A 60,948-nucleotide genomic window follows, 5' to 3' on the forward strand; every position below is an offset into this window, starting at 1 on the left:
GGACACAGCTCCACTGTACACAGCAGATTACACAGGACACAGCTCCATTGTACACAGCAGATTACACAGGACACAGCTCCACTGTACACAGCAGATTACACAGGACACAGCTCCACTGTACACAGCAGATTACACAGGACACAGCTCCATTGTACACAGCAGATTACACAGGACACAGCTCCATTGTACACAGCAGATTACACAGGACACAGCTCCATTGTACACAGCAGATTACACAGGACACAGCTCCATTGTACACAGCAGATTACACAGGACACAGCTCCATTGTACACAGCAGATTACACAGGACACAGCTCCATTGTACACAGCAGATTACACAGGACACAGCTCCATTGTACACAGCAGATTACACAGGACACAGCTCCATTGTACACAGCAGATTACACAGGACACAGCTCCATTGTACACAGCAGATTACACAGGACACAGCTCCATTGTACACAGCAGATTACACAGGACACAGCTCCATTGTACACAGCAGATTACACAGGACACAGCTCCATTGTACACAGCAGATTACACAGGACACAGCTCCATTGTACACAGCAGATTACACAGGACACAGCTCCACTGTACACAGCAGATTACACAGGACACAGCTCCACTGTACACAGCAGATTACACAGGACACAGCTCCATTGTACACAGCAGATTGCACAGGACACAGCTCCACTGTACACAGCAGATTACACAGGACACAGCTCCATTGTACACAGCAGATTACACAGGACACAGCTCCATTGTACACAGCAGATTACACAGGACACAGCTCCACTGTACACAGCAGATTACACAGGACACAGCTCCATTGTACACAGCAGATTACACAGGACACAGCTCCATTGTACACAGCAGATTACACAGGACACAGCTCCACTGTACACAGCAGATTACACAGGACACAGCTCCACTGTACACAGCAGATTGCACAGGACACAGCTCCATTGTACACAGCAGATTACACAGGACACAGCTCCATTGTACACAGCAGATTACACAGGACACAGCTCCATTGTACACAGCAGATTACACAGGACACAGCTCCATTGTACACAGCAGATTACACAGGACACAGCTCCATTGTACACAGCAGATTACACAGGACACAGCTCCATTGTACACAGCAGATTACACAGGACACAGCTCCACTGTACACAGCAGATTACACAGGACACAGCTCCATTGTACACAGCAGATTACACAGGACACAGCTCCATTGTACACAGCAGATTACACAGGACACAGCTCCATTGTACACAGCAGATTACACAGGACACAGCTCCATTGTACACAGCAGATTACACAGGACACAGCTCCACTGTACACAGCAGATTACACAGGACACAGCTCCATTGTACACAGCAGATTACACAGGACACAGCTCCATTGTACACAGCAGATTACACAGGACACAGCTCCACTGTACACAGCAGATTACACAGGACACAGCTCCACTGTACACAGCAGATTACACAGGACACAGCTCCATTGTACACAGCAGATTACACAGGACACAGCTCCATTGTACACAGCAGATTACACAGGACACAGCTCCACTGTACACAGCAGATTACACAGGACACAGCTCCACTGTACACAGCAGATTACACAGGACACAGCTCCATTGTACACAGCAGATTACACAGGACACAGCTCCATTGTACACAGCAGATTACACAGGACACAGCTCCACTGTACACAGCAGATTACACAGGACACAGCTCCACTGTACACAGCAGATTACACAGGACACAGCTCCACTGTACACAGCAGATTACACAGGACACAGCTCCATTGTACACAGCAGATTACACAGGACACAGCTCCACTGTACACAGCAGATTACACAGGACACAGCTCCACTGTACACAGCAGATTACACAGGACACAGCTCCATTGTACACAGCAGATTACACAGGACACAGCTCCACTGTACACAGCAGATTACGCAGGACACAGCTCCACTGTACACAGCAGATTACACAGGACACAGCTCCATTGTACACAGCAGATTACGCAGGACACAGCTCCACTGTACACAGCAGATTACACAGTACACAGCTCCACTGTACACAGCAGATTACACAGGACACAGCTCCATTGTACACAGCAGATTACACAGGACACAGCTCCACTGTACACAGCAGATTACACAGGACACAGCTCCATTGTACACAGCAGATTACACAGGACACAGCTCCACTGTACACAGCAGATTACACAAGACACAGCTCCATTGTACACAGCAGATTACACAGGACACACCTCCACTGTACACAGCAGATTACACAGGACACAGCTCCATTGTACACAGCAGATTACACAGGACACAGCTCCATTGTACACAGCAGATTACACAGGACACAGCTCCACTGTACACAGCAGATTACACAGGACACAGCTCCACTGTACACAGCAGATTACACAGGACACAGCTCCACTGTACACAGCAGATTACACAGGACACAGCTCCACTGTACACAGCAGATTACACAGGACACAGCTCCATTGTACACAGCAGATTACACAGGACACAGCTCCACTGTACACAGCAGATTACACAGGACACAGCTCCATTGTACACAGCAGATTACACAGGACACAGCTCCATTGTACACAGCAGATTACACAGGACACAGCTCCACTGTACACAGCAGATTACACAGGACACAGCTCCATTGTACACAGCAGATTACACAGGACACAGCTCCATTGTACACAGCAGATTACACAGGACACAGCTCCATTGTACACAGCAGATTACACAGGACACAGCTCCATTGTACACAGCAGATTACACAGGACACAGCTCCATTGTACACAGCAGATTACACAGGACACAGCTCCATTGTACACAGCAGATTACACAGGACACAGCTCCATTGTACACAGCAGATTACACAGGACACAGCTCCATTGTACACAGCAGATTACACAGGACACAGCTCCATTGTACACAGCAGATTACACAGGACACAGCTCCATTGTACACAGCAGATTACACAGGACACAGCTCCACTGTACACAGCAGATTACACAGGACACAGCTCCATTGTACACAGCAGATTGCACAGGACACAGCTCCACTGTACACAGCAGATTACACAGGACACAGCTCCATTGTACACAGCAGATTACACAGGACACAGCTCCACTGTACACAGCAGATTACACAGGACACAGCTCCACTGTACACAGCAGATTACACAGGACACAGCTCCATTGTACACAGCAGATTACACAGGACACAGCTCCACTGTACACAGCAGATTACACAGGACACAGCTCCACTGTACACAGCAGATTACACAGGACACAGCTCCATTGTACACAGCAGATTACACAGGACACAGCTCCACTGTACACAGCAGATTACACAGGACACAGCTCCATTGTACACAGCAGATTACACAGGACACAGCTCCATTGTACACAGCAGATTACACAGGACACAGCTCCATTGTACACAGCAGATTACACAGGACACAGCTCCATTGTACACAGCAGATTACACAGGACACAGCTCCATTGTACACAGCAGATTACACAGGACACAGCTCCATTGTACACAGCAGATTACACAGGACACAGCTCCACTGTACACAGCAGATTACACAGGACACAGCTCCACTGTACACAGCAGATTACACAGGACACAGCTCCATTGTACACAGCAGATTACACAGGACACAGCTCCACTGTACACAGCAGATTACACAGGACACAGCTCCATTGTACACAGCAGATTACACAGGACACAGCTCCATTGTACACAGCAGATTACACAGGACACAGCTCCACTGTACACAGCAGATTACACAGGACACAGCTCCATTGTACACAGCTCCATTGTACACAGCAGATTACACAGGACACAGCTCCATTGTATACAGCAGATTACACAGGACACAGCTCCACTGTACACAGCAGATTACACAGGACACAGCTCCACTGTACACAGCAGATTACACAGGACACAGCTCCATTGTACACAGCAGATTACACAGGACACAGCTCCATTGTACACAGCAGATTACACAGGACACAGCTCCATTGTACACAGCAGATTACACAGGACACAGCTCCATTGTACACAGCAGATTACACAGGACACAGCTCCATTGTACACAGCAGATTACACAGGACACAGCTCCATTGTACACAGCAGATTACACAGGACACAGCTCCATTGTACACAGCAGATTACACAGGACACAGCTCCATTGTACACAGCAGATTACACAGGACACAGCTCCACTGTACACAGCAGATTACACAGGACACAGCTCCATTGTACACAGCAGATTACACAGGACACAGCTCCATTGTACACAGCAGATTACACAGGACACAGCTCCATTGTACACAGCAGATTACACAGGACACAGCTCCATTGTACACAGCAGATTACACAGGACACAGCTCCATTGTACACAGCAGATTACACAGGACACAGCTCAATTGTATACAGCAGATTACACAGGACACAGCTCCACTGTACACAGCAGATTACACAGGACACAGCTCCACTGTACACAGCAGATTACACAGGACACAGCTCCACTGTACACAGCAGATTACACAGGACACAGCTCCATTGTACACAGCAGATTACACAGGACACAGCTCCATGACGCATCTATAAGGGATAAGCAGGTTATCCTGTAAAACACACCCCCCGTACCATATCTACCTAAATGAAGACGAGAACCACGACTTTATTGCAGGAATGGCAACAGTTTTATTTTACCGTATATATGTATACCAAACTTGTGGCCCAACATGCCACTCAATTGTTAAACTTAACCTTATACATATATATACCCGTATAACCAGAAACACCGATAGATCCGTCCGAGAGGCAAACCATCATTCCTAACCCCCCGGCCGTAACCTCCAAACCGGCCCAGAGGACCACCTCGGCCGTGACCACCCGGCCCGAGGTGAGGGGTAACAACGTTCCATCGTTAATTACCCCTACCCAGAACCTGCGGGACCTCCGCCCACAAGTTCCCATCCACTCCGAAGCCACTCCCCTTGAGCGACTTCGTACCAACAAACCGACTGTCGGTACTCCCAACCTCTCAGACGGACCTATCACCCCGCTGTGACAACAATAAATTAGCAACTCAACCTTGTATTCTCCTTTATTCCTCTTTTTTTTTTTTTTAAAGTTCTTTTTTTTTTTTTTTTTTTTAAAAACCATCACCTTTTCACCTTTTTATTTTTTATTTTTTTATTTTTTTTTTTTTTATCTTTTTTTTTTTTTTTTTGAACATATACATATAATTATATATCAGGGCGGGCGGGTGGGACACAAAGATCAATCGACGAAAGGGGAGGTAAACAGCACACCCCCCTCTCTTATACCTCTCCCAACACCCCACCCCTTCCTTGCTCCCCCCCAATCCCCTTACAGCTCCCTACTACCAATCCTGTACTCCCACACATCCCCCATCCCATGCAAACCTATTAACCCTTTCCTAACCTTGCACCCTCCCGATCGTCATGGGGTCCATTCACCCCTATGGGGCTCACTGCCCTTCTTGACGCATCTATAAGGGATAAGCAGGTTATCCTGTAAAACACACCCCCCGTACCATATCTACCTAAATGAAGACGAGAACCACGACTTTATTGCAGGAATGGCAACAGTTTTATTTTACCGTATATATGTATACCAAACTTGTGGCCCAACATGCCACTCAATTGTTAAACTTAACCTTATACATATATATACCCGTATAACCAGAAACACCGATAGATCCGTCCGAGAGGCAAACCATCATTCCTAACCCCCCGGCCGTAACCTCCAAACCGGCCCAGAGGACCACCTCGGCCGTGACCACCCGGCCCGAGGTGAGGGGTAACAACGTTCCATCGTTAATTACCCCTACCCAGAACCTGCGGGACCTCCGCCCACAAGTTCCCATCCACTCCGAAGCCACTCCCCTTGAGCGACTTCGTACCAACAAGCCGACTGTCGGTACTCCCAACCTCTCAGACGGACCTATCACCCCGCCACAGGCCGGCCAAGTGACACCCTTACTTGGCCCGGGCCCCCCACACCCCCAGTGCTTGCTCTAGGCCATCCCTCAAACCCAACATCCATAAATCCAGACCCACATCAGTCAGGTGAACCCCATCTCTCCTTAGATACTGCTCCGTGGACTCCTCCAATTCTCTATGCCGCACCACCAAACCACCATTTCTCGCCACAAACCTGCCAATAGCCCGGTTCAGCTTGCTCCGAGCCCTATTAATACGGTCCACCGACCTCCCAAAACGCCACTGCGTCCGAGCTATAATGTCCGACCAAACGATAACTATGCCCGGGAACGCCCTCCACAAATGTAACAGGTCCAGCTTTATATCCCTTTTCAATTCCCTCGCCGACCTTACTCCCAAATCGTTCCCTCCCACATGCAAAATTAACAAATCAGGGACACGATCCATACGGCTATAATAAGCCACCTCAGGGCGCACCCTACCCCAGGTCATGCCCCGAATTCCGAGCCACTTTACTCGAGCTTCCGACACCGACACTCCGAGCTGCCGACCGTCACGCCGCACATCCGCCCGCAACGCTCCCCAATACACATAGGAGTGCCCGAGGATCCACACAAGGCATGGACCTATAAAATACAAAGACCACGAATAAAAACAGCAACAGCACAAGAAATTGCCCACAAACCGGCATCTAACACCAACCTTGAATCCCCCACCCCTGACCATCACCTGACCAAGTGAGGCCTAATGTACAAACGGAACCTGGAAGACTCCCACCTCCCAATCCGCCGGATACAATCCTCACTCAAGCCCCACCTGGCGGCCTCCGTTGCCGCCCCAATCCGGAAGGAGTGAGACCCGTACTCACGTGGCTCCTCCCCCACCCTTGCTAGAGCCATCTTCAGCACCGCATTGAATTGATACCGCGACAAAGCCAATCCGTCCATATGTCTAAGAAAAACACCAGGGTAACCGCCGCGCACCTTTAAAAACTCTGACACATGTAACACTGGGCACAACTGGTGCCCCGGTAAAGCGTACAACACTACTAAGCGCCCCCGGCCCCTCTGATCCGTCTTAGAAAAACGAAGCCGACATTCCACTCTATCCTCCCCCAGCATCACATCACCCAACAGCAAACCACCCATCGCTTGCTTAGTCGGGCTGACCAATTCGCCAATACGAAAGGCCCCAAAAAACGCCAGTACAAAAGCTACCGAGAACAACACCCGCTCATAAGGAGACGAACACAACTCCCCTAAACACCCCACCAAACGCACCAACAATGGCAATGACACCGGCCGCCTACAGTCACGCGACTGAGCCCCTTTTCGAAAACCCTTCATCGCCTGTCGCACCAGAAAATCCTTAGTCGCGTCCCGAACCCCTTGCATCTGGAACAAAAAGGCCAACGCCGCCAACTTGCAACCAATCACCGAAACAGACCTGCCTTCCGAAAAATCCCCACTTATTAACATCAGTACCCCCAACACTCGACCCTGGTAACCCGACTCCATGAACTCCCTACTTTCCAACTTTGCCCATTCCTGCCACACCGCCTGATATCGGCACCAAGTAGCCTCAGACACCGATCTCCGAATTCCCTCAAAAGCTACACCGATGCCAGGTCCCACAGCCAGTTCGGGCAAGGTTCCCCCTCCGCGTCCGCTTCCGGCACCAGCTTCCTGAACCTGCAAAACTGAAACCGTGATAGCGCATCAGCCACCTCGTTGCGAATCCCAGGCACATGCCGAGCCACCACGCAAATGTTTAACTCCAAACAACGCAACACTAGATGCCTTAAATACCCCACAACCGGCGGGGATTTTGCCGACAGTGCGTTGATGGAATGCACCACCGCCATGTTGTCACAATGCATGCAAACCCTTCTTCCAGCAAAAACAGGGCCCCACAACTCCACCGCCACAATAATGGGAAACAATTCCAACAGCGCCAAATTCCTCACCAAACCTGCTTCCACCCACCGCCGCGGCCACTTTCCCACGCACCAGCGCGTTTGAAAAATTGCTCCAAAACCTGTCGCCCCAGCCGCATCCGTGTACAATTCCAGCTGGCTATTGGACACCACCTCGCTCATCCAAAGGGTCCGACCGTTGTACCGGTCCAAGAACTCCTCCCACACCAACAAATCCCCTTTCATCATTTTTGTCACTCTGACAAAGTGATTTGGAGCTTTTACCCCTGCGGTTGCGCTCGCCAGTCTCCTATTAAATATCCGCCCCATCGGCATAATGCGACAAGCGAAATTCAATTTTCCGAGCACTGACTGCAACTCGCGCAACCGCACCTTCTTGGCCTGAGACAAAAACCGCACCGACGCCTTCAAATCCAACAGCTTTCCCTCCGGCAACCGGCATTCCATTGCCAGTGTATCAATTTCGATACCTAAGAAACATAATACCGTCACCGGCCCTTCTGTTTTGTCTTTTGCCAACGGAATACCCAGGCTCCGCGCGATCCGCTCTAACGTAAACAACAACAAGGAGCAAACCGAAGAGCCCGCCGGACCCACGCAAAAGAAGTCATCCAAATAGTGAATCACCGAATGGACTCCTGCCACCTCCTTGACTACCCATTCCACAAACGTACTGAATGCCTCAAAATAAGCACACGAAATGGAACAGCCCATCGGCAGGCAACGATCCACATAGTATTCACCATCCCACATACACCCTAAGAGATGAAAGCTCTCTGGATGCACCGGGAGTAAACGAAAAGCTGCTTCCACATCCGCCTTTGCCATCAGGGCCCCCCGCCCCGCTACCCTTACCAGCTCCAAGGCCCTATCGAACGATACATAACATACCGCCGACAATTCCGGTGATATCCCATCATTCACCGACAATCCCGCCGGATAAGATAAATGATGAATGAGCCGAAATTTGTTCGGCTCCTTCTTAGGTACCACCCCAAGGGGGGAAATCCGTAAATTAGAGAATGGCGGGTCCTGGAATGGGCCCGCCATCCTCCCCAACTCCACCTCCTTCTGCAGTTTTTCCTTCACCACCGCCGGATGTTCTTTTTGCGGACCGCAAGTTTCCCGGGCGAAACACCGGCGCCTCAGATTCAAACGGAATCCGAAAGCCCTCTGTAAAACCACGTTCCAACAACTCCGCCGCCCGCACATCCGGGTATCTACTTAAATAGGGAAGCATCGCCTCTACCCTCACTGGCGTCCTCCCTTTTTCCAGACCCCTCCCCCGCCTTTCCTTTGCCTTTCTTGAAGCACCTGGCCAGAGGGTGGGACCCTCCACATCCGGAACACTCGTGTCTGAACCGACAAGAGGCCCCGAACTTACACTGTCCCTCGTTATACTGCCAACAAGCTCCCTTTTTCTGTCCAGCCGAGGACCCGCCACTCGCACCCGGGCTCCCGGCACCCCCTCGAAAGGGCTGAGCTGGCGCCGTCATTAACCGCATCCACAAAGAAACATCCTTGTGGCCCCACTGGACTCCCGGCCGCAGAGCCTTCCGCTGCCGGAACTGCTCATCATATCTCAACCACCCCAAACCGCCGTATACTCTATACGCTTCCCCTATCGCGTCCATATATCCAAATAGGGCGGAACAATGCTCCGGCTCCTTTTCCCCGATCACACTGGCTAAGATAGCAAAGGCCTGCAACCAATTGGTAAACGTCCTCGGGATCAACCTATATCGCCGTTTTTCCTCATCCTCCTTCTCCTTTTTTGTATCACTAGGTTTCACCTTATCCAAATTAAACTTTTCCAAGGGAAGCAGGGAAAAAATTTCCACATACTCCCCCTTCCAAATCTTTTCCCTCACCTCCTTTTTCAAATGAACCCCTAACTGCCCTTCAAAGCACACATAAATTTCACTCCGTGCCCTATCATCCAAACGCACTACCTCATCCTCCTTTTCTTTTTCCTTTTCCGCCTCCTTACTCGCACCCACGGAAGCCGCCCCACCAGCCTCCTGTCCCGTACCTGCCGCCGAGGTCGTGTCCCCCGCAGCAACATCGCGCACCGGCGCTTCTGTCCGCACCACCTCCGTGGGGCCCACCCACGCCCCCACCGGAGCCCCAGGCCCAGTCCGACTAGCCCGTTCCGCAGACAACCCCTGCAACACCCCCAAAAGCTGCCCCCAAAACTCCGGACCCGGTAAACCAGACCTGCCCGACCGCACTCGCCCCCAGCGCAACGCGTCCCGCGACGGAACCCCCGCCCTCGCCCGCGCTACCCACAGCATGTAACATTTCTGTTGTCTGCTCACCAGGCTGCCGTTGAGCCGACGCCGGAACAGCCGTGCCACGATCTTCCAGCTGCCGCTCCGTCCGACCTGCCGCTGCTCCTTCTTCCTCGCTGGAGTCTGATGCGCTGCCGAAATCCTCAGGGGGGACCAGCGAGGAGACAGCCCGCACCTGGCGGCCGTCGACCCCCACGGTCACCGCACCCCGCTCGTCCGGGCGACTCCTGCTTGACCTCTTCCTTTTCTCCCGCCGTGGCGCCCTGCCGCCGTCTCTTCCCGCTGTAATCGTGATATCCTGCTGCGCCGCCCCTTCTCCTGTCGTCCTCAGTGGGCTCCCTCCCTGCCGACTGCCGGAAGGCCGTGCCGAGCTTGCTCCTCGCCGGGACCCACCCCCAGCACGCTCCTCGCCGGGGGGGACCGTGACTACCGATCTCCTCTGTGCCTGCGGGCCACCGTACCCCTCCTCCGATCTCCTGACCTCGCCGCTCACATCCGCTCCCATCCCCCGTCCTGTTGCTCTCCCCTGCGGCCTGCAGGGAGTCTCCTCCGGCAATCCGGCACGCCGAGCGCCACCCCCAGCCGGCACATCACTGGGGGCTGCCGTCATCCATGCTCCGGTCTGGTGCTGCGCAGGCCGCGGACCGGAAGTGGGCCTCGCAGAGGCTCCGCCCACCCCCGACCCACGGGATCTCCGTCGCGGATTCCTCCCGGTGGCCGGCTGCTCCCCTAGGTTAGTTGGAGGGCTCCGCTGCTGCTCCGGAGGGTCCCCGCAGGGGCTCCTTGATCTGATTCTCCCCCTCCAGCTGGGGGAGTAGCGCTCCGGCGGTCGCGCCCGCCGAGCACGTAGCCACGGCCCGGGCGCTGGAACAGCAGGCGGCGCCGCTCCAGCCCCACAGACCGCTGCCAGCTGCTGCCTCAGGGCATCCACTCCCATGACCTCGGATGCCCCCCGCACCATCTCCAGGAGTTCAGCAAGGGCAGCCATGGCAGGAAGCAGCAGCAGCACTACGTCCTGGGACACAAAGATCAATCGACGAAAGGGGAGGTAAACAGCACACCCCCCTCTCTTATACCTCTCCCAACACCCCACCCCTTCCTTGCTCCCCCCCAATCCCCTTACAGCTCCCTACTACCAATCCTGTACTCCCACACATCCCCCATCCCATGCAAACCTATTAACCCTTTCCTAACCTTGCACCCTCCCGATCGTCATGGGGTCCATTCACCCCTATGGGGCTCACTGCCCTTCTTTGTACACAGCAGATTACACAGGACACAGCTCCACTGTACACAGCAGATTACACAGGACACAGCTCCACTGTACACAGCAGATTACACAGGACACAGCTCCATTGTACACAGCAGATTACACAGGACACAGCTCCACTGTACACAGCAGATTACACAGGACACAGCTCCACTGTACACAGCAGATTACACAGGACACAGCTCCATTGTACACAGCAGATTACACAGGACACAGCTCCATTGTACACAGCAGATTACACAGGACACAGCTCCACTGTACACAGCAGATTACACAGGACACAGCTCCATTGTACACAGCAGATTACACAGGACACAGCTCCACTGTACACAGCAGATTACACAGGACACAGCTCCATTGTACACAGCAGATTACACAGGACACAGCTCCATTGTACACAGCAGATTACACAGGACACAGCTCCACTGTACACAGCAGATTACACAGGACACAGCTCCATTGTACACAGCAGATTACACAGGACACAGCTCCACTGTACACAGCAGATTACACAGGACACAGCTCCATTGTACACAGCAGATTACACAGGACACAGCTCCATTGTACACAGCAGATTACACAGGACACAGCTCCATTGTACACAGCAGATTACACAGGACACAGCTCCATTGTACACAGCAGATTACACAGGACACAGCTCCACTGTACACATCAGATTACACAGGACACAGCTCCATTGTACACAGCAGATTACACAGGACACAGCTCCATTGTACACAGCAGATTACACAGGACACAGCTCCATTGTACACAGCAGATTACACAGGACACAGCTCCATTGTACACAGCAGATTACACAGGACACAGCTCCATTGTACACAGCAGATTACACAGGACACAGCTCCATTGTACACAGCAGATTACACAGGACACAGCTCCACTGTACACAGCAGATTACACAGGACACAGCTCCATTGTACACAGCAGATTACACAGGACACAGCTCCATTGTACACAGCAGATTACACAGGACACAGCTCCATTGTACACAGCAGATTACACAGGACACAGCTCCATTGTACACAGCAGATTACACAGGACACAGCTCCATTGTACACAGCAGATTACACAGGACACAGCTCCACTGTACACAGCAGATTACACAGGACACAGCTCCACTGTACACAGCAGATTACACAGGACACAGCTCCACTGTACACAGCAGATTACACAGGACACAGCTCCACTGTACACAGCAGATTACACAGGACACAGCTCCACTGTACACAGCAGATTACACAGGACACAGCTCCACTGTACACAGCAGATTACACAGGACACAGCTCCATTGTACACAGCAGATTACACAGGACACAGCTCCACTGTACACAGCAGATTACACAGGACACAGCTCCATTGTACACAGCAGATTACACAGGACACAGCTCCATTGTACACAGCAGATTACACAGGACACAGCTCCATTGTACACAGCAGATTACACAGGACACAGCTCCATTGTACACAGCAGATTACACAGGACACAGCTCCATTGTACACAGCAGATTACACAGGACACAGCTCCATTGTACACAGCAGATTACACAGGACACAGCTCCACTGTACACAGCAGATTACACAGGACACAGCTCCATTGTACACAGCAGATTACACAGGACACAGCTCCACTGTACACAGCAGATTACACAGGACACAGCTCCATTGTACACAGCAGATTACACAGGACACAGCTCCACTGTACACAGCAGATTACACAGGACACAGCTCCATTGTACACAGCAGATTACACAGGACACAGCTCCACTGTACACAGCAGATTACACAGGACACAGCTCCACTGTACACAGCAGATTACACAGGACACAGCTCCACTGTACACAGCAGATTACACAGGACACAGCTCCATTGTACACAGCAGATTACACAGGACACAGCTCCACTGTACACAGCAGATTACACAGGACACAGCTCCATTGTACACAGCAGATTACACAGGACACAGCTCCATTGTACACAGCAGATTACACAGGACACAGCTCCATTGTACACAGCAGATTACACAGGACACAGCTCCATTGTACACAGCAGATTACACAGGACACAGCTCCATTGTACACAGCAGATTACACAGGACACAGCTCCATTGTACACAGCAGATTACACAGGACACAGCTCCACTGTACACAGCAGATTACACAGGACACAGCTCCATTGTACACAGCAGATTACACAGGACACAGCTCCATTGTACACAGCAGATTACACAGGACACAGCTCCATTGTACACAGCAGATTACACAGGACACAGCTCCATTGTACACAGCAGATTACACAGGACACAGCTCCACTGTACACAGCAGATTACACAGACACAGAGCTACATTGTACACAGCAGATTACACAGGACACAGCTCCATTGTACACAGCAGATTACACAGGACACAGCTCCATTGTACACAGCAGATTACACAGGACACAGCTCCATTGTACACAGCAGATTACACAGGACACAGCTCCATTGTACACAGCAGATTACACAGGACACAGCTCCACTGTACACAGCAGATTACACAGAACACAGCTACATTGTACACAGCAGATTACACAGGACACAGCTCCACTGTACACAGCAGATTACACAGGACACAGCTCCATTGTACACAGCAGATTACACAGGACACAGCTCCATTGTACACAGCAGATTACACAGGACACAGCTCCATTGTACACAGCAGATTACACAGGACACAGCTCCACTGTACACAGCAGATTACACAGGACACAGCTCCATTGTACACAGCAGATTACACAGGACACAGCTCCATTGTACACAGCAGATTACACAGGACACAGCTCCACTGTACACAGCAGATTACACAGGACACAGCTCCATTGTACACAGCAGATTACACAGGACACAGCTCCAGTGTACACAGCAGATTACACAGGACACAGCTCCACTGTACACAGCAGATTACACAGGACACAGCTCCATTGTACACAGCAGATTACACAGGACACAGCTCCATTGTACACAGCAGATTACACAGGACACAGCTCCACTGTACACAGCAGATTACACAGGACACAGCTCCACTGTACACAGCAGATTACACAGGACACAGCTCCATTGTACACAGCAGATTACACAGGACACAGCTCCATTGTACACAGCAGATTACACAGGACACAGCTCCATTGTACACAGCAGATTACACAGGACACAGCTCCACTGTACACAGCAGATTACACAGGACACAGCTCCATTGTACACAGCAGATTACACAGGACACAGCTCCATTGTACACAGCAGATTACACAGGACACAGCTCCATTGTACACAGCAGATTACACAGGACACAGCTCCATTGTACACAGCAGATTACACAGGACACAGCTCCATTGTACACAGCAGATTACACAGGACACAGCTCCATTGTACACAGCAGATTACACAGGACACAGCTCCATTGTACACAGCAGATTACACAGGACACAGCTCCACTGTACACAGCAGATTACACAAGACACAGCTCCATTGTACACAGCAGATTACACAGGACACAGCTCCATTGTACACAGCAGATTACACAGGACACAGCTCCATTGTACACAGCAGATTACACAGGACACAGCTCCATTGTACACAGCAGATTACACAGGACACAGCTCCATTGTACACAGCAGATTACACAGGACACAGCTCCACTGTACACAGCAGATTACACAGGACACAGCTCCATTGTACACAGCAGATTACACAGGACACAGCTCCACTGTACACAGCAGATTACACAGAACACAGAGCTACATTGTACACAGCAGATTACACAGGACACAGCTCCACTGTACACAGCAGATTACACAGGACACAGCTCCATTGTACACAGCAGATTACACAGGACACAGCTCCATTGTACACAGCAGATTACACAGGACACAGCTCCATTGTACACAGCAGATTACACAGGACACAGCTCCATTGTACACAGCAGATTACACAGGACACAGCTCCACTGTACACAGCAGATTACACAGAACACAGAGCTACATTGTACACAGCAGATTACACAGGACACAGCTCCACTGTACACAGCAGATTACACAGGACACAGCTCCATTGTACACAGCAGATTACACAGAACACAGCTCCACTGTACACAGCAGATTACACAGGATACAGCTCCATTGTACACAGCAGATTACACAGGACACAGCTCCATTGTACACAGCAGATTACACAGGACACAGCTCCATTGTACACAGCAGATTACACAGGACACAGCTCCATTGTACACAGCAGATTACACAGGACACAGCTCCACTGTACACAGCAGATTACACAGGACACAGCTCCACTGTACACAGCAGATTACACAGGACACAGCTCCATTGTACACAGCAGATTACACAGGACACAGCTCCATTGTACACAGCAGATTACACAGGACACAGCTCCATTGTACACAGCAGATTACACAGGACACAGCTCCACTGTACACAGCAGATTACACAGGACACAGCTCCATTGTACACAGCAGATTACACAGGACACAGCTCCATTGTACACAGCAGATTACACAGGACACAGCTCCACTGTACACAGCAGATTACACAGGACACAGCTCCATTGTACACAGCAGATTACACAGGACACAGCTCCATTGTACACAGCAGATTACACAGGACACAGCTCCACTGTACACAGCAGATTACACAGGACACAGCTCCATTGTACACAGCAGATTACACAGGACACAGCTCCATTGTACACAGCAGATTACACAGGACACAGCTACACTGTACACAGCAGATTACACAGGACACAGCTCCATTGTACACAGCAGATTACACAGGACACAGCTCCATTGTACACAGCAGATTACACAGGACACAGCTCCATTGTACACAGCAGATTACACAGGACACAGCTCCACTGTACACAGCAGATTACACAGAACACAGCTCCACTGTACACAGCAGATTACACAGGACACAGCTCCACTGTACACAGCAGATTACACAGGACACAGCTCCACTGTACACAGCAGATTACACAGGACACAGCTCCATTGTACACAGCAGATTACACAGGACACAGCTCCACTGTACACAGCAGATTACACAGGACACAGCTCCATTGTACACAGCAGATTACACAGGACACAGCTCCATTGTACACAGCAGATTACACAGGACACAGCTCCATTGTACACAGCAGATTACACAGGACACAGCTCCATTGTACACAGCAGATTACACAAGACACAGCTCCATTGTACACAGCAGATTACACAGGACACAGCTCCATTGTACACAGCAGATTACACAGGACACAGCTCCATTGTACACAGCAGATTACACAGGACACAGCTCCATTGTACACAGCAGATTACACAGGACACAGCTCCACTGTACACAGCAGATTACACAGAACACAGAGCTACATTGTACACAGCAGATTACACAGGACACAGCTCCACTGTACACAGCAGATTACACAGGACACAGCTCCATTGTACACAGCAGATTACACAGGACACAGCTCCATTGTACACAGCAGATTACACAGGACACAGCTCCACTGTACACAGCAGATTACACAGGACACAGCTCCATTGTACACAGCAGATTACACAGGACACAGCTCCATTGTACACAGCAGATTACACAGGACACAGCTCCACTGTACACAGCAGATTACACAGAACACAGAGCTACATTGTACACAGCAGATTACACAGGACACAGCTCCATTGTACACAGCAGATTACACAGGACACAGCTCCATTGTACACAGCAGATTACACAGGACACAGCTCCATTGTACACAGCAGATTACACAGGACACAGCTCCATTGTACACAGCAGATTACACAGGACACAGCTCCATTGTACACAGCAGATTACACAGGACACAGCTCCATTGTACACAGCAGATTACACAGGACACAGCTCCACTGTACACAGCAGATTACACAGGACACAGCTCCATTGTACACAGCAGATTACACAGGACACAGCTCCATTGTACACAGCAGATTACACAGGACACAGCTCCATTGTACACAGCAGATTACACAGGACACAGCTCCACTGTACACAGCAGATTACACAGAACACAGAGCTACATTGTACACAGCAGATTACACAGAACACAGAGCTACATTGTACACAGCAGATTACACAGAACACAGAGCTACATTGTACACAGCAGATTACACAGAACACAGAGCTACATTGTACACAGCAGATTACACAGGACACAGCTACATTGTACACAGCAGCGTCTCTATGTCCTGTATTCTAGAGAGAGAGGAAAAGAGGTTTTTTTTTCTTCTAATAAAATTGCTAAAAATAATAAAAAAAAATAGAATAATGTAATTTTATTGCACTTTTTTATAAAATAATAAACATCACAAATCAGCAAATAACATGGACATATTTGGTGTCCCTGTAATCGTAATGACCTGCACAACACAGCGAACAGATTATTTATGGGGATCGGTAAATGGCGGAAAAAAAATAGCGCAATTTATTATTTTTCTTTATTAAAACCCATAAAAAATGTAATAAAAATGTATCACTGAGGCCGTGTTCATACGAAGCGCAAATGCTGCGTTTTTTCTGCAGGTGTCCGCGCCACGAGTGCAATAACAATGTTCTCTGATTACTGCGTGTTTGCGGTATTTTTTATACATTGTCCCCCTTATTTGATACATGTTTGTTGCTGATGTGAATCCTGAAGCTTATAAAGAAAGAAACACCAAATCCGCACAGTTCAGCGGCGTCTTTCCACGCACCAGGAGCGGAGATTTCAGGACGTCTCATCCACTTTGCTTGGACAATTAGTCCGTGTTCACATGTAGTGTAAATGCTGCATTTTTTTCTGCTGTTTTTTTGCACATTTATTCTGCTGTGTTTAATTGTCCAAGTAAAGTGGATGTGATTCCATGAAAAGACTCCGCTGAATTCTGCGGTTTTCGGGGGGGGGGTTTCTCTGGAGGTTTCTATGTGGAGCTTAAAAAATGCAGGAAAAAGCTTCTCTATAGAATAAAAACACTAAAAAACGCAGATTCACATCTGAACCAAAAACACATTAACCCCTTCAGCCCCCGGGCACTTTCCGTTTTTGCGTTTTTGGTTTTTGCTCCTTTTCTTCCGAGAGCCGTAACTTTTTTATTATTCTGTCAATCTTGCCATATGAGGGCTTGTTTTTTGCGGGACGAGTTGTACTTTTAAATGAATCCATAGGTTTTACCATATATTGTACTGGAAAACAGCAAAAAAATTCCAAGTGTGGAAAAACTGCAAAAAAAAGTGTGATCACACAATAGTTTTTGGGATGTTTTATTCACCATGTTCACTATATGATCAAACTGATGTATCTATGTGATACCTCAGGGCGGTGCGAGTTTGTATAGTAAGAATAAAGTCGAGCTCAACTGGTTATATGGGGGAGATGCTATAAAGGAAAAAATCTCCAGATACTGTGATAAATCCCAAGCACTCAGTCAGATACAAGGATAATGCAAAAGTTTTTTATTTGTGGATTGTAAGCAAAAAGAAAAAAGAGCCACTACCAGTAGAGCAAAGCCAAGCCAACGTTTCGGCCTATGTTAGGCCTTTGTCAAGGTCTTGCCTATAAGAAATGATAGAGATTATTTACACACCAAAAGTGACATGACAAAAAATTTTTTTTACATATTTACAGATAATGTATATACACATACTTATGTGAGAGACCAATGAGTATGGACGAGTTAGACGTCCACACATTCTATCGTAGGTAGGGCGTTTTTACTTTTCCAGCGTAGTTCGCTAAACGGAAAGGAGGAACATTTTAAGCACCAAAGGTACAGTATAAAGAAGCCATATAGAAGGCACAAGCTTGCGTTGGTATAATCGCAGAATCAAAAAGGCATACCAATAGTCAAATAACAATGTTACAGAGGTATAGCATGTAAATGCGAGCAGACCGTCTGCTGGTGGGGGGATGAAATCGTATGAACAGCCTCTTAGTGAGCAATCACAGGTAGTGGGAAAAATAACATTGGAATAGGCGTCATTGTGATACTATGAGTCCAGGAGGCAGTAACCAGGAGGAGGTATCTGACTAGACAATGGATAAGCTAGTAAGGAAGCATTGTGATACTATGAGTCCAGGAGGCAGTAACCAGGAGGAGGTATCTGACTAGACAATGGATAAGCTAGTAAGGAAGCATTGTAATACTATGAGTCCAGGAGGCAGTAACCAGGAGGAGGTATCTGACTAGACAATGGATAAGCTAGTAAGGAAGCATTGTGATACTATGAGTCCAGGAGGCAGTAACCAGGAGGAGGTATCCGACTAGACAATGGATAAGCTAGTAAGGAAGCATTGTGATACTATGAGTCCAGGAGGCAGTAACCAGGAGGAGGTATCTGACTAGACAATGGATAAGCTAGTAAGGAAGCATTGTGATACTATGAGTCCAGGAGGCAGTAACCAGGAGGAGGTATCCGACTAGACAATGGATCAGCTAGTAAGGAAGCATTGTAATACTGTGAGTCCAGGAGGCAGTAACCAGGAGGAGGTATCTGACTAGACAATGGATAAGCTAGTAAGGAAGCATTGTGATACTATGAGTCCAGGAGGCAGTAACCAGGAGGAGGTATCTGACTAGACAATGGATCAGCTAGTAAGGAAGCATTGTGATACTATGAGTCCAGGAGGCAGTAACCAGGAGGAGGTATCTGACTAGACAATGGATAAGCTAGTAAGGAAGCATTGTGATACTATGAGTCCAGGAGGCAGTAACCAGGAGGAGGTATCCGACTAGACAATGGATCAGCTAGTAAGGAAGCATTGTAATACTGTGAGTCCAGGAGGCAGTAACCAGGAGGAGGTATCCGACTAGACAATGGATCAGCTAGTAAGGAAGCATTGTAATACTGTGAGTCCAGGAGGCAGTAACCAGGAGGAGGTATCCGACTAGACAATGGATCAGCTAGTAAGGAAGCATTGTAATACTGTGAGTCCAGGAGGCAGTAACCAGGAGGAGGTATCCGACTAGACAATGGATCAGCTAGTAAGGAAGCATTGTAATACTGTGAGTCCAGGAGGCAGTAACCAGGAGGAGGTATCCGACTAGACAATGGATCAGCTAGTAAGGAAGCATTGTAATACTGTGAGTCCAGGAGGCAGTAACCAGGAGGAGGTATCCGACTAGACAATGGATCAGCTAGTAAGGAAGCATTGTGATACTATGAGTCCAGGAGGCAGTAACCAGGAGGAGGTATCTGACTAGACAATGGATAAGCTAGTAAGGAAGCATTGTGATACTATGAGTCCAGGAGGCAGTAACCAGGAGGAGGTATCCGACTAGACAATGGATCAGCTAGTAAGGAAGCATTGTAATACTGTGAGTCCAGGAGGCAGTAACCAGGAGGAGGTATCTGACTAGACAATGGATCAGCTAGTAAGGAAGCATTGTGATACTATGAGTCCAGGAGGCAGTAACCAGGAGGAGGTATCCGACTAGACAATGGATCAGCTAGTAAGGAAGCATTGTAATACTATGAGTCCAGGAGGCAGTAACCAGGAGGAGGTATCTGACTAGACAATGGATAAGCTAGTAAGGAAGCATTGTGATACTATGAGTCCAGGAGGCAGTAACCAGGAGGAGGTATCTGACTAGACAATGGATCAGCTAGTAAGGAAGCATTGTAATACTGTGAGTCCAGGAGGCAGTAACCAGGAGGAGGTATCCGACTAGACAATGGATAAGCTAGTAAGGAAGCATTGTGATACTATGAGTCCAGGAGGCAGTAACCAGGAGGAGGTATCTGACTAGACAATGGATAAGCTAGTAAGGAAGCATTGTGATACTATGAGTCCAGGAGGCAGTAACCAGGAGGAGGTATCCGACTAGACAATGGATCAGCTAGTAAGGAAGCATTGTAATACTGTGAGTCCAGGAGGCAGTAACCAGGAGGAGGTATCCGACTAGACAATGGATCAGCTAGTAAGGAAGCATTGTAATACTGTGAGTCCAGGAGGCAGTAACCAGGAGGAGGTATCCGACTAGACAATGGATCAGCTAGTAAGGAAGCATTGTAATACTGTGAGTCCAGGAGGCAGTAACCAGGAGGAGGTATCCGACTAGACAATGGATCAGCTAGTAAGGAAGCATTGTGATACTATGAGTCCAGGAGGCAGTAACCAGGAGGAGGTATCTGACTAGACAATGGATAAGCTAGTAAGGAAGCATTGTGATACTATGAGTCCAGGAGGCAGTAACCAGGAGGAGGTATCCGACTAGACAATGGATCAGCTAGTAAGGAAGCATTGTAATACTATGAGTCCAGGAGGCAGTAACCAGGAGGAGGTATCTGACTAGACAATGGATCAGCTAGTAAGGAAGCATTGTGATACTATGAGTCCAGGAGGCAGTAACCAGGAGGAGGTATCTGACTAGACAATGGATCAGCTAGTAAGGAAGCATTGTAATACTGTGAGTCCAGGAGGCAGTAACCAGGAGGAGGTATCCGACTAGACAATGGATCAGCTAGTAAGGAAGCATTGTAATACTATGAGTCCAGGAGGCAGTAACCAGGAGGAGGTATCTGACTAGACAATGGATAAGCTAGTAAGGAAGCATTGTGATACTATGAGTCCAGGAGGCAGTAACCAGGAGGAGGTATCCGACTAGACAATGGATCAGCTAGTAAGGAAGCATTGTAATACTGTGAGTCCAGGAGGCAGTAACCAGGAGGAGGTATCCGACTAGACAATGGATCAGCTAGTAAGGAAGCATTGTGATACTATGAGTCCAGGAGGCAGTAACCAGGAGGAGGTATCTGACTAGACAATGGATAAGCTAGTAAGGAAGCATTGTGATACTATGAGTCCAGGAGGAGGTATCCGACTAGACAATGGATCAGCTAGTAAGGAAGCATTGTAATACTGTGAGTCCAGGAGGCAGTAACCAGGAGGAGGTATCCGACTAGACAATGGATCAGCTAGTAAGGAAGCATTGTGATACTATGAGTCCAGGAGGCAGTAACCAGGAGGAGGTATCTGACTAGACAATGGATAAGCTAGTAAGGAAGCATTGTGATACTATGAGTCCAGGAGGCAGTAACCAGGAGGAGGTATCCGACTAGACAATGGATCAGCTAGTAAGGAAGCATTGTAATACTGTGAGTCCAGGAGGCAGTAACCAGGAGGAGGTATCTGACTAGACAATGGATCAGCTAGTAAGGAAGCATTGTGATACTATGAGTCCAGGAGGCAGTAACCAGGAGGAGGTATCCGACTAGACAATGGATAAGCTAGTTAGGAAGCATTGTGATACTGTGAGTCCAGGAGGCAGTAACCAGGAGGAGGTATCTGACTAGACAATGGATCAGCTAGTAAGGAAGCATTGTAATACTGTGAGTCCAGGAGGCAGTAACCAGGAGGAGGTATCTGACTAGACAATGGATCAGCTAGTAAGGAAGCATTGTAATACTGTGAGTCCAGGAGGCAGTAACCAGGAGGAGGTATCTGACTAGACAATGGATAAGATAGTTAGGAAGCATTGTGATACTGTGAGTCCAGGAGGCAGTAACCAGGAGGAGGTATCTGACTAGACAATGGATCAGCTAGTAAGGAAGCATTGTGATACTATGAGTCCAGGAGGCAGTAACCAGGAGGAGGTATCCGACTAGACAATGGATAAGCTAGTTAGGAAGCATTGTGATACTATGAGTCCAGGAGGCAGTAACCAGGAGGAGGTATCCGACTAGACAATGGATAAGCTAGTTAGGAAGCATTGTGGTACGATTACTATCCAGCCTATGAAAGGCATGAACGGACGTTAGGTTGGCTACAAAATAGGTTTGTGTCAGGATATGTGAGCATTTTGTGGGAAACATGAGGTCACATGAGAGAACACAACATACCCACAGTCAGGGAAAAGCGAGACGCTAATGGTGAGGTAGAGGAAGTGCCTGAGGAAAAAAGGAAAATAAGAGAATGCTCAATGGCTGTATCAAGAAAAGCTAAAACCAGGTATGCAATATATAAAGCAGAGCATGTGAATATATAGCAGTTTCTGTAAAAAGCAGGATTTTACCTTTAGGGCATATGGCCTGGGGACAGAGTCCCAGAGAACAACCAAATATAGGTATACAGTATACAAGGTAGAGCATGTAAGTATATGGCACAGTGTATGATAAGGCAGGATTTTACCTTTAGGGTATATGGCATTGGCACAGTGTCTTAGAGAGAAATCAAACACAGGTGTGCAGTGTACAAAGTAGAGCATGTAAGTATGTTGCAGAGTGTATGAAAAGGCAGGATTTTACCTTTAGGGCATCTGGCATGGGGACGGGGTCCCAGTGGAGCAGGCAGGAGGCATGTGGCGCTGTGCTGCGTTGAAGAGCGGCCATTTAAAGGGGTGGCCGGCACCTCCTGGTGTGAGCCATGTGCGTCACTGCGCATGCGCGCGTGACGTCAGCGGTGACGTGAGCGCGTGTCTGCGCATGCGTGACGCGTCATCACAGTGGGAAGGACAGGACCATGGATGGGCGGTGTGTGTGTGTGTGTGTGTGTGTACTGTGCGCGCTCTGCGTGCGCGCGACATGTCAGAGGGGGGAGATAGAATAGAGCAGTAGATGGGTGGAGTGTGCACATGTATGCGCGCGCGTGCGCCGCGTCATGAAGGGGGGACGGACAGAACTATGAATGGGCAGTGTATATATGTGTATTATGCGCGTGTGCGCTGCGTCATCAAGGGGGTCGGTTGAGACCTCACGGATTGGGCTAATGCACATATGCGAAACGTCAGTGCATATGTAGGAGTCATCCTGCATTGGGCATAAACTGAGGGGTGGACCTATGGAGTGTGTACAAGAAGGGGTAAAGAATAAAGGAGATGTGATGAACGGCTACTGTGGAGATATGTGTATATGTCTGGTTCAGGGGTTTTGGTGTGTAAATAATCTCTATCATTTCTTATAGGCAAGACCTTGACAAAGGCCTAACATAGGCCAAAACGTTGGCTTGGCTTTGCTCTACTGGTAGTGGTTCTTTTTTCTTTTTGCTTACAATCCACAAATAAAAAACTTTTGCATTATTCTTGTATCTGACTGAGTGCTTGGGATTTATCACAGTATCTGGAGATTTTTTCCTTTATAGCACCTCCCCCATATAACCAGTTGAGCCCGACTTTATTCTTACTATTTGACTATTTATTTATGTTGGTGCTCCTGTATAGCACCTCTAATGTCTCTCTAATTTTGGCGTTTGGAATTTTTTTGCCACTACGCCATTTACCAATCAGACTAATTGATTTTATATTTTGATAGATCGGGCATTTCTGAACTCGGCGATACCAAATTTGTGTATATTTATTTATTTTTTAACCCTTTAATTTTCAAGGGGGGTGATTTGAACTTTTAGGTTTTTTGTTTTTTTTTTATTTTTGAAAACTTTTTTTTTTACTTTTTTTTTTATTTTACTAGTCCCCCTAGGGGGCTATAGCAATCAGCAATCCGATCGCTGATCGCTATGTGCTGATCACAGCAATACAGCTGTAAACAGCAGATTCAGTCACTTTGTTTTTCCCTCTGCTCTCGGCCGAGGGAAAACAAAAGTGAAACATCGTAGCAGCAGGCGTCATCACATGACCCTGTGCTATGATGGCAACCACCGATAGTCACGTGATAACACACGTGACTTCCGGTGGGGGCAGCGGTAAGTAACAAACATGGCCGCGCGCATTTAAATCTTGCTGCCAGACTTTGGCAGCAAGATTTAAGGGGTTAATGGCCGCGGGTGGAAGCGATTCCACCCGCGACTAGCAGGCACACATGTCAGCTGTTGAAAACCGGCCCGCGGCAGGACACGATCCTGGACGGATAGATCCGTCCAAGGTCGTGAAGGGGTTAAATAATGGAGAAAAGGCAGAAAAAATGCAGCAAAAGTAGAAAGACCAGAGGAGATTGTTATTGTGTAGTTTGCTGCAGACACAAAAAACACCGGATTTATGCAACGTGTGACCACGGCTTTATAGGCACAAATAAGCAACATGTCATATAGTGACACATAGAAAGATAAGAAAATTCTGGCTGCTATGACTATTGATGAACAGTCCAGGGCATCTGCTGAATGACCCTTACTGACAAATGGGTGTGGCTAGAGGTGTGGCTAGGGGCGTGGTCAACATTTGCCACGGCGCGCCGCATACTTTGTCCCTCTTTCCTTTCTTCAAAAGTTGGGAGGTATGCTTATTCCTGTTGTGCACTCCTGTCTTAGACCCCGGACCATTATCTGACTATGTCAGTCTTTGCTCCCTTTTGCTAGTATGTGCTCTTCTGGTAATTTGACCCTTGGATTGTGCCCTGACTACGTCTCTGTTTACCCCTTACGATTATACGTGATCTCCTGTTACCAGACCCCGGCTTTCCTGAATACTCTTCCATTCATGTAACCCCATAAGGTAGTGACAAGCGTTACAGTATGTTCGCATTTTTTATGAAGAGGGACGTGTGACTTAGGCAGCCAATGATATACGGCCTTGTGTCTGAACATTGTGGATGCTTTCTGAGCCCTGATTGGCTGCTGGAACATCCACACATAAAGTTAAGGGAAAAAAAACAGTCCGCCGCTCCCGTGACCTCTCCCCATCCCTTCCCCTCATCAACACGTCCCCCCCGCTCGTCACCCAGCACCACTATCCTAGCCAAAGTGATAATAAGGTAGAAGAAAAGCATCAGTGCAACCGTGAACAGTTACCGAACAAAGCCGAACATTGCCGATCTTCGATAAAAGTGTTCATGAATCCGAACCTGATCGGAACGAGCCAACGCTTGCACCGAATGGGAGATTGGCAAAACTTTTTCGAACAAGTTCGCTCATCTCTATTCAGTATATGCAGGAAAGATATGTGAGATACCGCAGTCAGCCAATCTCATGGACTTGTAACTACGTCACATATTCTGTAATTTCTACCATTATCTTTAAAGATAATCCAATAAACCATTCTATTCTTTGTAAGAATTATCATGATATCCTCCTAGGTCCTAAGTCCTGGAATAGATATACACTATTTACATGACCTATATTTATCAATGAACATTCGTTTTCGAGAGATGCCGCCGGCTGGACCGATCTTAATGCCGGATCTCATTGGATTCTGCCTCTGGATACATGGCGTTGACCATGCGTCCACCATATTATTTCAGGATCCCTCCATCATGCCTGGCAGATCTGTCATCTCTTCTGCAGTCAGTACGCAGGTATACAGGGCAGTCAGCAGGAAATGCTGAAGCACAATAACCTTGTGTTACGTGTACAGGGACAGGTTCAGGGCTAGTTTGCACCTAGACCATGCACTTTAAACGTTTTTTTTCCTTTTGGCACTAGAGGGGTTAATGCACTTTCTTTTGGAGCAGCAGATAGATTCAGCTAGCAGCAGTTAAACATTTGCCAACCAGGATATAAGTAAGCCCTCTGCTTCCTGAACTTGTTGCTGGTTATTCATTCAGTTGGAGCTAGCCATGGAGCAGAGTGGATGTCTTACTGCTGATGCTATTCTGTGACTATTGTAAGGGGTTTCTTATCCCTCCTTTTTCATTGTACCTTTACCCTTATTCCTTGGTCATCCCCTGGTGCAAATAATGGTGTATATAGGTTTTTCTTACCCCTGTGTATTTCTCTAAGTTTACCGTTGGGAAAAGAGACTAAGGGGCACTTTGCACGCTGCGACATCGCAGGCCGATGCTGCGATGCCGAGCGCGATAGTCCCCGCCCCCGTCGCAGCTGCGATATCCTTGTAATAGCTGCCGTAGCGAACATTATCACTACGGCAGCTTCACATGGACTCACCCGCCCTGCGAAATCGCTCTGGACGGCGACCCACCTCCTTATTAAGGGGGCGGGTCGTGCGGCGTCACTGCGACGTCACACGGCAGGCGGCCAATAGCGGCAGAAGGGCGGAGATGAACGAGACTTAAACATCCCACCCCCCTCCTTCCTTCCGCATATCCTACGGACGCCGGTAGGAGATGTTCCTCGCTCCTGCGGCTTCATACACAGCAATGTGTGCTGCCGCAGGAACGAGGAACAACATCGGACCATCGCGTCAGCGCAATCATGGATTACGCCGACGCTGCACCGATGATACGATTACGACGCTTTTGCGCTCGTTAATCGTATCATCTAGGCTTTACACACTACGATGTCGCATGCGATGCCGGATGTGCGTCATTTTCAATTTGACCCCACCGACATCGCACCTGCGATATCGTAGTGTGCAAAGCCCGCCTTAGGGTCAGTTTAGTAGCCCTGTTTCATACTATCCCATTACACCTTGTATCTATATGTGTTTTCTGAGGATATCACTGGAGCAGTAATATAGGGGCACACACAGGGATGTGGGGGACACAGAGTCAGTGTACACTTCTTTTACTCAAGTTGCAAGTTATATTATTATAGCAGGAGGTGAGGGTTTTTTTGCCAGATATTTTTAGACAAAGACTAAAATTCTTGTCTTTGAAAGAAAACTGCACAAAATAATGTAATTCTCCAATGAAAGGACAAATATAAACAAGTTACTGGAAAAAAAGGGAGCAAAGGATCAGCGTGGAGCCTGCGCTGCGCGATGTGGCTGCAGCTCCAGGAGACATCTTCTCCCAGGTTCTCCACTAGGGTTCCTACTGTGTTCTATTTTCCCTTTGTGTCCTTCAGTGGCCGGAAAGCCTCATTCTCCATCCTCACCCCGGGGCTTATGGAGGGGTATTATGAGTGTGACGTTATCCCTTCGCCTCTGTCATCTCATTTCTCTCGGTGCCTTTATGAGGTTCTTCTTTTTCTCTTCCATTAAACGTTTTTTTCACATAATTAAAAATGATCACTGTTCATAGCAAAGATAAGTGACTGATCACTGGCACCCTCAGCGCTGGCAAGAGGAGGGCTCTGGAACATAGGAGGCGACCGCTGCAGCTCCGACTTATAAGGAGCGAGGTGCGCATGCTCCACTGCTGCAGCCCTGTCTTATATGGAGTGAGGTGCGCATGCTCCACTGCTGCAGCCCTGTCTTATATGGAGTGAGGTGCGCATGCTCCACTGCTGCAGCCCTGTCTTATATGGAGTGAGGTGCGCATGCTCCACTGCTGCAGCCCTGTCTTATATGGAGTGAGGTGCGCATGCTCCACTGCTGCAGCCCTGTCTTATATGGAGTGAGGTACGCATGCTCCACTGCTGCAGCCCTGTCTTATATGGAGTGAGGTGCGCATGCTCCACTGCTGCAGCCCTGTCTTATATGGAGTGAGGTGCGCATGCTCCACTGCTGCAGCCCTGTCTTATATGGAGTGAGGTGCGCATGCTCCACTGCTGCAGCCCTGTCTTATATGGAGTGAGGTGCGCATGCTCCACTGCTGCAGCCCTGTCTTATATGGAGTGAGGTGCGCATGCTCCACTGCTGCAGCCCTGTCTTATAAGGCATGAGGTGCGCATGCTCCACCGCTGCAGCCCTGTCTTATAAGGCGTGAGGTGCGCATGCTCCACCACTGCAGCCCTGTCTTATATGGAGTGAAGTGCGCATGCTCCACTGCTGCAGCTCCGTCTTATAAGGAGCGAGGTGCGCATGCTCCACTGCTGCAGCCCTGTCTTATAAGGCGCAAGGTGCGCATGCTCCACTGCTGCAGCCCTGTCTTATAAGGCATGAGGTGTGCATGCTCCACCGCTGCAGCCCTGTCTTATATGGAGTGAAGTGCGCATGCTCCACCGCTGCAGCCCTGTCTTATATGGAGTGAGGTGCGCATGCTCCACCACTGCAGGCCTGTCTTCTAAGGCGCGAGGTGCGCATGCTCCACCGCTGCAGCCCTGTCTTATATGGAGTGAGGTACGCATGCTCCACTGCTGCAGCCCTGTCTTATAAGGCGCAAGGTGCGCATGCTCCACTGCTGCAGCCCTGTCTTATAAGGCATGAGGTGTGCATGCTCCACCGCTGCAGCCCTGTCTTATATGGAGTGAAGTGCGCATGCTCCACCGCTGCAGCCCTGTCTTATATGGAGTGAGGTGCGCATGCTCCACCACTGCAGGCCTGTCTTCTAAGGCGCGAGGTGCGCATGCTCCACCGCTGCAGCCCTGTCTTATATGGAGTGAGGTGCGCATGCTCCACTGCTGCAGCCATCATGACTGTTTGAAAACCCAGGAGGTCCCCTTCACTAATGGATTCGGCAACTTCACGGCGACTCCTAGCCTTGCCGGGGGTCCGAAAGGCCCCTGCCACTAGTGCTGGCTTTCTCTTTGTGTACCGGTCCGGTACCGCCGGGCCACCACCCGTCCACGGTCCTTACGGTAAACTCCAATCGGCCACTCCTGCAGACTGTCACCACCGTCCGCCAACCTTGCTGATCCGTCCGGGCCACACACCCGGACCAACTTCAGGCTGTCTTGCTGTCACTTTTCTCTTTCCACTTTTTCTACTCCAACTGCTCTCTTTCCTCTCCAAACTCTATCTGCCTGGTTTTCCCGCCTCCAGGACTGTGAACTCCTCGGTGGGTGGAGACCAACCGCCTGGCTCCACCCCCTGGTGTGGACATCAGCCCCTGGAGGAGGGCAACAAGGGTTTTGTGTTTGACTTTGGTGTGCCTGCTGGGAGTGTGGGGTGTTGTGGTGTTGTTCTCTGTGGCCCCTGGCTTGTCCAGGGCGATACACATGCTCCACTGCAGCCCTGTCTTATATGGAGTGAGGTACGCATGCTCCACTGCTGCAGCCCTGTCTTATATGGAGTGAGGTGCGCATGCTCCACTGCTGCTGCCCTGTCTTATATGGAGTGAGATACGCATGCTCCACTGCTGCTGCCCTGTCTTATATGGAGTGAGGTGCACATGCTCCACCGCTGCAGCCCTGTCTTATATGGAGTGAGGTACGCATGCTCCACTGCTGCAGCCCTGTCTTATATGGAGTGAGGTACCTATTCTCCACTGCTGCAGCCCTGTCTTATATGGAGTGAGGTGCGCATGCTCCACTGCTGCAGTCCATCTTATATGGAGTGAGGTACGCATGCTCCACTGCTGCAGCCCTGTCTTATATGGAGTGAGGTGCGCATGCTCCACTGCTGCAGCCCTGTCTTATATGGAGTGAGGTGCGCATGCTCCACTGCTGCAGCCCTGTCTTATATGGAGTGAGGTGCGCATGCGCCACTGCTGCAGCCCTTATATGGAGGGAGGTGCTTATGCTCCACTGCTGCAGCCCTGTGTTATATGGAGTGAGGTGCGCATGCTCCACTGCTGCAGCCCTGTCTTATATGGAGTGAGGTGCGCATGCTCCACTGCTGCAGCCCTGTCTTATAAGGCATGAGGTGCGCATGCTCCACCGCTGCAGCCCTGTCTTATAAGGCGCAAGTTGCGCATGCTCCACCACTGCAGCCCTGTCTTATATGGAGTGAAGTGCACATGCTCCACCGCTGCAGCCCTATCTTATATGGAGTGAGGTGCGCATGCTCCACTGCTGCAGCCCTGTCTTATAAGGCGCGAGGTGCGCATGCTCCACCGCTGCAGCCCTGTCTTATATGGAGTGAGGTACGCATGCTCCACTGCTGCAGCCCTGTCTTATATGGAGTAAGGTGCGCATGCTCCACCGCTGCAGCCCTGTCTTATATGGAGTGAGGTGCGCATGCTCCACTGCTGCAGCCCTGTCTTATATGGAGTGAGGTGCGCATGCTCCACTGCTGCAGTCCATCTTATATGGAGTGAGGTACGCATGCTCCACTGCTGCAGCCCTGTCTTATATGGAGTGAGGTACGCATGCTCCACTGCTGCAGCCCTGTCTTATATGGAGTGAGGTGCGCATGCTCCACTGCTGCAGCCCTGTCTTATATGGAGTGAGGTGCGCATGCTCCACCGCTGCAGTCCATCTTATATGGAGTGAGGTGCGCATGCTCCACCGCTGCAGTCCATCTTATATGGAGTGAGGTGCGCATGCTCCACCGCTGCAGTCCATCTTATATGGAGGGAGGTGCGCATGCTCCACCGCTGCAGTCCATCTTATATGGAGTGAGGTGCGCATGCTCCACCGCTGCAGTCCATTTTATATGGAGTGAGGTGCGCATGCTCCACCGCTGCAGTCCATCTTATATGGAGTGAGGTCCGCATGCTCCACCGCTGCAGTCCATCTTTTATGGATTTAGGTGCGATTGGTTCACCGCTGCGGCCCCATCTTGCATGGAGTGAGGTACAAAACCGACAAGAAAAACAGCCAAAATCCAATAAAATATATATTCCTTTATTAATAGTGTAATTAAAACAGCAATTTATATGCAAGGTTAATGATGACAGGAGGGACCCACAACACAGTACAATTATGTATAAAAATAAATAAGAAGTGTAATTACATGAAAAGGCCACCAGATGGCAGCAAGAGCCCAAAACAGGCGAGCACACATGGAAAACTGCCACAGGATAAATAAATATACATATATAAAGTGCAAATGCTATGAATTATACATAAAGTGCACAACAGGAAAAATAAAGTGTATAATAGTGAAAAAGTGCACTATAATTAGTGATACTATGGCAGACAATTCCATGTGAGGTCACATGCAAAGAGCATCAAGATAGCCACCTGGGGTAGACCCACAATGCTTAGTCAAAGTTGGACTATATAAAAGTGCAATGTGCAAGCAAACAAATGTAAATACATTGAATTAGATGGATGTACCTGAAGCCATGTGGACCGTGTATAGGGAGCCTCCAACCCACCCTACACGTGTTTCGGCGTACCTTCGTCAGGGGAATGTCACATTCCCCTGATGAAGGTACGCCGAAACACGTGTAGGTACACTTCAGATACATCCATCTAATTCAATGTATTTACATTTGTTTCCTTGCACATTGCACTTTTATATAGTCCAACTTTGACTAAGCATTGTGGATCTACCCCAGGTGGCTATCTTGATGCTCTTTGCATGTGACCTCACATTGAATTGTCTGCCATAGTATCACTAATTATAGTGCACTTTTTCACTATTATACACTTTATTTTTACTGTTGTGCACTTTATGTATAATTCGTAGCATTTGCACTTTATATATGTATATTTATTTATCCTGTGGCAGTTTTCCATGTGTGCTCGCCTGTTTTGGGCTCTTGCTGCCATCTGGTGGCCTTTTCATGTAATTACACTTCTTATTTATTTTTATACATAATTGTACTGTGTTGTGGGTCCCTCCTGTCATCATTAACCTTGCATATAAATTGCTGTTTTAATTACACTATTAATAAAGGAATATATATTTTATTGGATTTTGGCTGTTTTTCTTGTCGGTTTTATATTTATATGAATAGCCTATTTATTGGAGTTGGGGTGTATTTAATATATTTATATATAGTGATAGTTTTTAAAAATACACTATATTATAACCCCCACCTTGGCATTAATCTGTCTTATATGGAGTGAGGTGCGCATGCTCCACTGCTGCAGCCCTGTCTTATATGGAGTGAGGTGCGCATGCTCCACTGCTGCTGCCCTGTCTTATATGGAGTGAGGTGCACATGCTCCACCGCTGCAGCCCTGTCTTATATGGAGTGAGGTGCACATGCTCCACCGCTGCAGCCCTGTCTTATATGGAGTGAGGTGCGCATGCTCCACCGCTGCAGCCCTGTCTTATATGGAGTGAGGTGCACATGCTCCACCGCTGCAGCCCTGTCTTATATGGAGTGAGGTGCGCATGCTCCACTGCTGCAGCCCTGTCTTATATGGAGTGAGGTGCGCATGCTCCACTGCTGCAGCCCTGTCTTATATGGAGTGAGGTGCACATGCTCCACCGCTGCAGCCCTGTCTTATATGGAGTGAGGTGCACATGCTCCACCGCTGCAGCCCTGTCTTATATGGAGTGAGGTGCGCATGCTCCACCGCTGCAGCCCTGTCTTATATGGAGTGAGGTGCACATGCTCCACCGCTGCAGCCCTGTCTTATATGGAGTGAGGTGCGCATGCTCCACCGCTGCAGCCCTGTCTTATATGGAGTGAGGTGCACATGCTCCACCGCTGCAGCCCTGTCTTATATGGAGTGAGGTACGCATGCTCCACTGCTGCAGCCCTGTCTTATATGGAGTGAGGTGCGCATGCTCCCCCGCTGCAGCCGTGTCTTATATGGAGTGAGGTGCGCATGCTCCACCGCTGCAGCCCTGTCTTATATGGAGTGAGGTGCGCATTCTCCACCGCTGCAGTCCATCTTATATGGAGTGAGGTGCGCATGCTCCACCGCTGCAGCCCTGTCTTATATGGAGTGAGGTGCGCATGCTCCACCGCTGCAGCCCTGTCTTATATGGAGTGAGGTGCACATGCTCCACCGCTGCAGCCCTGTCTTATATGGAGTGAGGTACGCATGCTCCACTGCTGCAGCCCTGTCTTATATGGAGTGAGGTGCGCATGCTCCCCCGCTGCAGCCGTGTCTTATATGGAGTGAGGTACGCATGCTCCACCGCTGCAGCCCTGTCTTATATGGAGTGAGGTGCGCATTCTCCACCGCTGCAGTCCATCTTATATGGAGTGAGGTGCGCATGCTCCACCGCTGCAGTCCATCTTTTATGGATTTAGGTGCGATTGGTTCACCGCTGCAGCCCCATCTTGCATGGAGTGAGGTGCGCATGCTCCACCGCTGCAGCCCTGTCTTATATGGAGGGAGGTGCGCATGCTCCACCGCTGCAGTCCATCTTTTATGAATTTAGGTGCGATTGGTTCACCGCTGCAGCCCCATCTTGCATGGAGTGAGGTACGCATGCTCAACCGCTGCAGTTCCATCTTATATGGATTTAGGTGCGAATGTGGTTGGTTAACCTACTCGTTGCCGGGCAGTCGCGGGTCGGGTCAGACGATGTCACGGGTGGCCTTGCCCGGTTCCGTTGCCCCGAAGCGTGCAGTAAATGAAGGGAAAGTGGGGTGATTGGGAAAGTTTCTTATGACGCCACCTTTGGTATGCGGCCAGCGATTAGCCGCCTCTGCAGAATTCTTCACCAGGGCGGGTGTTATGGCAGCCGGGATGGTGTCGCTCACTACAGGCGGAAGGAAGGATGATGACCAGAGCGCCGACACATGGGGCGCCGGCAAAGACAGGGACAACACAGGGGGCTGTGGTTCAAAATTCTTTTTACTCACAGTTCGAAAGATACCCTGGAGGTGCCGCTCTCCCCCACGATGGGCTTCAGCCAGTCCCGGGTAAATTAGAGGCAATCACAGGTATCTGGGGAGTGCGAGACCTCCCGTCCTTGCACTTGGTTATGGATCCCCGTGGCTTGACGCGCCTTGAGGACCTGTGTCTCTGCTAATGTTAAGTGTCTCGTCCCGTATGTAGGTGCAGTAGATCCTTGCCATGGGGCCTGGCTGCAATCCTGACCCCTGATCCTATGTGTCCCTGTGCAGATTTTGGCAGACAACATAAGAGTAAAATCTGCCCTAGGGCTTCTGCACACTGTCAGTGTTGGCACTGTGGGACCGGTTAGGCTCAACCTCCAGCTACCATGTTCTCCTCTGTCTCACCATCTCCCCCGGTTGCCTCTCGCCCTCTTCCAGTCTGCCCGATTCTAGCTACAGAAGCTCTTAAGCACTCTCTATAGCAGCTGGGGTACTACAAGTCCCATGATGTTCTGGCACTTTCTCCTTTCCTGGGATAGCTCTGAAGCATGCATCCCAGGTGGTCTCCCTGAGGGGAACTGGGTAGCACACCCCACAGGGACCTGTTGTTGCTTCTCTGTCCCAGACTGATCTGACTAGAAACTGTTTGTTTCCTCACTTCCTCAGGAAGCCCCCACCTTTGGGATGACTCTTAGTGGCTGTTGCCCTGGTAACCGGGAATTCCCCAGGCTGTCTGGCTTCCTGTGTTGTTTAACTAGCTGACTCATGGGCTGGGGATTGTGTAAGTGAAACAAACACCAGTGATTAACCCCCCTCTTACCTGGAATGAATACTACATCTTAATAATGCAATACCCTGCGGCGACTGAGCCTCAGAGGTGCCACACATGCTCCACCACTGCAGCTCCATCTTGTATGGAGGGAGGTGCTCATGCTCCACTGCTGCAGCTCCATCTTATATGGAGTGAGGTGTGCATGATACATTGCTGCAGCTCCATCTTGTATGGACCAAGGTGCTCATGCTCCACCACTGCAGCTCCATCTTGTATGGAGCAAGGTGCGCATGCTTTACGGCTGCAGCTCCATCTTGTATGGAGCGAGGTGCGCATGCTTTACGGCTGCAGATGCATCTTGTATTGAGCGAGGTGCACATGGATTGCCCTGTATTTCGCTCCACACATCATCCCATCACCTTTGACCAACTTTCCTGCCCTTGCTGAAGAAAAAAGCTTCCCCACCGCAGAATGCTGCCACCACCTTGTGTCCTGGTGACATTTTTGCGGTGATGTGCACGGTTAGTTTTCCATCACACATAGCTATTTTTTTATATCCTAAACATGCTTTATTCTTGTCCACACACTTATCCTTGACTTGTCTGGTTTGTTCCTTGGTTTTCATAATGTTGTTTGATCCCTGATGCTCTCACACAAACCTCTGAGGTCTTCACAGAGCAGCTGCAGTTATACTGAGTAGAAATCACACAGGGGGAGGAAATCTACAAATTGTGTGACTTCTGGAGGTGCATGGAAACTCAGGATTTTATTTAGGGAACCAGACTATGGGAGGCTGAATACAAATGCACATCACAATTTCAAGATTTATATTTGTACAATATTTAGAAAAGCAGGCATCATTTCCGTCACTTGCACTTCAGCGAACATAGTTTTATTTTTGAAGAAAATGAATTTACATATCATCTATTGCCACAATCCCGTTCTGCAGGGGACAAAAACATTACACCGGTGTACAAGCCATTCTGCAGCCGACATTGCAGCACATCTGTCCGGGGACGCAGTCGCTGTCGCCCCCGCACAAAGCCGGAGGGTAAGGTTGTTTGCATGCAACTAAGGTGTTGACCACCGGGCATTTCTTCACTGGTGTCTCTGCAATGGAGAGAAGAAGAAGGTGAGAAGAAGTCCATGTAAGAAATAAGGAGTCTACTAGCCAAATACATCAGTTTTTCCACAAGTGGAAAAATTTTGCAATTCTTCTGGATTATGCGGCTACATCACATTTTGGAATCATTGGGGCGATGGCGAGAGGCCAAATCTGACAAATTCATAATTTATTACCCCAGAGTGGCGGAAATGACAGAGATGTGCTCCAGCCTCTGCCGGTAGAAGATTCCAGGCGGGCCAAAGACCCCAAATTCATAAAGACTTTCAGCTTTTAAGAGGTCTGAGGGGCGTGTATTGTGCATTGGTGGCAGGCGACTGGCAAAGGTCTGGACGGAAGTCACTGACGTGCCTTTGTGACTAAGGGGCGCCAAGAAGTTTATGTCGCATAATAGAAGAGGCACAAGCCTGTAGCCGGATGATGATGTTTTAAAGGGGTTGTCTGGCTGGAACAAGTTATCAGCTACTTACAGGATGGGTGATGCTTTCAGACTGCTGGAAAATGCCCATTTATAATATACTATAATGGGGCACCAGTGCCCATCCACCACTGCGGTTCTTATTTTTCTATATGGATTTCTACTGTGAGAATATATATATATATATATATGCTTTTCTATAACTAAGCTTTCTTTTGTATCTGAGTAACAAGATAGAGCCTGATTCCTGATCATTGCTGCATATCAGGGAGCAAGTATGTAAGTACACCAAGGTCTGCAGCTGATGTCTAATACAAGGGAACAGAGTTAAGATGGTGATGATGATGATGACTGGCTGCATCTGTGTTCGGAGCCACGACTGGTGAGCTACGTGACAAGGGCCCCACGAGCAATGGAAGGGCTGAAGAGGAAATCCCAAATATCGACATAAATATCACATGCTTTCTGCATCTGTTTCTAGTATAACCAATGGCATACTACTAGGAATTTTGCTAAGAGATGAATCCACTATTGCTCTATAAAAAGGCTTGTAACAATAAAGCACGTGTGATGTGCGCCTTCTTTTTACTGAGAGAGGAGTTTATACCAGCAATCTTTGTGTGGTCTGAATTCCTCCTGCTAGCACTCAGTTCCTTTTGGTTTGAGATTTAGCAGACATTTACTAGAAGGAGATTTCCTGAAACTGTGGAATTATCCTTATCAATTGTTGAGGGCTCTAGAGGTTGGACCCCCATCAACCTATATTTTATCGTTCATAGTGTGGGTATATTATAAAAGGGCTGTCCAGAAGTCGCACCTCAGAGATGACACCTTTTGAGATCCACATATCAGAACATTGTTGCAGACTTTTTTCAGATTTGCTCACATAACTCCTCTCCACTTACTTGGGTCAGGATCTGTGCACTGCTGGCGGCACCAAGGGGAGCAGCACTTCATCTCTCCAAGACAGTCTTTGTCAGAGTAACATAGAGGTTTGGGTAGAGGAGTCATGCACCGAACTAATGGAATGGGGCAAGATCCAGGTTTTACTGTAATAGATGGTACAAAATTAATGGAAGTCACATTTGATATTTCAGAGTTTCATACTCAGGTAATGCCACTATATGGTGGAGAACTACGGCTGATCTCCATCAGGAGATCACCAGAAACTAACACCTTACGCCCTCCTGGTGTTGGGTCAGGCCAGCACTTCTCCTAGCCTAGGACACAAGGAATGGTGTGGACCGCATGTTCATACTTTATTTGCTTAACTTTAGCTATTTTTGCTTTTCTACATGTCTAAAAGGTCTCCCAGAAGAATGGGCCCATAGTATGGCCCATGGTGGACTCTGAAACTGCTTCTACTATATGTATGTCCTGATGACGAGGCCACAGTAGGGATTGGTCACATTATTGTGAATGCTTTTTTCCTTAACATTAGAGCACATGGAGTGTCATTGGAGTCCAGAAAGGACATCCAGGTTCTCATCAGATCCATAAACCAAAGGTGAAATGTCTATAGATAAGGGCACAGTAGACATGAGCAAATACATTCAAGCGGAATTGACTACTACTCGTATTTTACAAACATCTGCATTTGCCAAACTGCAATTTTTTTGTAATTTGCTGCACTCTTCTGCCATGTGCTTCCATTTTTCTGAAAGATAGAATGCTATAAAAGTGTAAAATATCTATATACTTACCTCACCGCTCACCTCTCCGGCTCCTACACTCCTCACCGTCACCTATCAAGTCCTCATCACATCTTCAGATTGCCATCAGTTTTGCTGAAATCCCCCGGTCCAGTCACAGCAGACTGGAGATACTGGGTTTGATAGGCAAGAAGAGATTTGCACAGGTGTGAAAATTCACAGCATCAAGGCATCTTGCTGTCCCGGCATGCGTTGTGACTTTTGAAGATACATGCGTAGAGCCCTACTGTGCCTATCAAACCTAGAGGCCAAGCACGAGAGACCCGAATATTTTCAGCGTAACCGACAACTACCTGAAGATGCAATGAGGACCAGACGGGTGATAGTGAGGGGAGGAAGAACTGCCGAGGTGAGCAGTGAGGTGAGTACAAGGAGAGACTACAGATGTCAGCGTAACTGACAGCAACCTGAAGATGCGATGAGGACCGAACGGGTGATGGTGAGGAGAGGAGGAACTGCCGAGGTGAGCAGTGAGGTGAGTACAAGGAGAGACTACAGATGTCAGCGTAACTGACAGCAACCTGAAGATGCAATGAGGACCGGACAGGTGATGATGTGGGGAAGAAGCATCAGAAAGGTGAGTGGTGAGGTGAGTACAAGGAGAGACCACAGATGTCAGCATAACCGACGGCTACCTCAAGATGCGATGAGGACCAGACGGGTGATGGTGAGGAGAGGAAGAACTGCAGAGGTGAGCAGTGAGGTGAGTACAAGGAGAGACTACAGATGTCAGCGTAACTGACAGCAACCTGAAGATGTGATGAGGACCGGACGGGTGATAGTGAGGAGAGGAAGAACCAGAAAGGTGAGCGGTGAGTACAAGGAGAGACCCCAGATGTCAGCATAATCAATGCCTACCTGAAGACTCGATGAGGACTGGATGGATGATAGGGATGAGAGGAAGAATGATAAAGGTGATCGGTAAGGTGAGTACAAGGAGAAACCCCAGATTTCAGCATGACCGATGGGTATCTGAAGATGCGATGAGGACCGAACAGGTGATGGTGAGGGAGGAAGAAATGTACAGGTGATGGTGAGGAGAGGAAGAACTGGAGAGGTGAAAAGTGAGATGAGTACAAGGAGAGACCCCAGATGTCAGCATAACCGACAGCTACCTGAAGATGCAATGAGGACTAGACGGGTGATGGTGAGGAGAGGAAGAACTGGAAAGGTGAGCGGTGAGATGAGTACAATGAGAGACCCCAGATGTCAGCATTACCGACAGCAACACAAAAATGTAATGAGGACTGGACGGGTGACGGTGAAGAGAAGAAGAATTGCAGAGGCAAGCGGTGAGATGACTACAAGGAGAGACCCGAGATGTCAGCATAACCAATGGCTACCTGAAGACTCGATAAGGACTGGACAGGTGATGGTGAAGAGCGGAAGAACCGGAGAAGTGAAAAGTGAGATGAGAACAAGGAGAGACCCCAGATGTGAGCATAACCGACAGCTACCTGAAGATGCAATGAGGACCGGACAGGTGATGGTGAGGTGATGGTGAGGTGATGGAGAACTGGAGAAATGAGCGGTGAGATGAGTACAAGGAAAGACCCCAGATGTCAGCATAATCGACGGCTAAATGAAGATGCAATGAGGATTGGACGGGTGACGGTGAGGAGAGGAAGAACTGGAAAGGTGAGCAGTGAGATGAGTACAAGGAGAGACCCCAGATGTCAGCATTACCGACAGCTACCTGAAGATGCAATGAGGACCGGACAGGTGATGGTGAGGTGATGGTGAGGTGATGGTGAGGTGACGGTGAGGAGAGGAAGAACTGGAGAGGTGAAAAGTGAGATGAGTACAAGGAAAGACCCCAGATGTCAGCATAACCGACGGCTAAATGAAGATGCAATGAGGATTGGACGGGTGACGGTGAGGAGAGGAAGAACTGGAAAGGTGAGCAGTGAGATGAGTACAAGGAGAGACCCCAGATGTCAGCATAACCGACGGCTAAATGAAGATGCAATGAGGATTGGACGGGTGACGGTGAGGAGAGGAAGAACTGGAAAGGTGAGCAGTGAGATGAGTACAAGGAGAGACCCCAGATGTCAGCATAACCGACAGCAACACAAAAATGCAATGAGAACCGGACAGGTGACGGTGAAGAGAGGAAGAATTGCATAGGCAAGCGGTGAGATGAGTACAAGGAGAGACCCCAGATGTCAGCATATGGAGTAGGATGCTGCCTGACATGAAGACCATAAGAGATCGGAGTCTGAGGAGCCATCGGAGGATCAGGTGGGTAACTACAGTGGAGAGAAAGGGGATTGACAAAAGGGTATTCACTTATTTTGTTACCCCTTCTTCTATAATGTTCTGAGCTCTGGAGAGATCCCACCACATAATCAGGCACATTCGAGTCACATTATATGATTTCCCTGCCATTGGTGATTTCAGATTAATCATTAATGATGATGTGAAGCTGGAGAAAGTGATATTTACCGCTCTTCACCGCCTGGCACTGCAGGGTGTTACCGGACAGGCAGCACTTCTCCTTCGGTTGACAGTCGGAGTCTCGTCTGCACTGCTTCTTATTGAGGTAGGGACAGGTCAAGTCTGCCAGACCGGTGGGGCAAACCCCCGGGTGTTCTGTAGGTATAAAAAGTACAAACGTGTCATCCATGGCTCCATACTTTAGGAGGAAGGGCCTTTTGTGGAAAGAGTTGACGTTTTTCTTGGTAGTACTTTGGCTACCTCGACAGATGGTGTGATTGGCTGAAAAATGGAGCCCCATCCATCTGTCCAACCTGTCTATTGGCATCTAAAGGGTTAAACTGTATGGACGTCCAAGAACACAAATCCCTGCAGTTTCAGTAGGAACCATCTGAACTCCAGCCTCTGATAATGTGTGGTGTCTAGAGGTGACCAGCAGGACACATCTCCATCATGGAGTGGTAAATGGTCAACAGCTTCCTGACGATGGGTTTACTAGTATGCACTACATAGGGTCAAGTCCGCCAAGTCAGATCACTGGAGTTTAACCATTTACATGATGCATCTAATCACTGACAGTGGCATTTACAGGGCCTCTGTGCATCATGACATGGCCAAACATTAGAGAGCATCTTCTGACCTTCTTGTTTTACCTCTGTCTCCACCCCTCTCCTCTTTGATTGACAGCTCTGGCCTCAGTGCCAGAGAAGGGTAGAGATAGATGGAAAACAAGCAGATAAGGAGATGCAGTTAAATGTTTGGCCTCCATGATGCCCGAGCGCCTGTACTTTTTCTGAGCAGTCAGTCTGTGCTGGCAGGGGCCCTTTAAATGGCCCTGCTGCTGCGATGTGATTGCAGGTTAACAATGGGTTGTCATTGCAGCCATGGGCCTGCTGAAAGGGACCGTAATACAAACTATGCTGCAATACTGTATTACTGCAGTAGATACACAAGTAATCCGACAGTCGCAGGTGGAAGTCCCCTAAAGACTATAATACAAAAGAAAAAGATTAAAATGTAAAACATTCAAAACAAACCGTATATTTGACATATTTAATTCAAAATTAAACTAACCCATAAATTCCATAAAGAGAAAGCAAAGTTCTGCAGTAAAAGCATTAAGACGCCGCTCTATGAACGGGCAGCATTAACGGGCAATAGCGTGTGATGCCATTTCTCTGAACCATAAAAGGCCATCAAAATGTTAAAAATAAAAAATTTTTATATTCGCTTCATAAGTCTCATCTCTAGCCCATTTGCTCTTCACCATCAGAGATGAGCGAAGCATGAGTACAAGTATTATTAATATTTTTAACATCTTCCATTTATTATGCTCTGGGGTTTAGAGAAAACTATAAAATTAATGCAGCATTCCATCAAAATTATTATTCTTTTAGTATATTGCAGTCATCATATTATGTAGCACTGTGCACTGACAATCTCTCATTTTGTCTTTCTACCCAGTTAATTCTTCTCTTTTCCTTTAGCTCTATGACATCACATAATTAAAAACTGGATGAATACTTCTAAGCTGTTAGTCGAAATAAGAAGTCTCTTTTCCCAGCATAAGTCATAACTGGAAAAAACCCTTGCAGTGGGAGGAGGGAGCAGCTGGGTCAGGAGAGGGGGACAACTAATGGAGGGAAGAAGAGACTTCCTGTTTCTCCATAGAGCTTTGATTTTTTTCATATGCCTGAAGAAGGAGCCTTGAAGATCTGAAAGCTTGCTAATATAATTTTTCTGGTTAGCCTATAAAGGTATCACTCCTAAAATACTTTTGACATTCTTGGGACATAATATTTCAATCCATAGAGCTTAAAAGGATTCAGCGAGACTGTGTTAAATCACATGATGTCATAAACCCTATGGAAAAGTGTAGAATTAATTGGGTAGAAGGGCAAAATAAATAATTGTGAGTGCACAGTGCTGTATCATATGAAAACTGATGGGAGTGCTTCTTTAATTCATAGAGAATAAACTCTCTCCACTAATTAAATTCCTCAGGAGAATCTGAACAGGCAGATTTGAATTTTGCCTGAGCTGCTCATCACCAGTGACATACCGCAAAAAAAATAGAAAACGAAGGTTTTTTATCATTAATTTTACTCAACTTGAAAATAATGTTGACAGGACATTCTTATACCATCAAACCAAAATCCAAAAAACAATGCAGAATTCATTTTTTATTTCACTGGAGAACTGATAGCGGCTGCTGCCGGATACTGCCCCTATTAATGTGAATGAGAGGCGGATGTACAGTGCCTGACCACGGCCACTATCAGTTGACAGGGCAGCTCCGGAACTGAGCATTTCTGTCCGCTTACTGCCACCGCCGGCACCGAGAACAGCTCATCGGTGAGGTGCCAGGACTCCGGCAGATCAGCCCTTGGTGACCTACTTTAAGGATAGGCCATCCATGTTAAAGTACTGGACAACTTCTTTGAGCCTGCACCTCATTGGAGTAGCCTAACTCTCAAGGAAGGAAACTGAGCTGAGCTTCATCTGAAATTGCCTTTTTTAAGAAGTATTCTGTAAGAAAACCCAGATTACTTTGTTATCCTTGGGGAGTCGGTAAGCTGCCATGTAGTGGGGCTATAAAGGTGGAGATGTAGGGGGGTAAGCTGCCATGTAGTGGGGCTATAAATGTGGAGATGTAGGGGGGTAAGCTGCCATGTAGTGGGGCTATAAAGGTGGAGATGTAGGGGGGTAAGCTGCCATGTAGTGGGGCTATAAAGGTGGAGATGTAGGGGGGTAAGCTGCCGTGTAGTGTGGCCATAAAGGTGGAGATGTAGAGGGGTAAGCTGCCATGTAGTGGGGCTATAAAGGTGGAGATGTAGGGGGGTAAGCTGCCGTGTAGTGTGGCCATATAGGTGGAGATGTAGAGGGGTAAGCTGCCATGTAGTGGGGCTATAAAGGTGGAGATGTAAGGGGGTAAGCTGCCGTGTAGTGTGGCCATATAGGTGGAGATGTAGGGAGGTAAGCTGCGGTGTAGTGTGGCCATAAAGGTGGAGATGTAGAGGGGTAAGCTGCCGTGTAGTGTGGCCATAAAGGTGGAGATGTAGAGAGGTAAGCTGCCGTGTAGTGTGGCTACAAAAGAGGAGATGTAGGGAGGTAAGCTGCCGTGTAGTGTGGCCATAAAGGTGGAGATGTAGAGGGGTAAGCTGCCGTGTAGTGTGGCCATAAAGGTGGAGATGTAGAGGGGTAGGCTGCCGTGTAGTGTGGCCATAAAGGTGGAGATGTAGAGGGGTAAGCTGCCGTGTAGTGTGGCCATAAAGGTGGAGATGTAGAGGGGTAAGCTGCCGTGTAGTGTGGCCATAAAGATGGAGATGTAGGGAGGTAAGCTGCCGTGTAGTGGGGCCATAAAGGTGGAGATGTAGTGAGGTAAGCTGCTGTATAGTGTGGCCATAAAGGTGGAGATGTAGAGAGGTAAGCTGCCGTGTAGTGTGGCCATAAAGGTGGAGATGTAGGGAGGTAAGCTGCCGTGTAGTGTGGCTACAAAGGAGGAGATGTAGATAGGTAAGCTGCGGTGTAGTGTGGCCATAAAGATGGAGATGTAGAGAGGTAAGCTGCCATGTAGTGTGGCCATAAAGGTGGAGATGTAGGAAGGTAAGCTGCCATGTAGTGTGGCCATAAAGGTGGAGATGTAGGAAGGTAAGCTGCCGTGTAGTGTGGCTACAAAGGAGGAGATGTAGAGGGGTAAGCTGCCGTGTAGTGTGGCCATAAAGGTGGAGATGTAGAGGGGTAAGCTGCGGTGTAGTGTGGCCATAAAGGAGGAGATGTAGAGAGGTAAGCTACCGTGTAGTGTGGCCATAAAGATGGAGATGTAGAGAGGTAAGCTGCCGTGTAGTGTGGCCATAAAGGTGGAGATGTAGGGAGGTAAGCTGCCGTGTAGTGTGGCCATAAAGGTGGAGATGTAGAGGGGTAGGCTGCCGTGTAGTGTGGCCATAAAGGTGGAGATGTAGGGAGGTAAGCTGCGGTGTAGTGTGGCCATAAAGGTGGAGATGTAGAGGGGTAAGCTGCCGTGTAGTGTGGCCATAAAGGTGGAGATGTAGAGGGGTAAGCTGCCGTGTAGTGTGGCCATAAAGGTGGAGATGTAGGGAGGTAAGCTGCCATGTAGTGGGGCCATAAAGGTGGAGATGTATGGAGAACCCTGAACCAGGACAGGAGAGCAAAGCAGTTTTGCAGATAAGAAAAAGATGGCAGAAAGTAATGGAGGAAAGTAAGGAGGATGGAGGTTAGCTGTAGATCTGGGGACTTTATGGCGGGTGGTGGGGTGTTTGCCCAATTTTCTCCCTGAGACCTTCAGATATTGCCCCAATACAAGAAAGCTAATAAGAGGAGTCCTGTGAGGACTGACAGTCATTCCTGGTGGGATCTGGTCAGTCATCTATCTGCCATTACCTTTTTCTGGAGTCACACATTTCAGTCCATTCTGTTCGCAGCATTTCTTGGTCCCGAGGCAGTCGCTGTCCTTCGTACAGGCCTTTCCAGTGACTCCTTTCTTTGGTGCTGGACATTGTCCGGGCTTCACTACAAGAGACAGAGCAGACCGGGCTTCATATAATGGACTGACCAGAGAGTAGTACATCTCCTCCTCCTTGTCTCTATCGTCTTCCAATGAGTGCTGCCACTGACTAAGCTCCACGTGGGTCTATCAGCGGCGGCCTCCACCGGAAAACTGGAGGGAGAAGTATTTGTTGGACTCATTCATACAGAACCCCCCAAATTCAGATTCATTATACTCTGGAAAGTTACAGAAATTCATAGTGTGATTAGTTTACAATGAATCTGCCGATCTCGTTCTCTGACCTCTCATCTGGACATCACAGGTCTTCTCCTGAACACTAGGACATGGCCATCACGCTCTTATCTACTGTATGGGGCAGATCCCCTGTCTGCTGGTGGTCTCGTCAACATCTCATAAGCCTACAGTTCTCATCTGAGCTGAGCTATAGCGAGACTAATGTGGCGCCCTAGGACCTGGTCGCCACAACGGCATTGCCCTCCTGAGGGTTAATGCTGAGCCTGGAGGTAATGGGGAAATCTACTGGCCAGTAAGTTAACATCCACCGCAGTTTCTCCCTCAGGCCAGTAGGGGGAGCTCTGAACCTGAAGTTTCAGGGAGCTTCCATAAGCCTGACCTGGGGGAGGAGTTAGTTAGTCTGTAGGGAGCAGTAGAAGTGAACAGACGCAGAGTGAGCTGTCCTGTGAATCTGGGGCCTAGAGCTGGAGCAGTTTGGCCCAGAGAAGCAGGAGTAGCTGAGAGGCAGCGGAGAGACTCGGACATCGGAGTCTGTGGTTGCCAGGGTATAAAATCCGTCCCTGGTAGCCGAATCCGAAGGGCAGGAGAGCTGCAAGCCCCTGGCCCAGACACATCCAAGGTACAGCTGCAGCATCAGGGCCCGGTGTGGACCCCAGCGGGGAAGCACCAGAGAGTGGGTCTGCGCAGTCACCTACAGAGGGAAGGGACGTGCCATTGGTCCCAGCAGCGAAGAGGGCCATTGCTGGATTCAGAGAAGCAGGGTCCTATCATCACCAAGAAAGGTACAGGAGCAGGCCTCATACTCAGCTGGCCAGAAGGATCACCCCAAGTACTTCCAGGCCGACCGGATCCCCGTCACCACCTGTAACGGTCTCCCAGGACTGGACTGTTCCCAGAGTAAAAGAGGAAAAGGTAAAGAGACTGTTGTTTGTGCCTGGTTCTTTCCTCGCCTGTCGGCCCTGCACCGTGTTAGTCACACAGCACCATACACTTTCACAAGCACCAACTGTGCCCCGGGCATTGCTCCACCTGTGGGGAGCAGTACTACCATAGCTGCTATATCATCATCCCGGAGGCCTCACACAGCAGCGGCGGCTGAATAGCCGCATACCACAGGTGGCGTCACGAACACAAACTTTATTCAACAAGCCACATATAGTACTGACACCCACCAGGGCCACGGAGCCGGGCCCAGCCACCACTGACTACCACCGGACTAGTCCGGCCCGGCACCGGGTGTCCCATAGCCCTGGGGTGGGCGAGTCAACTTTTGGCGTCACGAACAGGATCTCGTGCCCGGTCCCACCGGGTACTGTGCGCCTGCCGGAATTGTGCTTAAAAGACTGTGTACTGGCTGCAGACCACCGCCGCCATTAGCCTCGCCGAGCGCAGGAAGAAGGGGGGCGTGCCTGACAAAGAGCGCGAAGGGAGCGCGCCATCAGAGCAGAGCGCTGTTAACCCCGCGCGACCCGGAAGAAAATTTGAAAAGTGAACGGAGCCTGGTAAGGTTCACTAAGGGGGAGGAAGATGTCCGACTCAGAGGGAGGGCAGGTGGATGCCGTAGCCCGAGACGCCGCAGCACCAGCAGAAGCAATCCCAGTCGCCGTCGCCCCGGCCCCCACTGTAGCGCCGGTAATGCCGATCACCATGCCATACATACCGGGAGCAGAATGGCTGCCGCAATACTCCGGGGAGTCCCATACCTTGAGTGACTTCAGAGAAAGCCTGCACAGCTTATTCCGGGTGTATCCGCTGACTGAGAGCCAGAAGGTGGGCATATTAATGGGACAGCTAGCCGGCGCAGCCCAGCGTGAAGCGAAGTCATGGCCTGATACAGATAAAGGGACAGCAGCCCAGATACTGGCCAAGCTAAAGAGTACGTTTGACACCCGCACCGCAGCAGAGATAAAGATGAGATTCTTTGGGTGCAAGCAGCGGGCCACAGACAGCATAAGGGACTATGCCCTAAACCTGCAAGAGGCCCTGAAAGCAGTTAAACAGGTGGACCCAGAGGGTGTACGTGAAGAAGACAAACTCCTAACTGAGCAGTTCATAGAGGGGCTCCTGTCAGATGCCCACAGGACCCAGCTGCGTATCCTGGTCCTGCAGAACCCTGCTCTGGACTTTGCCAAGTTTAAGGACCAGGCCATCAGGGTACTGAGAGAATCTACGCCGAATGACCCAGTACCCCTCCGGCCTCTTGCTATCACGTACCCCGGGGTGGTGCCTGCAACACGAGCCACTGCAGGGGCTGAGGCGCAGTCCCTGGATAAGGATCCCACTGCGGAGCTCAGACAACAGGTCCAGGAGCTGACCAAGACTGTGGCTGCCCTTGCCAAGACCGTGCAGTCTCTACAAATGACCCCCTCGCCTGCGAAAATCGAGTTGGCCTCCAGCCCAGAGGACGTCCCATGGATGCGACAGAGAAGGATTCCGCCGACCCGAGGCAGAGACACAGACCGGTATGATGCAACAGGACAACCGATCTGCCGCAACTGCAACCAGGCGGGCCACATTGCACGACGCTGTCCTTTAAATGGGCCGAGCCTGGGGCCAGGAGCCGACCCCCAGGTGTAAGGAAGCCCGGCTCAACCCCCAGCCGCAGCAAGTATGTGGGAGGACGACCGGTCCTTCCTATTGTGCTGGATGGGATCCCTTTGAATGCCCTCCTGGATACGGGGTCCCAGGTAACAACCATCCCCCACAAACTGTACAAAAGATATTGGGCCGATTCAGACATTGACCATGGCCCAGATGATGATTTAACAATTGTGGCCAGTAATGGTCAGCCCTTACCTCAGATTGGGTACAAAGAAGTAACCATTAAAGTGGGGCGGGTAGAATTGCCATGTCAGGGGATGATAATTGTAGATATTGATCGCAAAGAATCTGACCCACTGCTAACTCTTGGTACAAATGTGATAGAAAATTGTATTGCCGAAGTGATAATTTTGTTACAACAGGCGTCTGAAACTGCCAGCTCCGGGCAGCAGCGTGTCCTACAGAGGGAGATCAGAGCCCTGATGAGGAGGCAGCAGGTAGAGCTGGCCGGAGGAGAAATTGGCAGTGTGAGGGTAAGTGACCCCCTCCCCATTGTAATACCCCCAAGAAGTGAAATGTTGATATGGTGTCGGGCAGCAATAGGCCTCAAGGGTCAGGATTACCATGCCTTGGTAGAACCAATGTATTCAGACAGTAGGCCTGGAGTCCTGATAGCCAGAGGGGTAGCGGACGTCCGCAAGGGGAGAGTGCCCGTCCGTGTCCTGAATTGTGGGGAGGAGGAGGCCAAATTGCCCCGGTATGCCACCGTGGCAAAATTGTACACTGTCAGCAACAATACCATTAAAGCAGTGGAACCCTTGATCCCGTCCGACCAGGCGGAAGACAATGGCTCCAAGGGGCAGCCGGAAGACTGGTGCCAAAAATTACATGTGGGCACCGACTCCACCCCCTCACACCAAAAGCATGGGGTTTACCGGGTGGTACAGGAGTACGAGCGGGTCTTCAGCAAACACCCCCTAGATTTTGGGCAGGTGAAAGGGGTTCAACATCAAATCCCCACGGGTGATCATCATCCCATTAAAGAAAGATACCGCCCTGTACCCCCCGCACAGTATCAGTGTGCCAAGGAAATGTTACGGGAAATGAAGGAGGCTGGGGTTATCAGAGATAGTTGTAGCCCCTGGGCAGCTCCACTAGTGCTCGTAAAGAAAAAAGATGGTACAATGAGAATGTGTGTAGATTACAGGCAAATTAACCGCATTACACATAAAGATGCCTATCCACTACCCAGAATAGAGGAGTCACTAACAGCCTTAAAGTCAGCTAACTATTTCTCCACCTTGGATCTCACCAGTGGGTATTGGCAGGTTCCCGTGGCAGAGGCGGACAAGGAGAAGACTGCATTCACGACACCAATGGGTCTCTGTGAGTTCAATTGTATGCCATTCGGGCTCTGCAACGCCCCAGGGACATTCCAAAGGTTGATGGAGTGCTGCTTGGGCCACCACAACTTCGAAACCGTGCTGCTGTACCTGGATGACGTAATAGTCTACTCCAAGACTTATGAGGACCACCTGAAGCACTTAGCAGAAGTGTTTGAGTCCTTGTCGAAATATGGCCTGAAGATCAAGCCGTCCAAATGTCACCTCTTGAAGCCAAAGGTACAGTACCTGGGTCATGTGGTCAGCGCAGAAGGCGTGGCACCTGATCCGGAGAAAGTCACGGTAATCAAGGACTGGCCAAGACCCACCACGGTGAAGGAGGTGCGGCAGTTCCTTGGACTGGTGGGCTACTACCGAAGGTTCATTGATGGGTTCACCAAGATAGCAGCGCCCCTTCAAGATCTCCTGGTGGGCCAGCCGAAGCAGGCTAAGAAGCAGAGCCCTCCATTTGAATGGAGCAGCCAACTGGAAACATCCTTTGTCCGGCTGAAAGGGGCTCTCACGGGAGAAGAAATTCTGGCCTACCCTGACTACAGCCAACCGTTTATACTGTACACAGACGCCAGCAACGTGGGACTGGGAGCAGTTCTGTCCCAGGTACAGGGAGGCAGAGAGAGGGTAATAGCGTACGCCAGTAGGAAGCTTCGGCCCACGGAAAGGAATCCAGAAAACTACAGTTCCTTCAAGCTGGAGTTCCTCGCTATTGTGTGGGCAGTGACTGAACGCTTCAAGCACTATCTGGCATCGGCCAAGTTTACCATCTTCACGGACAACAATCCGTTGACACACCTGGCAACAGCCAAGTTAGGTGCGATGGAACAGCGATGGATGGCCCGGCTGTCTAACTTTGACTTTACCATCAAGTATCGGGCTGGCAAGAAGAATAACAATGCTGATGCGCTGTCCAGAATGCCTCACTTACCCGAGTCTGGAGAAGACCTGGATGAACTCGAAGAGATAGAGTTACCGGCTTTCCATCACCAGGGTGTTTCACAGTGTGAGCATGCTGTGGGAGTGAAGCGCTTAAACCAGCACGAGGTCTCGGTCAATCCATTACTCCACCATAATTGGGAAGAAACACAGAATGGTGACCCGGCCGTGCGATTGGTCAAAGAGAAGCTAGCGCAAGCTGAGACCCATCTTGGCCCAGACGCTCCAGAGGAAGCCCAGCAGCTGTGGAAGGAGAGGGGACGACTGTTCACCTACCAGGGCAAGCTCTGCAAGAGATATGTCAACTATCGAACAAATGAACTTGTCTGGCAGATAGTGGTTCCGCAGAGGGATGCTCCAATGGTCCTAGCAGCGTATCATGATAACGCAGGACACTTCGGGTGGAAGAAGTTGGAGGCCTTACTCCGTGATCGGTTCTACTGGGTGCACATGAGAAAGATGATCGAGAAATGGTGCCGAGACTGTGGCCCGTGTAACTTGAGGCGGAAGGATGATGCCAGCCAAAGGTCTCCCCTACAGCCAATTGTCACGAAGCAGCCCCTGGAGTTGGTGGCCCTGGACCACGTGAAGTTAACACCAAGCCGGTCAGGCTATGTGTACGCCCTCACCATTGTGGACCATTACTCTCGTTTCCTGGTAGTAGTGCCTGTGAAGGACCAGACAGCCAGGACGGCAGCTAGAGCGTTCCAGGCATCCTTTTGTCGACCGCACGGCTATCCGGAAAGGGTACTGACGGATCAGGGTCCTGCATTCGAGGCTGAAGTGTTCCAAGAGTTCTGTAACATGTACGGTTGTAAGAAAATTCGAACCACACCGTACCACCCCCAGACCAATGGACTGTGCGAGAAAATGAACCATGTGGTTATTGATATGCTGAAGACCCTACCGCTGGAAGAGAGGAACCAATGGCCAGAAAAGTTGCCAGATCTGGTAGACCTGTACAACCACATCCCAGTGAATTCGACCAACTGCAGCCCCGCTTACCTGATGCGAGCCAGACCAGGCAAGTTGCCTGTAGACTTTGAGATGGGGACTGTGTCGCCTGAGGCGGTTCAAGAAATAGAGGATTGGGATGCAGAACGGCAGCAGCGGTACCGTAAGGTCCAGGAGTGCGTGGAAAGGAGCCTGTCTCAAGCAAGAACGAGACAAGAACAGCATTACAATCAAACAGCCCCAGCAACTCCCTTAGCACCTGGAGAACAAGTCCTCAAGAAGAAGCGGAAGACGCATAAGTTGGATGATCAGTGGGAAAACGAGCCCTACACCATTATCCCCTCCAACTTTGACAATAGTAAGGTATGCCTCATAAGCAAAGATGAAGGCAAGACCTGTCAAGCAATTTCCCGAGACCGCCTGAAAGCGTGCCCTGAACGGTGCCGAATCCAAAGAGAAATGGAAGGAGTACAAGGAAGTCCCCAAAGTCAAGAGAAAGAAGGGGAGATGATTCAAACCATCCTTGGAAAGTTCCCCAAAACTTGGACCCGAATCAACAATGCCATAGTGGTACCAGTTTTGACGTTTCCGCAGTTGGTCGAGCCAGAAACAGAAAAGGTTCCGGATCCACCTAAAGAATCGTCCGCTCCAGCACGAGATGACACGCCAGCAGTGGAACAGGAGGATCAACCCCCTGTCAGTGGTGAACCTGTCATACCCTTGGCGAATCTTAGACAACAAAGGCCACCATCACGCTTACCTATTGGGGTTAGGCCCACCTGTAGTGCTGAGATAGAAGACGCACCACGTAGTCAGGGGCAAACACCAGAGCTACGTAGGTCCCAGCGCAGCACTCGGGGACAACCCCCTCTAAGGTATAGGGAGTCTACTGTATAAAGTAAAGAGTACTTATTAGAGTGTAAATAGTTATGCAAAATGTCTGTCATGTTGTGTACAAAATGTTTTCTTTTTCTTTGATTGCGAAAATGGACAATTGGGCCACTGGACTATGGGTGGCCAACACCTAAATTGTTCATAGTTAGCACCAGTGTGCTCAAACACCCCTGAAGAAAAACCCGTCCGGTGTGCATAGAGTGGGGTCATCAATGCTCTGACGCACGCCCAGAGCCTACGTTGGGGGTTTGATCGCGGCGGGTCCCCCATGGAGCAGTGTAATGGACACCCGGCAGGGAGCCACACTGGACTCTCATAGAAATGTTTAAGATTGTAACGTTGAAGAGAATGTGCCTCCCATATTGGGATGAAATGTATGACATGTTATGTTTTGTTTCTACAGTCCGGGAGTACTGAATTTAACTAAGGGGGAGTGTGGCGCCCTAGGACCTGGTCGCCACAACGGCATTGCCCTCCTGAGGGTTAATGCTGAGCCTGGAGGTAATGGGGAAATCTACTGGCCAGTAAGTTAACATCCACCGCAGTTTCTCCCTCAGGCCAGTAGGGGGAGCTCTGAACCTGAAGTTTCAGGGAGCTTCCATAAGCCTGACCTGGGGGAGGAGTTAGTTAGTCTGTAGGGAGCAGTAGAAGTGAACAGACGCAGAGTGAGCTGTCCTGTGAATCTGGGGCCTAGAGCTGGAGCAGTTTGGCCCAGAGAAGCAGGAGTAGCTGAGAGGCAGCGGAGAGACTCGGACATCGGAGTCTGTGGTTGCCAGGGTATAAAATCCGTCCCTGGTAGCCGAATCCGAAGGGCAGGAGAGCTGCAAGCCCCTGGCCCAGACACATCCAAGGTACAGCTGCAGCATCAGGGCCCGGTGTGGACCCCAGCGGGGAAGCACCAGAGAGTGGGTCTGCGCAGTCACCTACAGAGGGAAGGGACGTGCCATTGGTCCCAGCAGCGAAGAGGGCCATTGCTGGATTCAGAGAAGCAGGGTCCTATCATCACCAAGAAAGGTACAGGAGCAGGCCTCATACTCAGCTGGCCAGAAGGATCACCCCAAGTACTTCCAGGCCGACCGGATCCCCGTCACCACCTGTAACGGTCTCCCAGGACTGGACTGTTCCCAGAGTAAAAGAGGAAAAGGTAAAGCGACTGTTGTTTGTGCCTGGTTCTTTCCTCGCCTGTCGGCCCTGCACCGTGTTAGTCACACAGCACCATAGACTTTCACAAGCACCAACTGTGCCCCGGGCATTGCTCCACCTGTGGGGAGCAGTACTACCATAGCTGCTATATCATCATCCCGGAGGCCTCACACAGCAGCGGCGGCTGAATAGCCGCATACCACAGGTGGCGTCACGAACACAAACTTTATTCAACAAGCCACATATAGTACTGACACCCACCAGGGCCACGGAGCCGGGCCCAGCCACCACTGACTACCACCGGACTAGTCCGGCCCGGCACCGGGTGTCCCATAGCCCTGGGGTGGGCGAGTCACTAACGCCAAGCGTAACCTCATTGGACCCATAGAAAAGATCCACACAGCTACTAGTAATGATAAAAGAGCCCATCTCATCAGCCTTCAGTAATGCAGGTCTTCATTTATTTTCAGACCCCTGAAATGCCCTGGTGTGGAGGCGCACATGTGCTGTTTTCCACCATGCAGAATCGGGGTGCTGTCCTCTACATTTCATGTATGATCCCCCTCCACCTTCTGCGATCTGTGCTTTCCTCCCTATCCATAGGTATCGGATCTGCCCTCCCTGAGCATGTGGACGCTTTCCTCTCTCCCCATACTGCCATATGGGAGCAATGATGCAAGTCTATGACTCATAAGTACTGAAGTCTGCAAATGGCTTATATAAATGCGTGTGCTTGTATATGAAAGTGGTATTTCTGGATTGTCGGGAGGCGCTGAGGGTGGGGATCTGTAATTATCCACGGCTACTGCTGTACTTATATATTATCAAGGATGGAATAACTCCTTTAAGGTGAGAAATCAGTAAGTTGATTTTCAGGACGTGGTCCAGTGGCCACCAGACGTAGAGCTCTGCGAGCCGCCCTCTATCTGCAAAAAGTAGGTCCGGTGCGACGTCATCAATGCGGTGTAAAGTGCACATGGCCTACTGGGCCTACAGATCAGAAGAGACACACAGGATGGGGGTCATTGGCCTGGATCTGGGGGTCTTTTGATCAGGGTCCTATGACTAGATCTGTTCACATCTAGAAGTCACATTACATATAGGAGGACGGCTAAGACATCACTGACGTCTATGGAGTAAAAATCACACAATAATCATCTGATGAGACCTTATGTTTTATATCGATCAGTTATCTCATGGTATGTCCACTGCCAGCATAGACCTCTCAGCCATAGGCAAAGTTACCCATGCAGTGCTGTGCAGCTGTAGTCAGGTACTCTCAGCAGCATGGGAGCAGTGCTGTGCAGCTGTAGTCAGGTACTCTCAGCAGCATGGGGGCAGTGCTGTGCAGCTGTAGTCAGGTACTCTCAGCAGCATGGGGGCAGTGCTGTGCGGCTGTAGTCAGGTACTCTCAGCAGCATGGGAGCAGTGCTGTGCAGCTTTAGTCAGGTACTCTCAGCAGCATGGGAGCAGTGCTGTGCAGCTGTAGTCAGGTACTCTCAGCAGCATGGGAGCAGTGCTGTGCAGCTGTAGTCAGGTACTCTCAGCAGCATGGGAGCAGTGCTGTGCAGCTGTAGTCAGGTACTCTCAGCAGCATGGGAGCAGTGCTGTGCAGCTTTAGTCAGGTACTCTCAGCAGCATGGGAGCAGTGCTGTGCAGCTGTAGTCAGGTACTCTCAGCAGCATGGGAGTAGTGCTGTGCAGCTGTAGTCAGGTACTCTCAGCAGCATGGGGGCAGTGATGTGCAGCTTTAGTCAGGTACTCTCAGCAGCATGGGAGTAGTGCTGTGCAGCTTTAGTCAGGTACTCTCAGCAGCATGGGAGCAGTGCTGTGCAGCTGTAGTCAGGTACTCTCAGCAGCATGGGAGTAGTGCTGTGCAGCTGTAGTCAGGTACTCTCAGCAGCATGGGAGCAGTTCTGTGTAGCTGTAGTCAGGTACTCTCAGCAGCATGGGAGCAGTGCTGTGCAGCTTTAGTCAGGTACTCTCAACAGCATGGGAGCAGTGCTGTGCAGCTGTAGTCAGGTACTCTCAGCAGCATGGGAGCAGTGCTGTGCAGCTTTAGTCAGGTACTCTCAGCAGCATGGGAGCAGTGCTGTGCAGCTGTAGTCAGGTACTCTCAGCAGCATGGGAGCAGTGCTGTGCAGCTGTAGTCAGGTACTCTCAGCAGCATGGGAGCAGTGCTGTGCAGCTGTAGTCAGGTACTCTCAGCAGTATGGGAGCAGTTCTGTGTAGCTGTAGTCAGGTACTCTCAGCAGCATGGGAGCAGTGCTATGCAGCTGTAGTCAGGTACTCTCAGCAGCATGGGAGTAGTGCTGTGCTGCTGTAGTCTGGTACTCTCAGCAGCATGGGAGTAGTGCTGTGCAGCTGTAGTCAGGTACTCTCAGCAGCATGGGAGTAGTGCTGTGCAGCTGTAGTCACGTACTCTCTGCAGCATGGGAGTAGTGCTGTGCAGCTGTAGTCATGTACTCTCTGCAGCATGGGAGTAGTGCTGTGCAGCTGTAGTCACGTACTCTCTGCAGCATGGGAGTAGTGCTGTGCAGTTGTAGTCATGTACTCTCTGCAGCATGGGAGTAGTGCTGTGCAGCTGTAGTCACGTACTCTCTGCAGCATGGGAGTAGTGCTGTGCAGCTGTAGTCATGTACTCTCTGCAGCATGGGAGTAGTGCTGTGTAGCTGTAGTCAGGTACTCTCAGCAACATGGGAGCAGTGCTGTGCAGCTGTAGTCAGGTACTCTCAGCAGCATGGGAGCAGTTCTGTGTAGCTGTAGTCAGGTACTCTTAGCAGCATGGGGCAGTGATGTGCTTCTGTAGTCATGTACTTTCAGCAGTATGGGAGTAGTGCTGTGTAGCTGTAGTCAAGTACTCTCAGCAGCATGGGGGCAGTGATGTGCTGCTGTAGTCAGGTACTCTCAGCAGCATGGGAGCAGAACAACCTCACTGTCTTGTGCTTGTTTTATTTTGTTCCTTTTTTTTTAGTTCTCCTTTGCATCTCCACAAACCTGAAAGTCATTATCCCATCAACAACATATATTATCCATAGGACTTGCCAAGACGTGAGATCATGGCAGCAGCGTCCCCTCACCTTGCACTGTTGGGGTGCACTGATCCCGGCAGTTAGAGAAGCAGCAGCGGTCGGTTCCTTGGCACTGACTGTCGCTGTGGCACTCCGCGGGGGCTGGCCGCATATAGATACATTTGGAGTTGTCGAAACATGGGCAGGGGTTGACCTTTTCTGCAGGAAGACAACAGACAATGATTATTGCTGTAGGACATGGCTTATACCTTCTCATCACCAATGGTACTGATTATACTCCACAATAATAATAATCCCTTCCAATACTGCCCCCTGTGGTCACCAAAAGTAACTGCGATACTGACCTCTATGCTCTCCATTAAATCTGTGATCCAATCTAATATTCAATCTCTGGTCCCCATTGATAATTCATCTAAACCTATACTGCCCCCTGTGGTCATCAGAAGTAACTGCGATACTGCCCCCTGTGGTCATCACTGGGTATTACATACAATTTGCCCTGTGTTTCCTGTTAGTAGCAGTCTCCTGGGTATATGAGCCCCACACTCAGTGATAGGTCCCTTACTTCTCGGCGTCCATGTCTTCCACTTACCCTGTAGAGGGAGCAGGCAGCGCTTTGTGCAGCCCGAGTCGCAGCATTTCCTCGCCCCGGTGCAGTTTTTGTCTTTCTGACACTCTGGTGTGTAGGTGATGTTCGGATTACATTTGGGGAAGTCCACATCTGCGGGGCAAGAACCCGGCTTCTCTGAAAACAGAGGAAGAAACCGTGAGAATCGGAGCGTGGACACTGCAGCGCCACGGGTATCCCAATGTGAGAGGGGAGGAAGCAGGGAAATAGACAAGGGGGAGGAGGCAAGGAAATAACACAAGGGGAGGAGAGAAGGAAATAATACAAAAGGGAAGAGACAAGAAAATAATACAAGGGGGCAGAGAGAAGGAAATAATACAAGGGGGAGGAGACAAGAACATAATACAAGAGGGAGGAGACAAGGAAATGATACAAGAGGGAGGATAAAATGAAATGATACAAGGGGAGGAGACAATGAAATGATGCAAGAGGGAGGAGACAAGGAAATAATACAAGAGGAAAGAGACAAAAAATAATACAAGAGGGAGGAGACGAGGAAATAATACAAGAGGGAGGAGACAAGGAAATAATACAAGGGGGAGGAGACGAGGAAATAATACAAGAGGGAGGAGACGAGGAAATAATACAAGAGGGAGGAGACGAGGAAATAATTCAAGAGAGAGTCGACAAGGAGATAATACAAGAGGGAGGAGGAGAGGAAATAATACAAGGGGGTGGCGATGAGAAAATAATACAAGAGGGAGGAGACAAGGAAATAATACAAGAGGGATGAGACATGTAAACAATACAACTGGGAGGAGATGAGGAAATAATAGAAAAGGGAGAAGACAATGAAATAATACAAGAGGGAGGTGAAGAGGCATTAAATAATCATGAAACATGTGTAAAAAGTAAATCAGGGCGCCAAATATTGAGACAGAGAGATCCTTACCACAGAAAGTAAAAATAATCCAAAAGTATTCTTCAACTACATAAACCGTAAGAAACACAAAAGTGATAGTGCTGACCCCTTAAACATAGTCTGGGTGAAATGGTGGAGGGGGGTGAGGGAAAGGCCGATCTGCTGAACCTTTTCTCTGTAGAATTTATACAAGAATATCCCAGGACAGATGACGAGAGCAGGAGACCAGAAATTCCCCATTAAATGTCACCTGATACCCCGCAGGACGTATGGCGGCGCCTCACCATCCCTAAAGTAGATAAGTGCCCGGCCAGGATGGCAGAAACCACCGAGTTCTAAAGGAATTAATTACTAATATTCACAGACTCCATAATAACAGGGCCTGCACTACAGGACAACGCAGAGCAAATGTGGGGTTAATATCCAAAAAGGGACAAAATCTGAGCCTGGAAATGACAGGCTGATAAGTTTAACCTTTACTGTGGGTTTCTTAACAGATGCCATCTTGGAGTATCTCAAGAAACATAACCTCATAGCCCAGTATCAACATGGATTTATGAGGGATCGGTCCTGTCAGACTCATCTGATTGGCTTCTATGAGGAGGTAAGAATTTTTCAAAGGCATTTATTACAGGGCCACACAAAAGGCTGATACCTAAAATGAGATTAATGGGAATAGGGGAAAATATGTGTAAAGGGGGAAAGAACTGGCTCAGTGATAGGAAACAAAGGGCAGATATTAATGAAACACAATCGGACTGGGTCACAGGTAACAGTGGGGTATCGCAAGGGGTCAGTATTGGACCCTCTTCTTTTTAACATATTTATTAATGACCTTGTAGGGGGCATAGACAGTAGAATCTCAATATTTGCAGATGGAACTCTGCAGGGAATCAACATAGAGGGGGAGAATTTAATATTACAGAGGAATTATCGTAAGCTGGATGCTTGGGTTGAAAAATGTCAATGCTAATTTAATGTAAATATATGTAAAGTCATGTACTTGGGCAGAAGAAACAAAATATATAATAAACTAAATCATAATACACTGGTTTAAAATGTCACTAAAAAAGAGGTGTGTATGGGTGGATGGCAAACTGAACTTTACTGACCAGTGTCAGGCAGCTGCTGCCAAGGTTAATCAAATAATGGGATGCATAAAATGAGGCCGAGATGCAGATGACGAGAATATAGTTTTACTGGATATACTTTTAGTCCCTTGTGTATTAACAGGACAGAGGTGAACTAGAGAGGGAACTGGATATTTCCACATTAAGCACTCCCACCATACTATCTCCTCCAGCTTCAGGCCCCCTCTTCTGACTGTCCATATCATCTTACAGTAAGGCCAGTATATGATGGTCTTCTATGAATGGCTACTAATAAAAGTCTGATCCCTCGCTCTTCATTACTGTTTGAGAAATCTAATGCTAAGATGCCAAATTGGCCGAGAGCCACGAGTCACACATCACAGGACTACAAATCACACGTGGCTCGAAAGCAACAGGTTGGAGATCTTTGCGTGAGGACATTCAATTAGACTTACACCCATCACTGCCTCAGGAAAGATGGAGGTGGGTGCTGTTACACCCCAGCTACCATGAACACACATCACCCCATGGAACTGTGCAGGTGCCAAAGGATTTATATAGGAACCCCCTCTCTGTCCTACCACTTGAATACTTCCAAATACTTCCACCGATATTATCTACAGCATCAAGTGGGGTAAACTTTCAGAGTTGGAGTAATATCACATTCCCACAGTTAGAAGGAGTGTTGGCTGTATAATACAGCTGGCACCCAGGCGTGTAGTGGGCATATGACTTTGGCACCATTGTGATAGTTCATGCATCTTCCATGGAGTCATATTCCTGGGTGTACTGGTATTTTGGAAAGAAGAAAGGATGTGAAGGTTCCCTGTAGGTGCGTGAGGTCCTCAGTTCTGGGGTAGAGTATGAATCGATTATGAAGAACATCTTTAGCTCTGGAGGAACTATTCACATGAATGGGGACAGTATAATACCCAATTTATACACACTTTGGTTACTCACCATGTGTAGCCCATTCCTCATCTGTGTCATGTCCCGGTAATGAGTCGTCTGCACCGTACTCCGGTGATACCAACGAGCTCACGTAGCTGGAGGCGAGCAGCAGGACGAGGCCGGTCACCGGAGACATCATGACTGCTGGAGACATTGAGGAGACACTCGTTAGGTGACTGCTTATATACAGATTATACGAGGAAGGAGGAAGGGAGGAACATGGCACAACCTGCTCAGGGACAATTTATTATTTCACAACAGTCCTCATTATGTCCTGCAGATGTCACTGACTAATGACCTCAGGATGTAACTGGAGGGGTGGGAATAGATAACTACACCAATGTTACCCAACCTGCTCATTGGGGTCTCAATATGACCTCATGATGAACTTAAACCTAAAGAGATAAGAGGCCTCCATGTATGGGACACTTACACGTTGGTGGCTGATCCCTGGCACTTGGTCCTCATCATCTCACGATTTACAGGTGACAAGTCATTATTATGACTCGCCCACCCCAGGGCTATGGGACACTCGGTGCCGGACCGGACTAGTCCGGTGGTAGTCAGTGGTGGCTGGGCCCGGCTCCGTGGCCCTGGTGGGTGTCAGTTGAATATGTGGCTGATGAGTTGAAGTTAATGTTCGTGACGCCACCTGTGGTATGCGGCTATTAAGCCGCCG

At 49.3% G+C, this 60,948-nt stretch overlaps 1 protein-coding gene across 1 annotated transcript; it reads right to left on the minus strand.

Moving 5' to 3' along the window:
- Positions 1-36,260: 36,260 nt before the first annotated feature.
- Positions 36,261-60,442, minus strand: LOC142297099 (uncharacterized). The gene is made up of 7 exons (XM_075341360.1): positions 60,279-60,442; positions 57,330-57,482; positions 56,786-56,935; positions 45,481-45,609; positions 41,089-41,235; positions 37,837-37,980; positions 36,261-36,500 (listed from the first exon to the last, which is right to left on the minus strand). Exons 1-7 carry the CDS (start codon positions 60,421-60,423, stop codon positions 36,352-36,354), a joined length of 1,017 nt encoding a protein of 338 aa, XP_075197475.1. The 5' UTR covers positions 60,424-60,442; the 3' UTR covers positions 36,261-36,351.
- Positions 60,443-60,948: the final 506 nt, after the last annotated feature.

Source organism: Anomaloglossus baeobatrachus, chromosome 3 (assembly GCF_048569485.1).
Source record: "Anomaloglossus baeobatrachus isolate aAnoBae1 chromosome 3, aAnoBae1.hap1, whole genome shotgun sequence".
In the NCBI taxonomy this organism is placed as follows: domain Eukaryota; kingdom Metazoa; phylum Chordata; class Amphibia; order Anura; family Aromobatidae; genus Anomaloglossus; species Anomaloglossus baeobatrachus.

Bases quoted from the DNA above. Each gene is read 5' to 3' on its own strand.
- LOC142297099 (XM_075341360.1), bottom strand. From the start codon at position 60,423: ATGTCTCCAGCAGTCATGATGTCTCCGGTGACCGGCCTCGTCCTGCTG. The intron at 56,936-57,329 runs GTAAGTGGAAGA...GTCTTCCTGCAG, and splicing joins CTGCCTGCTCCCTCTACAGG to AAAAGGTCAACCCCTGCCCA. The intron at 36,501-37,836 runs GTAAGTGGAGAG...TCTCCATTGCAG, and splicing joins GTGCACAGATCCTGACCCAA to AGACACCAGTGAAGAAATGC.